This window comes from Mercenaria mercenaria, chromosome 15, assembly GCF_021730395.1.
Source record: "Mercenaria mercenaria strain notata chromosome 15, MADL_Memer_1, whole genome shotgun sequence".
NCBI classification, from domain to species: Eukaryota; Metazoa; Mollusca; class Bivalvia; order Venerida; family Veneridae; genus Mercenaria; species Mercenaria mercenaria.
The window spans coordinates 42100015-42172103 of NC_069375.1; the positions used below are offsets into that span (position 1 = coordinate 42100015).

General features: G+C 34.5%; 2 protein-coding genes across 2 annotated transcripts; both read left to right on the plus strand.

Moving 5' to 3' along the window:
• The first annotated feature begins 8093 nt into the window (after window positions 1–8093).
• Window positions 8094–33827, plus strand: LOC123552118 (uncharacterized). The gene is made up of 7 exons (XM_053525096.1): window positions 8094–8255; window positions 12527–12571; window positions 22273–22358; window positions 23393–23477; window positions 28307–28392; window positions 29450–29518; window positions 33688–33827. Exons 1-6 carry the CDS (start codon window positions 8132–8134, stop codon window positions 29507–29509), a joined length of 486 nt encoding a protein of 161 aa, XP_053381071.1. The 5' UTR covers window positions 8094–8131; the 3' UTR covers window positions 29510–29518; window positions 33688–33827.
• LOC128545994 (macrophage mannose receptor 1-like) lies at window positions 30447–49414 on the plus strand. Its single transcript, XM_053524203.1, has 9 exons — window positions 30447–30528; window positions 33688–33909; window positions 35677–35762; window positions 36230–36314; window positions 41887–42096; window positions 43088–43173; window positions 43519–43603; window positions 47425–47652; window positions 49105–49414. Exons 1-9 carry the CDS (start codon window positions 30447–30449, stop codon window positions 49116–49118), a joined length of 1098 nt encoding a protein of 365 aa, XP_053380178.1. The 3' UTR covers window positions 49119–49414.
• The last annotated feature ends 22675 nt before the right edge of the window (window positions 49415–72089 follow it).

Sequence of the window (72089 nt, forward strand, 5' to 3'; positions counted from 1 at the left end):
TCGGCTAGAGAAAATCGAGAATTTGATGTTACAGAAATTAAGAGTTAGAGAAAGGTGTTATATTAGAAGCAGAAATTGTTCCAGATGTATGAAATCCGTTAGATGTAACGTATGGTAAATCCGGAAACCCGAAAATTGGTCCTAGATTACAGACATATTAAACCGCATTTGCAGTTGTTTAAAGTCAACTTTGAAGATGCGAATTTAGCTAAAGACATTTTTTGAAAACAGTTCTTTTTTTATTTGCATAATTTATTATGATCTAAATGGTTTATACCATTACATTAACAATTTTGAAAAACAAAGAACATATTTAAGGTTTTCATTTTCTGAAGGAAATGATGAAAACTAACTTTATGTTTTCAATTCTCTGCCATCTGGAACTGGAACGGCAGGTAATATTTTACGAAGCTTTTATAGTAACAGTATAAGTGGCAATAGATATTATGAGACCGCAGTAAAGGCAAGCAAATTGGAACAAAGCACCATAAAGACATTTGGTTTCCTTTTTGCAGACGAAATATGTCAATGGCAACTGACACGGAATGTAATATGGCTAGGTCATGTGATCGACAAAGAAAATGAGATATTCGTTACGGAAGAGCGTACATAGATTTTAAAGATAAAGATAACATAACTTATTTTGCAAACAAGATTAGATGATAGTCCCTGTCAGATTCTTGCCTTCAGAAACAAACCAAATAATCTATATGCAAAATATAATCGGTGATAAAGTGAGATTTTATGCAAGAGAGTTGTTCAAACGTATACATGCAAGAGCTAGCTGGAATGCGCCCGTAAAGGTATCAGAACAGGCGGTAGGATAAAAGAGAAGGTAAGATCACAGAATGAGAAACGGACATATTTAAAGTATTTTTAAAGAGTGATTTTGTTCTATACAAGTTCAACGTGGAATGGAAGTTTACTAGAACAAGATGATATAAGTTCATATTCTAGTTATATTGATGACAATACATTTCCCCGGAAAGTGGAATTGGGAGGTACATGTAAAAGTAAAAAACGATACAAACGAGCAATCATTAACTTTTCCACCAGAAGTCGAAAGAGAAATGGTACGCATGTCCCCAGAATTTGTCATAGGAAATAAACATATTTCCATGAAGGCGGAATCCGTAAATAATGTAGATTTAGTTAGCAGAAAAGGTTTGAACTCCCCATGTGGAAAGATAATAGGCGAATGATCGCTTGAAGAACAAAACAAAAGTTCGACTTGGAGGAAGACTGAAACTGCATATAGATTAATGAGAACATGTTCAGTTTGAAAAGTTAAGATTAAAAGTCAGTTTTGTTAAATGGTAGTAGACAGTCAGACATTCATCCAATTTCTTTTGATTTCAATAACATATTTCAGAAAGAAAATAGAAAACTAAATCCAGACTGGATTCCTCGAGAAAGCAATACTAGAACAAATGTTTTAGTTCGTTGTACTGATAGTGATGGTTGGGAAATTAGTGATAACATTTTCCACAATTTACAACTAAATTGGGGAAGATACATACGGAGTTCCGTTAGGACCAGCGTCTGCTCCCTAGGAACGCGACGCGCGAAGGTACGATGGTACTGTGGCAAAGCGTTACAGAACGCCTCGTCATCATACTGTCGTGCTTTACCATCGTAGTGTCACCATCGTACATTCGCGCTTCGCCATCGTACAGACGCGCTTAGCCGTCGCACCTTCGCGCTTCACCATCGTAATGTCGCCTTCCTGTCAAGCATCTGCAAAACAAGTCACTTAGTCGGTATGACGTCAGACGGAGACTCGTGCTTCGGACTGACTTCTTAATAATCTTATTTAACGTAGATATACAAAAAAAAACACCTTTTCAATAAAAACTTTACGGTCGGTGGTATAAAAAAAGAGTCGGTCGGGTTAGCGTAAACAAACAAATGTATTCTGGACCTAATCAACACTTTTGTATAAACTTTACCGAAAAGCTTAAAGTTTGATAAACGCAACATTTAAACAAGAGTGTATTGTTTTTTTTTTAGGTTTAAACAGTATTTATTTCGAAAACTGCATATATAACAATATACATGAGTTTTGTACGTATGAATGGATTAAAAAACAACTTTACAAAAACTTACATGAATTCTTCTCCATTAGGAAATGATAACATAAAAGCAAAATGGACGTATAGCATATGCAGATAAAGTACGAATGTGAAATTGTATATGATGGTTAGATTTGGAAGAGATTAAATTTTACGACAATAAATGCCTATCATTAGATAGCCTGACAAAAGAAATGAAAAATTACGGTACATAGGCATACAAAACAATTAAAATAAGAGCACTAATCAATATAAATGAAAAACATGTACACAGCAAGTTCAACACACGGCTTCGGACGATGGTAACTGGGTAGGTCGATGACAACACAGACTGTTTGAATTACAAATCAAAGCGCTTTGTTGATAAGATGAAAATTTTGTACTTTCACAAAGAAAAGGATGTTTTCCACAGGTGATAGGTCCTCGTTACCAAACAAGAGATTATTTACGGTTCGTGGGCAAGTAATATCGGAGAAGATCTGCTGGCGTAAGTGTATATAGTTATTGCAGGTAAGTAAGTAATGACTAACTATTTGGACTGATCCACAGGAGCACAATGGAGACTCTACAATGGACCTTCTATACAACTCATGATTTAAAGATCTGCATCCTAGTCGCAGGCGAGCATGAAGGATTTGACCAAGACGTGTACCTGAGTTGTAGTATTTGTTGGTTCGCCGTGAGGTACAGTTGAGAGAGGCTTTGAATGCATCTAATGTCGCGCATGTGCGGACGTCCTCAGAAAGTGAATTCCATTCCTGGATAGTTCTTGGAAGTATTATAGAGTTGTGCGAGGGCGGATAGGTGTTATGTCATTGGTATGCCTATGGTTGTATTGTGACTGCTGGCTTGGTGGCAGGAGGTTACAGAGTTTCCGAACCGAGATCATGGGTAAGTTTCTGAAGATAACACAATCTAGATGCCCCGGCAACAATCATAGCTGCTTCATTTTTGACTTCCTTGTTTAGATCGTGCGCGTTCATAGGGAGCAGGCGCTGGCCCTAACTGAACACCGTAGATACGCCATAGAAAGGTTTACTTACAATTCGAATAATAAATGAAGAGGTCCTTGCAAAAAGGTACCTATCTCCATTTATTAAAAATGTTGGAAAAACGCATTTTTGTAAAATTTCGGTGAAGTGTGATATTTCCCAAAATGATTGCAACTACAGATTATTTAAACAGTCATGTTACCAGGTGTCGTGTATTTGTACTATTTGTATCATTTTTATAACAAAAAATGCTGTTTTTGTCGATTACGTTTATGCAAGGGTTCTAAGTCCATGGAATCAGGTCCATTGTTGCATTGAAACCATTTTTAGAACTGATAAGCCTGATTTTCGCATCATTTTGCCTAAATATATCAATGAAATATATTAATTTCACATACTTGATGACTTTTAAAAATGATAGTCCATTTACATTAGGCTAGTGTTCTATTTATTAAAGGACCATTGTTGCATTAAAACCATGTTTTAAAACTGATAAGCTTGATTTGCACATCATTGTGGAGTTAGATCCAATGTTGCATACCTGAAATACCATTTTTTTCTCTTAAACAGAAGAATACGCTGCTGGGGGAGTTAATCAGACGGAGAGTGATGTTTTATGCCACAAAGGTCCTAACTCCATTTTGACTTAAAATGGAGATAGGTACCTTTTTGCACGGACCCCTTCAAATCTAAGAGGTTCAATCATTATTCGAGATGGTGAGTACCAGCTACCGAATCTGTTGCCACATGATAGTTCTGCCACCGAGATTGGTAACATAATTTTTTTTATTAAACTCTCGAACAGAATGCTAAATGTACACATATAATACTAAAATGGACAAGTGCTCCATATTGATCTTTGTTGATAGACAACCGTGGAAATTTCAAATGTTTTTTGAAAATAAACAATGACCCTGTATAACGTTGCTATTAGAGAGATTTATAGCCATGGCCTATTTTGACGTTCTCCATTTGCATGTGTTATGAATGGCTTAAATGTTCATGAATAACGAATTAGAAGAGTCATGTATAGTTACCATATAACTTGTATTTTATATGTAAATTATACAGACTGTAATTGTTCATACAGTATCATTTTCAACAGGCGTTGGCCTAAAGACAGTTCTTAAACGGAAGTGCTAGGACTCTGGAATTCACGATTCTACTTTCAACAAAATTTCAAGTTATTTACTACAATCTAGTGCAGACTATATAGTTACAAAATATGAAAATTCATACATTCAATTCGAGCACTACTGCCAGGAAAACGATTTTACTTCCACGCCAGCTCAGCCTGTATGTGTAGCGGTGTGTCTAACTCAACTGCTGGACACGGAAAAACAAACACTGTGACTGTAATTACAGCGGCATTCTGTGGTATAAAGTGGGCGTACAATATAAATGACTGTAAGACCCTACAGAAGGTAAACTGGGACTCGGCAAAAACGAATTGCTTCAAAGCCAGTTAGCAAGAAGGATGCAGTTAGCAGCGAAATGTTGCAAAGGGTATGTACATTTTTCGTGGAGAATACATAAATTGTAGATGTAAGAGATCTTTATATGAGAATGCTAGGTTATTCAAAGTTAAATCAGTGATTTACATTGTAATGATATTGAATTCAAGACAGATCATTTGGTTTTAAAAATAAGGAAATTTTAAAGTAAAACGGATATACGAGGATAGGGAAAGGAAATCTTGATTTCAAAAGATTAATCTGTAGCTTGTCTCTTTTCCATTTTAAAAAGCATAAATGGTTATTTCAGGTTAAGAAAATAATAGAAGATTTTTTAGTAAACCAGCTTAAATCAAACGGCATTGCATCATTTATAAAAATACTAGAAATTTAGTTACGCCCGGGCTAAGGCACACGGGCTAAAGAATGTATAGAAGCTTAGAGTAATCACTCCTGATCTTAAGTTAGATACGCACACCTTAATTGCTGGTGGAGCAACAATATCTGCAAATACACCTGGGATGTCTGACAGATGTTTAAAGTGGCATGGTCGTTGGAAAACCGACCACGCCAAAGATGGCTGAGTTGGCGATTCGTTAGAAAACTAGTTGTTAAATAACAAAACTTTTAAATTTATGACTAAACAGAAACACAATTGAACATCTTGATTTCATCTGGATTTTTATGACCCCACTTTGGGATGGGGGCATATAGATTTTCCCTTGTCCGTCCGTCCGTCTGTCCTTACTTCCGAGAATGTTGTGTCGCGCCTAGCTCCAAAAGTATTTGACGTAGAGTCACAAAACTTTACAAGAATGTTGGTCAGCATGTGTAGTTGTGCACCTGGGAATCCGCGTCCGGATTCATTCAGTCGTGTAGGAATTATGGCCCCTGACTTTGAAAAAATTGGTCATTTTATTGTTTTGTCGCGCCTAGCTCCAAAAGTATTTGATGTAGAGTCACAAAACTTTTCAGGAATGTTGGTCAGTATGTGTAGTTGTGCACCTGGGTTTTGCGTCCGGATTCATTTATTGTAGGAGTTATGACCCCTGACTTAGGAAAAATTGGTGTCCTTTGTTATGAAGTGGGGGCATCTGTGTCCTGTGGACACATTGCTAGATAAAAATTCTTCTATTCTTTGTATTGTCTATAAATTATCACCGCACAAGTCACAAAGTGTTTAGCCTATTGTTTATTGCAAGGAAGCTGAGAGTTATCCACATTACACCATAAAAATAAACTCCATGATTGTTAAAGATATATCTTGTGTATATAAAAGAATTTCATTCACGCAATTAGTTTAACTTAATGTTTAGTTTTTCTGAATATTTAATTTATATGAATGCTTTGACCGGTATCATATGGTGGATGAACTAGGACATTTCGTTATGTCGCGTTGGCGAGCAAACGTAGTTTTTGTAGCATTCCTGGCGCCCACGCCAACGTGCCATAACGACATTTTGAAGGTTTTGTATGTCGTTTTGGCGCGCCAACAGAACTAACCACGTGACGTAACGGAACAGTTTTATTTCGTGTTGTCGTGCGCGCCATTAACAAAGATTTCGTTTGGGCGTGTTGGCGCCCGCGCCAAGACAAATGATTTTGTTTCGTTTTGCTGCGTTGGCGTGCGCTCGGCTATATAGCGCATTTTGTAGTGTAGTTCTGCTAACGCCTATATGTTTAAAAGCTGTATATATTCAATAAGGGATACGCAGGTATTCTGCCCGTTGTTTTGAAAGTAATCGACCAATGTTCCTTCCTTTCCGACTTTCTGCAGTAGATAGTGAATAACTTGACTAGTTTATTGTATTTCATAGATTTCAATACAAAATATCGGCGCAAGAATAATGTGTTATTTCAATATATTGTACATATCTGCGTATACATCACTCAACAAACACTACTGTATGATTTGCTTTTAAAGGGTTGAATTCTTAAAACGTGGCTTTGTCTTTTTAATTTCTCTTGGTAATATTATAAAGATTTTGACGGTGAACTTTCCGGTGAGGTTATTGTTGTCTTACTACGAAACCAAGGGTCGTAAGTTCGATCTAGAGCAACTCCAACTGAAACATAATTCAAGCTTAGATAAAAGTCCTTGGCATGTTCAGCATCTTTCGCGCAAAAGAACCAAGTAAGCTTCCGCATCTTGCACTATCCTCCCACTAAAATTACTAATTGTCATCGAAGTCGCCATATGACCTATCATGTGTCGGTGTGACGTTAAATCCAACAAAAAAAAAAATAATTGTCATCTACAAGACTCTAGATGCAAACTTACAAAGTAAGTTCATGCACGCACGCACGCACACATGACCACAATCGGGCACGCAAGCACGCACGCACATAGTTTAAATTGAAAGCGCGATACTGAGTGAACATACAAAAGTGTGATTTCAGCAGACGGCCTCTCGTATAAATGATATTGCTTAAACGTGAATATAATTAAGATGAAGCAAAGATATTTTCAAATACAACATCAGGTACATTTTGCTTACAACAATTGTTTTCTGAATTTCTTTGTTTTAGTTGTACGTATTATTCAAACACAACTGCACAACGTTTATTTGTCGTATATTGAAAATAAAATAAGTAAAAGATGCAAAAGCAGATATAAATAAGCTTTGTTTAAAGTTGTATGAATCATCACATTACATAAGCTACATAGCTCAAGATTTTGCAAGCAACGAAGAGATCAAGAAAGCAAAATTTGTAAGACTGAAATATTTGCCTTAAATGCATGTTTCTTTTAATTTTCCTAATTTCATATTTACATCGTTCATTCAAGTCCTTAACACGACTAACACGGCAACTTACAATACTAAAACAAGTAAGAATGATTTTTTTTTAATAATTTTTCGTTCGAAATAAAGGTTGTATTATTATTATTAGTTGTACAGTTTAACTGTTCGTATAAAACGATCGGAATATTTATAGTTTCAATAACAGCCTGATCGAGTGATGTATTATTAAAAGCTCATATTAATCACTTTAAAGCCTTCACCTGTCATAGAAAGACACGTAAACTGAGTATGATATTATTCTGCATGGTTGCTTTCTAGACTTCCAAAAGATCTTTTTATACATTTATTTTGACTGCCAAATTTTGTTACAAACGTAACATACACTTTTATGTTAAATATTACTTTGTTAATTGTTTTCTCATATATTTGTCAAAAGTGTGCAGATTTTGTTAACATATTAGGAAGTAGTTATTATTTTTGACTGTCTTTCTTTATGGCACTGATCGTATAAGATTTAAAGTAATGTTTTTTTTTTTACCAAGTTGTTACGCATTTTGTTTATTTAGAGAGCTCTTTATATGCCTAACGGAATTTAATCAGTAATAATGTCCAACTGAGAAAGACTCAAGATAGAATCTCTTTCAAAACAATTCTAAACAAAACAGCGCCAAATGGTGCAGAATACATTTGACAAACAAAGAAACTGAATTATAGATAAGCGAATGTTTCATTTTCTAAACAGTCTTGACAATAACTAATCCATAAACACACATGTCGCATTTTATGTTCAGCAATGGAATATCTTAGATGATTGAAACAAATATTAATTTTCGAAATAATTGTATAAAACACCAAGTCGTTTATTATCTATGTGTCATTTTCTTCTCGACGCTCGGACGAAGAAGACGCTTGAAACACTTGTTCTGCATGTCTTTAAAATGCATTTTCAAGATATCATCTCGTTTGGATTGTTTGTTGCTGTGTGCAGATGGCGTAAGTACTATCTTTATTCGTTTTACTAATACTAAAATGAAATATATGTAAAACATATTTTCGTTTTAAGTTCAGTTTTAAAGACTGAAATATTTGAATGGTATACATTTATGCGCTTTGCTTTTACAATTTTAGTTGTAATTTTTTTAATGTAATTACTGGTCTTCGTCCGTGTGGCAAGAATATTGGAAGATAGGCATTAGTAAAAAATATAAGTTACCAAGTTAATGTCCACTTACTATTTTACAATACGTAAACAACGCAAAATATGATTTCAATGAATGCACAAAAATAAAGGTCTAGAAACAAAACCATCTTAATATTTTAAAGGACTTAACAACCAAATCACATAGCATAAAGTAGGTTTTACAAGACATACCTAATAAATCACCTAGCGTAAATATCTTTTACAGGACATAATATTAAGGACTTGACATAGTATATTCAGGTCTGCAGATAACACAGTATCAAAACCATAAAGCATATATCGATTATTTTAATAAGATATTCGCTAACAAAACGTTTGATGTGTAAAATTAAGAGAATTGTTACAAATGTCATCAGTTTTCAAATTTGATTTTATCGTACAAATTGACAGTTGTATTTTACAAATCTTTAAAAACGTAAATGTTGGCGAAAAGTACGTTTCACAAAAAACTCGAAAAGATATGCATCAAAATCTTATTTTCTATATACTTAATGAAATCTTTGTGAAGATCCTTTGGACGCTTAGAATGCAACCTAACAATATAATAACAGATTCGGTTTTATTGAGCCTGTTCGTGAGAGGCAATGGAAAGTGCAATACCCCATGCGCCGGCTTATTGTAATAAGCGGAACTCTATTACATAACTATTAGATGGACTCCATGATCCCAAAGGACCAGAAAAAATAACAACACTAAATCCAAGAATCAAGAAATTTGTTTCATTAAACTCAGCGGTGCACATGTGTTCCAATAAGGAATTCCAAGTGATACTTTTACCAAAAAGTACTACGCAAAAAGTAAAAACAAAAAATGCAAAATCCAAGACTCCGATATTAACAAAGAAAGTTTACAAACAAACGCGGTTACAGATAGATAATTAAACTGATTTATGTACATATTGCTACATTAATTCAATAAGATTTTAGACATTAAACACATTGTCTTGGCCTTATATATGTCACTGTCAGTTTGAAACTAAAATCTCATATTTTTCATGCAAATCATGTATAATTACTATCATGGAAATACAAAAGAATACAGTTATTTTGTGGCGCGTCTTAAAACAGATATTCGTTTGAATTAATTTTAAAATCACGTGACCCCAAAAAATTTCCGACCGATAACGGAAAAGCGATAAACACGAAAGTAGGACAAAATGACCACCCATATCAGTCTAAGAAAATACAAAAAAAAAATCATTCGTTTGACTGCCATGTTTTGACTTCAAGGGAATGTTGCACGGCTATCGTAATGTTTAGTAGTATATTTCAAAATGTATAGTCCTTTTCTTAAGATTTATGTTTTTTATTTGTCTTTATTTGGCACCTTTAACTTCTAGACTACCGCACCCCTTATGTAATTGAGCAGAACATGCGGAATGCCATTTAAAGACCAAAATTAAAATTGTTTGATTGTTTTTATTTATGACTCGTTATTTGTGCAGTTTATACTTATACATTGCATTTGATTATCTACCTAAGGCCCAGCTTTTGTTTTTAAATGTCATAAAATTTGCTTTTTTTGCAATGCGATAAAACGACATAATTTATTTGTAAATTATTTTTGGCATCATCTATGTCGTTGGTACAGTCAGAACCGTAAGATATTCTAGATAAGATTTCTTTATGTTCTTACGATAGGAAATACCAATCGAGCACACCATATATTTAATCCATATTTAGCAAAAACCGTTTTGTTCTAAATAAAGCAAACTGACATATTGCTAAAACAGCCCTTATATCTTTGACACAGCTTCTAGCATAGGGGGTATAATTTAAGCTCCTTTATTGAGTGTACTTATTGATGTACATGTATCTTCCCAGAAGCATGCGAAAAAAATAGAGACGGTTCCGACTTGCTCGTCTGCCTACCGATGCAAACAGATATCGGAACCGGTGTCTTGGGGAAAACAGAAACTTTAGGAACATCGTAAGAAAATAATAACATAATCATGTACGATTTTGTGACAGGAGAACGACAAAATGTGAATAACAAACAGACGAAATGCTTAAATCTGAATAGTGTGTTTCAAGAATTTAGACTGAAATGAAGAAACTAACCAGAAATAGTCTGCCTGTTGCAAATTGTCGCGAAAATAACTGCAAATGATTGATTTTAATACAAAGGTTTTAATGAACAACACAGCTGTGCTTTTATCCATTATACATATAATTCTGTGGTTTTATCGTTATATCCTGTGCAAAACCCATTATGTCTCCTATGATTTAGTCGTAATGTTCTTAGCAAACCTCAGCAAACCTCATTATGCTTTTGTTTCTTTTTGTCTAATGAGTTGTAAAAGCTAACGCTATAGCATACTTTATGGTTTGGTTGTTATGTCTTTTGCAAATACTCTGTGGTATGTAATATTTGGAAACTACATTATGTTTTATTCCTTGTGTAAATTTTATTATGTTTTGTAGTTTGGTTGTTATGTCCTGCATAAATCACATTATATGCTTTATGGTTTTGATATTGTGTTATCTGCAGACCTGAATATACTATGTCAAGTCCTTAATATTATGTCCTGTAAAAGATATTTATGCTAGGTGATTTATTAGGTATGTCTTGTAAAACCTACTTTATGCTATGTGATTTGGTTGTTATGTCCTTTAAAAACTGCATTATGCTTTGTAAGTTTGTTGTAATGTCATATAAAAAACTGTATTATGTCTGTGATTTGGACCTTGCGTCATCTGCAAACTTCATTATGCTATTTGATTTGGTCCTGATATCCTATATAACCGCATTTTAGTACGTAATTTAGTTGTTATTTAGATTAAAAATGCATAATGCACTGTGATTTGGACGCTATGTCGTGCACAGACCTCATTATGCTTTGTGATTTTGTCCTTTTGTTATGTGCAAGCCTAAATATGCTCTGTATTTTAGACGTTATGTCCCGTCAAACAACTGCATATGATTTGTGGTTTGGAAGTTATTAATGTGATTATACTGTGTGATTTGGTTCGTTCTTGTCTTGAACAACCATTTTCATGCTATATAGTTAGTCGTTACATCCTTCAAAACCAGCATTGCCATCTTTGGTTTGGTGATTAAGTATTTCACAAGCCTAATATGTTGTTATTCTCATTATTATATCTATTTCATTTCATGTCTGTAAGTTTAGGTTTAAAAGATTGACATTTTGATGGTTGCAGACAGTATAAATATATCAAAATGTCCTCAGCAGCATAACAAACTATATATGCGCATACCGTCATGGTGTACTGACCGAGCATAATGCAATTTTTGCAGGACATAATAATCAATCGACAGGGCAGAATGAGGTTGCACAAATGTCCACATCGGCACTTCGAACTATATGCGGATAACGTAATGGTGTACTGACCGAGAATAAGGCCGTTTTTGCTAGACATAATAATCAAACAACAATGCATAATGAGGTTGCAAACTTATTATGCTAGTGTATGATGAATTTTGCACAGGATATAACAGTCAAACCTAAAACTATAATGATGTTTGAACAGAGCATTGATATGATAATTAAACTGATAATGTTTCTATCAGCATGGGCGTCCCGTAGGAGTAAGCTTTCGCGATGGTAATAAGTAAAGTGACACATAAACGTCTATTTTTTTAGGTTTTAGTTAGCCCAGAACTATGTTACAGATAATTGCCCATTCACGTCACTCTTTACAATCATACAGCAGATCAAAAATATCCAAATCAATTGAGCTTCAATAAAAGAGATCTTCTAATTTCATTAATTAAAATCCTACCTTGTAAATTAATGTACTAAAATGGAATCTACATTTTATATAATGTTCGAACATTGTTTACATTAATTTGCATATTCCGGACACTAATCTTTATATATCATTTCTACAGGAGAGAAACGTAAACATTTCAGTAAATCCATCGTTTTCTCAACTGCAGTTATCAAACCAATTGTCTTCTCATTTGTTTTTATTAAACTCGTTATCTTCTCTTTTGTAATTACTTATCAAACTCTTTTCTTCTCATTGTAAGATGTTGGTCATAACAGTATATGGCGTTTACCGTACAAATTGTTACACATACATATATTTTATTTTTGCAGCTGCACATGGTGCTTTGGGTCTAGAGAAAAGAGAGGTCTCGGAACGTAAGTACACGCATCACTTTGAAACACAATGTAAGAGTCGTTATTAAGATTTCTTGCGAATGACCATTGGCAAGAAGTATAATTTCGCCTACGTTATCATTCATCCAACTGGTCTTTTCTACACTTAAATGATATCAATACCGCAACTTTGAATTTTACGTCTAAGTTTTTGGAATTAGCTGCATCGTGTATACCGACAAGTTTTGCGACAATAAGACCGAACGATAGACGCTGGTACAACTCTGAAATTAGAAAAATCTCCCGACTGCGCGATAGAGCAAAACGTAAAGCAGTGAACACGGGAAACCTATCAGACTGGAACATTTACAGAAAAGATAAGGAATAAAGTCAACAATATGAAAAAACATGCCAAGGAAATATTTTTAAACAACATTGAATTTACATTAAACGATCTAAGCTCATGTAATCAACGTCAATATTGGAAGATGATTAAATTATTAGTTAAAGAAAACTCATCAAGCTGCGGCAAGATTCCACCTCTTTCGAAAACACATGACATTTTTGCATTTTCCGATATAGACAAAGCCAACACATTAAACGATTTTTTTGTTTCTATTTCAAACATTGATGACTCGCAAGCTAATTTACCAGAATTGGAACAAAAAACGAACCAAACTTTAAGCACAATTATTGTTACAGAACAAGATGTTATAGACGTTTTGTCCAACCTTGTCATAAATAAGGCTACCGGACCGGACGAAATTAGTCATAGAATGCTTAAAGAAACTTCACATTCAATTTGTAAGCCTTTAAATATACTTTTCAATAGATCTTTACAACAAAATGTATGTCCAAGTATATGGAAAGATGCTAATGTAATGCCTTTATTCAAAAAAGGTGACAAATCAATTTCGTCTAATTACGGACCCGTTTCTCTTATAAGTTGTGTTGGAAAAGTTATGGAACGTATAATCTTCAAATATTCATATAACTTTTTACATGAAAACAACATAATATATAAAAACCAGGTAGGTTTCCTTCCGGGACACTCTACAGTTTATCAGCTCATTGACATGTATAACCAAATATGCAAAGCATTTGATGATAAGGAAGCAACATGTATAACTTTTTGTGACATCAGCAAAGCATTTGATAGAGTATGGCACAAAGGTCTTATTTTCAAGCTTAAACAATATGGTTTTTCTGGTAATGTTTTAAATTGGTTTTCAAATTATCTAATGAATAGGAAGCAAAAAGTTTTGTCGGCTCCACATATTCTGATGAAAAGTGTATAACCGCCGGTGTGCCTCAAGGCTCAGTGCTAGGGCCCCTACTATTTTTGATATACGTTAATGATATAGCTGATTCATCGACAAGTGTCACACGTTTGTTTGCAGATGATAGTTCATTAGCTGTAAGTTCTAGAGATATAAATTATATTGAAAGTACCATCAACTGTGATCTTGAAACAATATCTATTTGGGCACAGCAATGGTTGGTTCAGTTCAACGCAGCTAAGACTGAAGTAATGTATTTTTCACTATCCAAAAATAATCGCCATTCTCCTGATATATATTTTCAAAAGACACAACTAAATTTTGTTCACTTACATAAGCATCTAGGTGTGACATTTAGCGACGATGGAACATGGCATAAACACATAACAGATATAGCATCGTCTGCTTCAAAATTTCTTGGAACAATGAGAATGCTTAAGTTTAAATTAAAAAGAAGCACACTTAATCAAATTTATATATCGTATTTAAGACCGGTTATTGAATATGCCTCCTTAGTATGGGATAGCTGTACTTTGTACGAGAAAAATATTCTTGATAGTATTCAGTATGACGCTGCGCGAATAGTAACCGGTCTAACAAGATCTGTTTCGATAGATAAATGTCTTCGCGAAATTGGATGGATATCATTGTCGGACAGGAGAAAAAAGGAGAAACTAATTTTAGTTTATAAATACAATAATGGCGAATTACCTGATTACTTGAATGATATTTTTCCAGAAACAGTTCGTGATACTAATACATATAATTTAAGAAATAACGCCAACTATGCCACAGTTGCTCGACGTCTCGAAATTTATTCAAAATCAGTAATACCATCATCTGTTAAAGTTTGGAACAATTTAGATATAGACACACGTAATTCTCAAACACTCGCAGCGTTCAAATACAAACTTAAGAAAATGTTCCAACCGCCAAAAGTTCCGCCTTATTTTCTATTTGGTGACAGATTTCTTCAAATACATCATGCTAGAATCAGAAACAATTGTAGCAATCTTAATGCTGATTTGCATTACAATCATCTACGGGATAATTCTACATGTAACTGCGGATTTTGGTTAGAAAATGCTGAACATTACTTTTTTAGGTGTCCTTTGTACTCTGATCAGAGGCGTATCTTATTTACAAACACTCGTGTATATCATCCTCTCAGTGCAAATAAACTACTCTTTGGAATCAACCATTTAAGTGTCGAAGACAATAAAAGGCTATTTCAACATGTTCACTGCTTTATCAAATCGACAAGAAGGTTCGAAAATGATTAATATATTTTTAAATTTAAATTAAGATATTTTCAACAATGGCTGTCTGAGGTGTATATTCGGTGTTTGCGATGAGCTTATGGGCGAGAAATATCAACGCAGGGTCTCTCTCTCTCTCCTCCCTCCACCTCCTTCTCTCTTTTTTCTTAAATCAAATATTACTTCTTCATTGTATTTTTCATTATTTTTTTTTTTCTTCCTCTTTTTCATTTTAGAACTTCATTATAAAATAAAATAAAATGTTCTTTTATTTCATGTAAATGCGACGAAAATACAAAGAAAATAATGCTCATTTTGTTACTAGCAGTATGACATCTGGGGAGGGTCAACCCGCTAATGTTGTTAAAACTTGTGGCCCAACCCTTTTGCATTTTTATGTAATCTATATATCCATGCATTTGTAATATTCTTACATTTAGTTCGTTTTTTTTGTATGCATGTCTTGTAAATTTGTATTGTATTTGTATGGAAGGCAATAAAATATGATTAAACTAAATTCATCCAACGACAAAATCCATTGTACAATTCTGAATCAAGAACACCTTCGCGTTGGTGCGAGTGTCGGAAATTTTAAACTGTTCTCTCATGAACACAAACGGATAGGACTGAATATGAATCGACCTGTAATATGTGAATAATATTGTTCATCTTGCAAAGGATATATTTTGCAAATAACCAAATGTTCTGGCACTACCCTTTGTTAAATTTTGGCCAAAGAATATACAAAACGTCGTCATACCATACCTGAACTAACTTTTTAACAATCACAGGGTTTGTTCATAGATTTCCGCCGCATTTTTTCATGTTATTTGACCAACGTTTAGCAAGTTATGTGTCCTGATTTATCAAACAGGAAATATTACAATTTTTTCACTCTCTGGTATCTTTGTATTTTTGCCAATACTTGGGTTATTTAGACCGATTGTTTATAACAACAAGACCACATTCAAATTTTACAGCGGGACTAAACCAGCCTGGTAGTCTAAAGTTATGCGCCCTTGACTTTTAATAAATTATCAGTGTAGTTCATCTTTTAAACCCTCCTGAAATTCAATTTCTTTAAAATTTCAAACTGTGTATTTACAGAATAATTGTGTAAATATTGCCCAGCTGTATTATAGACCAGGGGCTGCTATCTCGAAGGTACCTTAAGTCCGAAGATGTTCGTAAAGGGTTCGTAAGGTATTCGTAGCAGATATTTCCTCTATCTCGAAAGCCTCGTTATTTACGACACTTCGTAAATGTACTCGTAAGTTGTGGCTGAAAAATCCACCCCTTAGCGTTCTCGTAGCGTATAAAAACTTACAGTTTTCGACCTATCTGAAGATGAATCTGTTTGTTTCTTATTGTACCACGCTGAAACTAGCGGAAATATATTTATTAAAGTTGTTTTTTCATCAGTTCGTGTCAACGAACATGAACTTATTTCCTATAGATGGATACATTTAATGCTTTTGATCTGTTTTCATAAATGAAAACGCACAGGTTTTGTGCCCCCCACAACAGAATGGAGGTGGCATATAGATTTGGTATTGTGCGTCCAGTCGTCCGTCCGTGGGTCTGTCCGTCGGAATTTTGTGACGTGCCTAGCTCAGAATGTATTTGATCTAAATAGATGTAATCTTGCATGAGTCTTTATCATGATATGAACTTGCGCACCTCCTATTTTTCGTCTGGTTTTGCCCCAGATTTCCAGAGTTATGGCCCCTAAAAGATTAAAACAAAACTTTAACCTTGTGACACTCCTCGCTCAAAAAGTGTTTCATATAAATTGATGAAACCTTACATGATATGAAATTGCGCATTTCCAATTTTTCGTCTGTCTCCGTCCCCTGTTTCCAGAGTTATGACCCCTGAGAGAGTCTAAAATGCACACTTTCACCTTGTGACGCGCCTAGTTAAAAAGTATTTCAAATAAATTGATGAAAACTTGGCTTTTACTACAATTACTGCTGTGTATATTCACTGGCGGTTTCTATTCATCAAATGGTGTTGGAGAAAAACGCAAACATTATAAAGCTTTAGAGCAGTATGTTGCGTTTATATTACAGATATACATGTAGTTGAAATTTCCTATCATAGAATTACTGGAATCTTAGATATTTAGCCCGTGAACTGTAATAACTGGTGAGACTGAATTATGTTTCCATCACTGTTTTCTAAACTGACCAGTAATGAAAAGAATTGCATTGTGCAAGACTATATATGTATAGTTGCAAAGAACCCCTTCTATCCGAAGTTTTGACAGAAAATGCTTCATAATTAGTGTCGCCTCCTGGGAAAGTAACAAAATTAAAAACAGGCTGAAACGTCTATATAGATTAAAGATATATAGAAGATATCACATGAGTGTCTTTTCGTATTGAATTTGCTTAAACGAGTTGAATAAAATGATAAAATGCGAGGCTGTGCCGAGCATTTTATCAATTTTATTCAACGAGTCAAAAAATATCAATATGGAAAGTCACAAATGAAATGTTCTTTTTATCACAGATTAGCTTTTCCTGTCGAAACATTAAAATTTCTACATTCTTTAACTATTATAAACAAGGAGGCATTGTAACTAAAATGCAAACTTCAAGTAGGAGCTATCTATATTTAATATATGTGTAGTTAACTGCATCAATATACAAGGACTGAAAAAGTTCTTAATATATCATTTCCTGAAAAAGAGTTATATGAGCTGAAAAAATTTATCCCGTGTGAAATATATGGAACAATGGAGACAACTCCGCAAAGAATTTATGATAGGCTTAGGTGGCTATTGACCTAGAACCTCATGCAAACTATGCACTTTTTACCTCTAATCATGGAAAAAGCATGCATACTTGCCACATGGATTAGCAACCTGAATACAAAACTATGTAAAGATAAAATAATTGATTGCCCTGGGGAAAGTAGGACATTTTCTGTGGTGAAATTTGTCAACAAACAGACGAATGTTTTAATTTTAAAAGTTCACTCAACAATTTCACTTTATAAACGGATTGCTTCCTTTGTGTAAAGAAGGCTTAGGGTAAGTCTCTAAAGCAAGTATTTGACCTATACTCCTATACTATAAACGACGTCGACGTAAAAGCTTTATTACACTAGTGTAAATAATCATTTTTATGTAATGGCTTTATTATACTCCCGCAACGTCAAACATGTGATTAACTGAATTTTAAAATTGAATGCTGCACGCAGATCCCCGCTCAGCTAGCACAATACATAGAACACAAAAGATCTCAAAGTAGGTTCGAATACCTGGCAAGGCGTTCTTGTTCTCCGTGATTATTGGCTAAAGACAATATACCTAAGGTCATTCATTCTCCATCTCTGACTCATGAGTGGGAGTTGCCAGGCATTTGTGGAGAACAGCTTAGTAAATACTAATGCAAACTAATTTTATCACAGAAGAAGGCATGAAACTCTACTTCTCATCAAAAGTTTTACATTGTTTATTGCGAACTCCGACAGTGTTCTTTGCCATATCGGTGCAGTAGATTGTTTTGACAACACTCCTGTGCAGATGTTGGGTATTTTAAGGCAAAGTCGATACGGTTGAAAAGATGTTTAATAAAAAGGTTCTTTGAATACAATTATGCATTAAAATTTGTTCTTTAAATACCCTATTCTAAAATAATACCGTACATTCCTTACAAAACGTGGTATATGTGACCAAAAGTTTAGGGTTAAAATTGAGTGTAACTCTAACATTTTAGAAGTCATCGCTGAATAAATGTTACACAATTGTCTTTATTTTATTACGGAATAAAGTCTGATGAAATGTAAATACATTTTAGTAGGCATTATACCGTTGCAAGTGATATAATTCACTTAATATGGACATATTTCCCATGATGTTTAGCAACAGACAGTTTGTGGGCTATCAGATACATGTGCAGTTGGTCGAAAATGACGTCACTAAATGGATTATCCACGACTTACGATATCGTAACTAACTAACAATACCTTAAGTTGCGAACCCTTTACGAGGGCGTTAAGAGGTGTTTGGAGATAGCTGAATAACGCTACCTTAGTCTTACCTAAGGTTTATCGTAAATCATACCTTAACTTACGATACGAATAAGTTTTCGAGATAGTGGCCCCAGTGCGACTTGCAGTTTTAGAGTTATGTGTGCTTAATGCCTTTAATCCAGACAACAATCGTATATATTAATCATAATGTCGAGAGAAAATGTCTTCAAAATATTGATCATGTTTTAAATCAATATTTAGGTGAGTGGTGCACGGCCATCTTGACCATTGAACATAGAGATACTTTTTATAAGATTATATATAATTGAAAATGCAGTTGTGTAACTTGAAATCTTTGAAATACTTTGTAGTTGAAGGTATCACTTAGCCGTGTGATCATGAAGGCATGTTGTGAGCCACAAGCTTCATCTACATATTATCTTTGGCTGTTTCTGCTTTTTAGCATAATTTGTTGCTAATGAAAACTGTCTTTAATGTGTATTAGTAGTTATGCACGTCTGGTAAACTGGAAGTAACGTCATTTGTGCGGGTAATATAGAGTAAGGAATTGACTCTGCGTGCGGGAATGGAAATCATCTTTATGAAGCCCGTGGGTAAATCTATTGGGTCAGTCACACTACACTGTATAGCGTTACCGGAAGTCCAACGTATAGAAAAATTGCAGCAGAAAGTTATCTTGTGACGAAAGGCACCCCCCATCCCCCCGCTGCTGCTTGGTGCTCCCGCAATTGGTGTTTTGGGCGCATAAAACGCACAATGACCGCAAGATTAACACACATATATACAGGACGAACAACGTTCAATTAACCGATATCACTGTACTAGTAACAGATATGTACCGCGTAAAACGAAAACGCAACGACGTATGAAAAACTGACAAAACGTTCTTGTCAGTTATCGTCCGTTGAACATACGTTACATCCGTCGCATCTCCGGTAGTAGTCCGTCCGTGAATCAGGTCCACCGGACAAGAACGGATGCAAACCGGACAAGTACACAATAAGGAACGCACGAGTAACGGACATAAAGCATACCGTACCACTTTGTCCGGTGGTGTACGTTCTAAATTTTGAACATGCTCAAAACCTTCCACCGGATGGAATGAACATCGCCGGGTAAGGGGCGCAGGCGCCGCATGAGAAACGGAAAAGAAATTCATGCGAACGGACACGAACGGATTGAAAATTTTGTTATACGTTGGACGTCCGTTAACGCTATACGGTGTAGTATGACTGAGACTTATTTAAACGGCAATGTTACCTTTCTAAAAAGGAAAATATGATATCAAACATTCTACACGTGAATAATTTCAAATAATGTCTTAAAACAACTTGAAATGTTCGGATCTCTTTAATCATAGGCAAATACTAGTATCTCAAAATGAATGCATTCATTCATTGTATAATAGGTCATATGTTTGTTAGTATTTCCTACGTAGGACGTATGTAGTACTACGTAGGACTTAGTATCTCCAACGCAGGACTAAGTATTGACTTAGTATCTCCTACGTATGACATACCATCTCTATTCGTAGGAGATATTAAGTATTACGTAGGAGATAATATCTCCTACGTATGACATACTCTCTCCTACGTAGGGCTTAGTATTGACTAACTATCTCCTACGCAGGACATAGTATCTCCTACGTAGGACTTAGTATCTCCTATGTAGGACTTAGTATCTCCTACGTAGGACTAAGTATCTCCCTCGTAGGACTAAGTATCTCCTACGTAGGACTTAGTATCTCCTACGTAGGAGTTAGTATCTCCCACGTAGGGTTAACTATCTCCTACGTAGGACAGAGTATCTCTATATCCTACGTAGGAGATGCTAAATCCTACGTAGCAGATACTTACTCCTACGAAGGAAATACTAAGTCCTACGTAGGAGATACTAAGCCCTACGTAGGAGATACTAAGTCCCACATAGGAGATAGTATGTTCTACGTTGGAGATACTATGTCGTACGTAGGAGATAGTAAGTCCTACGTAGGAGATATTATGTCCTAGATAGGAGATTCTTAGTCAATACTAAGTCCTACGTAGGAGATACTTAGTCCTTCATAGGAGATACAAACTCCATTGTAAGAGACACTACGTCCTACGTAGGAGATAATAACTCCTACGTAGAAGATAGTATGTCCTACTTAGGAGATATTAACCTCTACGTGGGAGATACTAACTCCTACGTAGGACATAAAGTCCTAAGTAGGAGATACCAAATTTAAATTTTTCTGCTGGCACCAGGACGCTGCCATAAAAATGAGTCAATTGAAAACTAATTGGAAATCATTCTAGGCATTTTAAGTGATAGATAATTTCATTTGATCTTACTGATCAATCAGTTAACGCCATATTATTCATTTTCCCGCCGCTACGTGGTGCCCAAGGGTAAACTTCCGTCAACTGTTTTTAAAAGCTAAATTAGCGTTACCGTGAAGCTCGCTTTAAAGTTTTCTCCTGTCCCGTACAAATACTATCTAAACGGTAGCCATATTTTCCTTATTCTTCATAGATTTAGACTTACTGTTAGATCGACCTCATCGGTAACATGGGTTTTCGTGAAACGGGTCTTTATTTCATTTGATATAAAATATACAAAGTTTTACAAATCTCAGGGATTGTAGTAGTATGATTTTGAATTTTTAAAATATCTTCAATAAAGTCATTCTTATGACTAAAAATGTATTTTCCTATTTTAAATAAATCTGGCAGAATCACAATAGATTAATTCAAAATTTCAATTTTCCTTTTTTTCGGTGTTCCAAATGACTTAAATTCACAGGTTAGAATACTCATAGAAAGCGTTTTCTGACGACAAGTTCAAAATTAATTCTGCAAGTTTGTTAATTATTCTTATAGCCGTCCTCGGGGCTCTTATAAAATGATAAATAAAATCAAAAGAAATAAAAAAAAATGTGTTATGGTAACAGTGGATCAAACAGCTGACTTAAAAACACCGAATATTCAGTTTATCAGAACTTTATTTTTGGCAAATTAACACAAAGCTGGACGAGCTTTCTCTAGCTGAATAACGCACATTCATACAAAATTTTATCACAATTTGTACGAGAAAATTACGATAGGGCAGTAAGAAAATTAAAAAAATAATGAATGATCTATAACCAGAGACCTCCCTTACGCCATCACTTGTTTGTAGTGTTGTTTTATTTGTATAAAACTTTATATTTTCTTTCGAACAGCCTCATGCCCAGATGGATGGAGACTCTTCGGAGAGAATTGTTATTTTTGTAGTGGTAATGAAACCGCAAATTGGGATGCAGCTCAAGTAAGTGTTTAAAATAAGTATTCATTTTAAACATTTACGTACGTAAGACCAAAATCTAACGCGTACAGTTTTACCACTTTTTCCGATGTATACTTTATTATACACACAGGTATTCAAAACACCAGTCTTTGTTTGCATATGTGTGATTGCCAAATAATTGGAAAGTGCAATTTTCAACATGATGTGTATGACTATAATTACATGCACTAGCATTCATTTACTATATATAAGGTAATAATCGCTTGCTAATAGGCTTTATTTCGCAACTTCATAGTTAGCAGCCTTACTTGCGGTACAAAGAACTCACGAGACCGCGAAATGTGAGTGTTGTAAAAGAAAAGTTTTAAGAAAAGATTTTCTCAGTACCCGAAAGTTTCTTGGAAATATTATTGCGATAGTTTACTTTATTATCTCGATACGTTTAACGTAAGTGTCAGCAGCAGTCATTTATTAGCTAGATAGCTATCTCGATACTTTCAGAAATTATCTTGATATTTCAAACTTTTCTGAAAAGTTAATCTCAATAGCCTAACTATTCCTGAAAATATAACGATATTGTAGAAAATATAAGTTATTGCGATAATCTTTTCAGCAAAATGCACAATTCGCTGAATATTATCGTAGTAGTTACCAATCATCCCGTGGCAGCTTCAAGCACGAACGCGAACTGTTTTTGCTAAAACATTTTCTGGAAATAAATAAAATATCACGAAAATATTATTCATTGCTGAATGTTTTCAGTAAAATGCACTCATTTCCTGGAAAGTTTACATTATCGTGATAGTTACCTAGCTATCTCTCGGCAGAAATATTCCACCATAGGAATCACATCAACATTTACATTACATTTTATTCCGTGAGTGGCATTTTTAGCGAATATAAACTTAAATAATACAGTTATGGGTGTTATTCATTCTACTGTATTACCCAAGGTAAATCTCTTAAAATTATACGTTAGGGATATATCAAACAACATTATCGTTATTTTCTTTTAATTTATTACTATAATGACAATTATTGTCTTATTCTTACAGGCTGCATGCTTTAAAGTTGAAGGACAACTTGTAGAAATCGAAAGTTATACAGAAATGGACTTTCTGGTTGAGCTAAAAAATAACGGTACGTATTTGTAAAACATTTATTAATGTGACTTGCTCAAAAATATTTGTTAGAAATTTATATACGAATTTGTGATAAACCAATATTAATTAATAAGATATTATAATCACATCCTATAGACGACTGTATTCCCCCTCTTCCTCTTGCGGGTGATCAAAACAATAAACTGACAGCTAAAAGTTGAAAAACAGCATTTTAAAGTGACTGATTTGCTTTGAAGGTATGTATATTTACATTCTATTGGAAGCTAAACATGATTTGTTTCTGTATATAATGTGTTAGTCTGGTAGAATTATAGCAAAAAACTCGATTGATCACTGATTTTGTCCAGAATTTCTATGTTATCGGCGACAAAAGTACTTATTTTCTTGTTTGAAGAATGACCTGCATGTAAATTCCACTGTTTCATGGATAAAGAAACAATACTAGTTTGGTAAAATAAAATAAAATCATTGATAAATTCTCCATTTGTTTATAACTGTAAATGAAAGAAGATTCGATGTTATTTCCTGTCTGTATGCACGCTTGCTTAATTACTGTACAAGTGCTTGCGAGTTTGGTAAAAGACTGTATGCCTGTTTGTGAGTGACTTCTTTATAAAATATCGGCGTTTCCTATGTTCCTGTAGTATTTCTTCATATTTAGAACCCGCAAACAATGTTTGAAGGAGGGTGGTATAAAGCAGTCACCATGCAGTCTGTTTGTTCGATCTGTTTGTCCTCATATATTTGGTCGTGCAATTACTCCAGCCTACCTCTCTCAAAGTTAACAAACAAACATCGGCCATATGTAGTTAATGTCCATCTTATTATTTTCCTTTTTCTTTTTAAAGTGACACTTAAAGGTGAAACATGGTCTGTTTTTCGTGTCAGTGCCATAACTTCTTTATGCATTAAAATATTTTTAAATAACTTGGCACAAATGTTCACCATCATGAGACCGTAATGCGACGATGTGTCGCATACATGACTACTAGCATATTTTCTAGAATTTGAAACCATTGAAACCAATATATAATCGCAACTGCAATTAATAAGGTGTGAAAATATGAACAGTTAATGAGGTGATTTGGAGTGAAACGGCTCCAGATTGAATCCACTTATCCTTTGTGGATCGCTTTCTTGACAGCACCGCACAGTAAACAGCTCTATTTTAGTTTTGTCTTTGTATTTGCCATAAACACATGAACTTTAACATGAAACTTGTCTTATTTTACTGAAAATACATTCTGCGAATGAAATAAGTCCCCATTTTACAAGCAGAAGTGCCATTAGTATGGGAACGATCAACATTTTTTCTTTATTCTTCTTCTTATTTTTTTTCTATTCAGTTTTTTTCTCTTGTTTCTTTCATTAAATCTAAGGAGCATTACAGAATTAAATGAAAAATAAATTAGCTTAACCTTTTTTCCAACAGGACATAACTCTTATCACCCTCCATCTCCTATCTTTCCAACTTACTCTATTCTCTCCCTTTTGTTAAAAAAAAACCCTTATGCAGACAGGTATACATAGATTTACATTTTAGATCTACATTACTGACAAACTGCTTAATTGATATATTGTACTACTGAAACGACATCTTGAACTCCAAGTTTATTAATTTATGTGTAATTGTATGTATATGTGTATATATTTGTGGAAACAAAATTTATTTTAAAAAAGTGCCATTAGAGGAAAAAATGAGGGTTTATTACCTCATCTGAGCAAGAAGTGCTCAAGGTGAGCTTTTGTGATCACCCTGTGTCCGTCGTTGTCGTCCGTCGTCAACAATTTGACTGTTAACACTGAGAGGTCACACTTTTGGTCCAATCTTAATGAAACTTGGTCAGAATGTTACTCTCAATAACATCTTGGACGAGTTCGACATCGGGTCATCTGGGCTCAAAAACAAGGTCACCAGGTCAAATCAAAGGAAAAGGTTGTTAACAGTCTAGAGATCACAATTTGGTCCAATCTAAATGTAACTTGGTCTGAATATTACCCTCAATAAAATATTGGACCAGTTCGACATTGGGTCATCTGGGCTAAAAAAACTAGGTCATCAGATCAAATCAAAGGAAAACCTAGTTAACACTCTAGAGGCCACATTTGTCACCATTTATAAATGAAACCTTTTTTCAAAATGTGTTTTGATGATATTTAGGTCGAGTTCAAATCTGGGTCAGATGAATCAAAAACTTGGTCACCAAGTCAAATCAAAGGAAAAGCAAGTTAACACTCTAGAGGCCACATCTATGATCATATTGTAATGAAACTTTGTCAGAAGTGGGGTCAAAAACTAGATCACCAGATAAAATCAAAGGAAAAGCCTGTTAACTCTCTATCGGCCATAAATATGGCAATATCTCTAATGCTTACCCACGAGTACTCGCTGTGATTTGATAATCATTTATCATACATTTAATACTCACCCAATAATATAGAGCTTTCGATATAAATGTCGGAATTTGCCGATCATACTTAAACAAAGACGCAACAGAAACGAAACATTCTATTTACATATATTTATGGAATATGCATACTTATTACAGAAAACATCATGGATAATTTGATTATAAATCAATTTGGCGTGATATTCATCAGTTTCGTGACTTGGTCGAGTGAATTTTCATGCAATGAGTGTGATCAGTCAACATTTTGTAAACATTACCTGTCAGTTTCATCTATCATATCACCACATACACATATTTATGTTAGCCTTATCGTTTAACTTAAATACACATACAGTGTAAAGCCAAATAATGAATTTGAAGACGATTCTTACCTTTTGCGTATCTGTTTATTGTTTTGATCACTCGCAAGAGGAAGAGGGGGAATACAGTCGTTTAAAGGGTGTGATAATTTATTGTAGAGTTTGTATCTTTTGGAGGTTCGCCTGTCCCGTCGTCCGTCCCACAAGGCCGTCGCCTCTGGAACCCCGGTCGGGTGGCTCCTGGAAGGGAACCGGTACCCCACTGCTCGGACTGTCTCGGGCAGGGAAGGCAACAACACAATTAAGGTCTTTAGCGACTTTTAAGCTTTCATTGTGAAGAAAGATCTCCCTTAGAAATGTACAAACTTGGCTATGAGATCGAAAACCTTAGATCGACATTCAATTTTCAACAAGATTATACAGAATAATTATGTGAAATCACAAAAATGGCCCACCTGTATTTTAGACTAGAGCAAATGGCGTATTTATAGTTGCATGCCTTTGATCCACAAAATATTCTTATGTTTTAATCATACTGTCAACCGAAAATTTCTGCAGAAGTATAAATCACGTTTAAATTAATATTTAAGTGAGCGATGCACGGCCATCTTGACCAGATTAGATAAAGATGCTTTCTATAAGGTGATAACATGTAATTTCAAACGCAGTGATGTAGAGTGAGAAGTTTAAATACTCATTAGATATGTGTAAAACCCTTTTTAGTTGAACTTATCACTTAGGCGTGTGATCTAGAAGGAGTTGTGAGCCATATATTTCATCTGCATATTACATGTGGCTGTTTTTTTCTTTTTAGCATAATTTGTTGCTGAAGGAAACTGTTTAACCTAAACTAATCTAAACCTTTAAATTTAACCTGAAAAGGAAACTACATTTTTTATCAGTACTTCTGCACGTGTGGTAAACCGGACGTAATGACGTAACGTCATTTATGCGGATAACGTAGAATAAAGCATTGACTGCGTTAGGAAATGTAAATCATTTTTATGAATTTATTGCAACCCCGTGGGAACATTTATTTAAGTTACAATATCACTACCTTTTTAAATTAAAACATCTGGCATACTTTGACATAACATTTGAATAATTCCATATTACTAAGTATGTCTTTTAAGAAAAAATTATTCGAGAATATGCTTTCAAAAGTGTCATTTTCCAATCATGGAATCGAGGTCCAAATCTTTCTGATTTAATTCATTTGATATGACTGATCAATCGGATAACGTCATATTATTCATTTCCCCGCCGCCAAGTGGCGTCCATGGCTAAACTACCGTCAAATGTCTTTAAAAACACTGGAACTAAACAAGCGTTACCGTGAAACTCGCTTCTCGATCAAACAATTGATTACATTTTTCCTACCTATATGTCTTACAGTAATTTATCTAACCAGTAGCCATATTTTACTTACTCATCATTGATTTAAACTTATTGTTAGATCGACCTAGTCGGTAACAGGGTTTTCATGACACGTAGCTTTGTCAGTCCCCTACTGGTTGAACACCGGATGGGACAATAGGAATGGCCTCCTTCCGTTCTGCCAGTCCGAAAAATCTTGATCCTGCAATTACTCAAAAGGTATTTAATCTAGAATAATAAAACCTGGTATGTCAATAGAGGGCAAAATGTAGACTATGAACGTACATGACTTATGCTTGTAGGTCATAGGTCATTCACTATAAAAGGTCAAGTAAACTTGTTTCTGTTCCATAACTTTTGTTTGCATTGATGAATTATCTTAGTGCTTAACACAAGCATTCCCCAGTGCGATGAGACAATGTGCCAACACATGAACTATGCTTGTCGGTAAAAGGACAAAGTCACTTTTTAAGGTCGAGTGAAAATTTGTTTCCATTCCATACTAATTATATGCATCGAAGGAATGTCTTAACACTGCAAGCAAATGTTCCTCGGGACCAGACAATATGTCGCATACATGATCCGTGCTGAATAACGTATATCCATACAGTTTTATTACAGTTTATGTGGGGCAAAAATGGCAGGAATAAAATATTTGGAATTTTTTATATAATTATCAGGAGACTTTTCTTACCGCATCAATTTTCTACAGTTTTGTTTCATTTGTATCTTTAAATTTTATATTTTCTTTTCTATAGCGTCATGTCCATATGGATGGACACTCTTTGGAGAGAGTTGTTATTTACATAGTGGTAGTGAGATAAAAACTTGGGATGCGGCTCAAGTAAGTGTTAAAAATAAGTATTCATTTTAAACATTTACGTAAGTAAGACCAGTAACGCATACAGTTTTACCAGTGTTTCCCATGTTCTACTGTATGTACAGAAGTTCAAAACATCAGCCTTTGTTTCAGTCTATAAGTGTGATTTTTCATTGAAATTGCTATTTCTACAATGTTTTCAATGGCTATAACTACTAGCATTCACTTGCTGTAGATTAGGTAATTATCGCTAAGACTTTATTTTGCGACTTCATAGTAACCAGCCTATTTGCTGAGAACTTGTGAGACCGCAAAGTGTGAGTGTTTGTATTTTTAGGCCATTAATCTATGCTGGTTTATTTCTTCCCCGAGATAGCATGGTAGCTATCGCGATAGTATTAAAGAATCGTCTTGATTCAGCAAAGTTTTCATAAAATATTATCTGAGTAGCCGAATGTTTGCTGGAAATATTATTGGGATAATTTACTTTATTATCTTGGTACGTTTTACGTAAGTGCCCACAACTTCCATTTACCAGCTAGAGATTTCAGAAATTATTTTTATATTTCAAGTTGTCTGAAAAGTTTATCTCAGTAGTCTAATTTTTTTCTGGAAATAAAAGACATCTAGAAAATACAGTTTATTCCGATAATGTTTTCAGCACAGATGCACAACTTTTCTGAAAGGTTAAACTATCTTAATAGTTACCAAGCATTCAATTGCAGTTTCAAGCATGAACGCGCAATTTTGTGCTAAACATTTTCAGGACATAAATAAAATATCAGAAAACTGTTATTTATAGCTGAATATTTCAGTAAATTGCTTGCAATATAGTAACTTAGCTATATCGAGGGAGAAATATGCAATCATATCAGTCACATCAACATTAACATGATATTTATTCCCCAAATGGCATTTTAGCGACTATAAACGAAAATAAAACTATTGTAAATGTTATCCATTCTACAGTATTACCTGAGGTAAATCTCTTCAAATTATATGTCAGGGATTTGGCAAACAACATATTTGTTATTTTCTTTTACTACATTATTGTAATGACATTTTTGCCTTATTCCCACAGACTGCATGCTTTAAGGCTGAAGGACAACTTGTAGAAATCGGAAGTTTATTGTTGAGCTGAAAACGAACTGTACGTATTTCTAAAACAATTATTAATGCGACTTGCTCAAAAATATTCCTTAAGTAAAAATAGCTCTTATAGATATTATGGTGTATTGTATCTTTAGGAAGTTGTTACCGTCGTTTGGGGTTTTTGTACAACAACAAATATCAGGCCGATTTGTGACTTTTAAGCTTTCTGTTTGGAAAAAGACTCCCTCAGACGTTTACGAAGATGGTTTTAAATTCGGTAATCGTAGATTGACATTCCGTTTTCAACACTGATCAGATCATAATCGACATTCAATGTCGAACCCAATCTTCATTCGTAGATCGACTTTCAATGTGGACCCGGGTCTTCAATCGTAGATCAACATTTAAAATACAATTTAAAATACTCGGTATCTCAAACTCGCTTACCTCGAAATTCCGCTTAAGTCGAAGAAATTTTCAAGCCCCGTCAAATTTCCTTCTTTTTAATATGTAATTTCAACTTCGGTTACGTCAAAATTTGACTTACCGAGACTCCGGATGTGTCGAAAGGGATTTTCAGTCCCGTCAATAAAATTCAAGTGCACTGTAAACTCGGTAAGTCGAAGTGAGAAAAATATGCGATAAAATTTTGTACATGTCAATGTAAATGTGGTTGGTTTTTAACACATGTCTATGTGTATTGCCTATCCAGAAAGCCGTGATGCCGACAAATCAAAGGTGCGGCGGCTATCAAAGTGGGATGACGTCATCCTTGTTTGCGCGTGCAATAATGAGAATTGTTTGATGTAAACATTAGATTTCTTTAATCAGCAGACTTTATTTTTGAGACGTTATGAAAATTGCTTTTAATTGAAACTATAAATTAAATGGTCTGACCAGTGGGGATATTTAATAAGGATTAAGAGGTAATCGCGATCAGACTGTATAAAAATTAACTTCTTGGAGGAAAGCATCATCCGTTCAAAATGTCCGATCGAAATGCTGTCAATCCTCTGGGAAAGAAACGTGGTACAAAAAAGAAACTTGACTCAAAAACGTTTGAGGTTGGTACCATTTATATTATTCGAAAAACTTAAAATTTTGATAAAGACGAACTGTACGGAATCGTGTACGCATAAATTGCCGACAGCGTATACACGGCATCAAGGAAACAATTCTGATTTTTCATTAAATCTGTTCGTAATGTCTACTCATTTCGTCCGTATACGTCCCTTCTCATAATTTCGGTTATCTCGAAATAAAAAGCATGGTCCCTTGAAATTCGAGATACCGAGTTTCGATTGTAGGTCATATCGTAGACTGACATTCACTGTAGACCATGTTTGAGATCGTGGATCGATATTCAACTTGGATCCGTGTCTGTAATTATGTATCAATATTCACAATAGTCCAGATCGTAGATCAACATTCAGTACAGACCAAATCGCAGATGGACATTCAATGTAGATCGTAGATCGCAAATCAGTGCAGACACAGCTTTGAAGTAGTTTGAATTGATGAGTTGGTAAATCGGAATTCAGTGTAGACCCAGGTCTACAGTCGTATATTGACATTCAATGTAGATCCGGGTCTTAAATCGGAGATCAACATTCAGAATTGTGCGGATCGTAGATCAGCATTTACTGCTTACCCGGATTTGCAGTCGTCGATCAACATTAAAAACCGTTATCATGGTAGTATATCGACATCAATTTTCTTACTTGTGTAGGTCGAAGACCGGCATTCAATGTAGATCAAGGTCTGCCATCGCCGATAAACATTCAAAAAGGGCAAGTTCGTAGATCGTTTTTCAAAAACATTCACGTCGTAGATATATGAAATAGTTCAGCTAATAGACCAGCATTCAATGCGGACGGGGGTCTTGCAATCGCTGTTTCATATGTTGATCTATGACCAGGCTTTTTTAGAATGTCGATCAAAGATCTAGGCTTTTCTGAATGCCGATCTAAAGTCGACAAATTTTGTTAATATGCGGTTGAAGGCCTGAGATTGCATTTAATATAAATGTATGAGCTAAACATATTCGAATGTCAATCAACGACCCTGACTATCAACAGTTGCATACTTGGTTCTACATTGAATAGAGGAGCGAGAAGCAAACAACTGTAAGTCAGCGGCCGCGGAGATCGCCTCATGTGAAAGTACCTTTGGGTATAAACTTTTGTTTTTAAAAGTTTCCATATATAGCGAACAATCAATGACAAGATTCCAACATGAACAGCCAGGTTCCAAGATGTTTTGTCTTGAAACTCTCAAATTATTTCATTCGAGTTAAATACTGATTCTCATTTCTTTAAAAAGATCTTTATATTAGATGAGTTGTTTTTGTCGAAGTGTATGTATATTACAACACTATCAAGCTTTTAAGAAAAAAAATGGAACTGTTGCACAATGCATATGTCAGGAATCAACTGCGAAAACTGGTTCACATGCAAAACTATGGCATAATTAATAATTATATGAAAGATAACAAAACATTTTAGCATTAATATTTAAATCCTATCACGCTTTTTACTTTTGTTGTAAAGATTTTGGCTAAACTAAAGAATTTCTTATCTATAGTGTAGCTACTTATCATTCCAAATGAGAGACCGGTCACATTCTTTATAAAACTCGTGGCGTAGGTGTATAGGAGACCAGACGTAGAGTCGGTGACGTGACTTGTGAACATTCTGTAGATCTGTCGATGAGATGACAGAGAATTACAAAACATGTATGCAATAATGTATAGAGACATTGAGAAAACTAATGAAGTATTCTTAACGAAAGACATGTGTTGATATTCTCACAGTGGCTACCCTATATATATCAGTGACTTATCTTGTTATTCAACGGATATTCTGCGGTCTATGGGACGAGATAGGCTATGTCTCAATCAAATATCTGTGAAAGGTAATATCATAAGGCCAACGGCTGCATAGATGGTTATTTGCTGTTGTAACGTTTCAGTGCCACACAAATCCCGTCGGTGAAAAGCTAGCTCATCACCAAAGGTGATTTATCGCTCTTATATACTGTCATCTTACTCCAATGACAATTGACAGGTTTACAAATTTGCATATTAATGGAATTACTTCCCTTTATGCATTCAGTAATCGTTACATTACTTTCCCCTCCGAGAAATCTCGTCCCGAGATTTGGCCTAGGAAATACATGGGTAAGGCAACTCCAGTCCGGCAGTTGACTTCATCCCACCGCTGCCACCATTTGTAACGTTTCAGTGCCACACAAATCCCGTCGGTGAAAAGCTAGCTCATCACCAAAGGTGATTTATCGCTCTTATATACTGTCATCTTACTCCAATGACAATTGACAGGTTTACAAATTTGCATATTAATGGAATTACTTCCCTTTATGCATTCAGTAATCGTTACACTGTGAACCAGCGGATTATATTATATGTTTCTGAAAGACGGCAAAGGCCTTATGATAATGTTTCGTTAAAAACTTTTTATTTATTTATTTACCAGACTTTTATAGCGCTCTTTCCATCCATAAAATAAACGTTCAAAAGCGCTGTACAAACTACATATCACAGAATGATATGGACATATAATAGAAAACAAACAAATATATATAAACAATAAAAGGTATTTAGCCAGAATCAGACTTTACTCTACATTTAAACTAGATATTATAAAGAATAATAAACAACAGTAAATAGTTTCTATTGCAAAGTCATATACAGCTTGTTTTCCAGTGCAAATAGACCTTAAAGAAAAAGTGTGTTTTTAATGATCTTTTGAAAGCATCCAAGCTTTTAGCGTCTCTAATGGTAGCCAAAAGAGCATTCCGTAACTTCGGTGCAGCTGATAAAAATCTACGATCACCGTACCTCACAGTTTTGCTTTTTGGAACAACTAGTTGTTTTGAGTTGTTCTTGGATTTCAAATTTCTTGCTGGCTGATAGAGATCTAGCAAGTCTTTAACATAGATCGGTGATTGGTTATGCAATGCTTTGTATGTGTGAACTAGAATCTTAAACTCCACTCTGTGAGTAACTGGTATCCAATGCAGTTCTTTTAATACCGGTGTAATGTGATCATAACGCGATACTGTCGTTATGATTCGAGTGCAGATTTACACATAAATATTTTTTCAATTGTCTAATTGACACACCCTTATATTGTATTGGTATATTTCCATATATTTTAGAAAAAATAGATATTAATGGCTAGATTTTCATATTCCTTTTGTATTTTGAAGTTTCGTCAAATCCACAGTCTTGGATAGGACTGCATGATAGAGAAAGTGAAGGAAAGCATATCTGGGTTTCAACCGGAAGTGGTACCAGTTATACCAACTGGGCGACCTACGAACCTAACGATCACGATGGGGGAGCTTGTGTTCAAATGCACGGAAATGGAAAATGGAACGATATTGATTGCCAGCTCGAACGTCCCTATGTTTGTGAACGTTTAGTCCATGGTGCGTTAAGTCGTCAGTGAATAGTTCTTTATGAATGTTAAGGTATCTTTGAGCAGAGTTGTCAATGAATGGTTCTGTGTGAACGTTTGACCCACGGTAAGTATAATTGTCAATTTTCGAAAATCTGTTTTCAGTTGAGTATTGTCATCAACGAATATTTCTCTTCTATTGTCACGTCAGGTTAACTGTGAATATGGTCATAAATGAACAGTTTATTTTGAACGGCATGGTAACGGTGAGTACAATCTTAGGTGTTCAGCCTTTTTAATGTCTGGTTAACTATAAGTAAAATTGTCAACGAGCAATTCTGTGACTGTCCGGGTAACGGTGAGTATAGTCGTCAATGCCCAGATCTTTGTGAACGTCCGGTTAGCTATAATTATAACAACCAAAAGAACAGATCTGTAAATGACTGGTAAAGGGTGAGTATAGTGGTCAATGACCAGTTCTTTCTGCATGTTTGGCTGATGGTGAGTTAAGTAGCCAATGACGGGTTATTTGTGAACATTTGGTTTGAAATGAGTATAGTCATAAATGAATATTTCTCTTCGACGTCTAGGTTAGCTGTGAGTGTTTTTGTCAATTACACTTGTGAACGACTGATTAACTTTGAATATTGTCATCTGTGCTAACTTATTTTGTGAACGTCTGGATAACGATGAATATAATTGTCAATGAATAGTTCTTTGTGAAGGACTTTTATCCTCAGTTCACAGATATTTGTGAACGTCTGGATAAGGATTAGTTTAATTTTCAATGGGTAGTTCTTTATAAATGTCTGCGAGTATATATTGTCACCACTGAATAAAAGTTTCAGTTTCTATAAGTATTCAAAGAAAATCTTAAAGCTGTCATATTCATTTTGTTATCATCATTTGAATGCAAAAAGCAATTATACTACAGTGAAACACCGCTCGCTCGAGCATCGATGACTCGATCGCTCGAGCATGACCTTGGTCCCTGTGTATTAATTTACTCTTTATTGCTTCTGGCAAACTCGAGCAAGTGTGTCAAAAATTTTCACACCTTCGGCGGTTAGAATGTATCGGTTAATTAAACATTTTTGCAGGCCGTGAGAATTGCGTGGTCTATTCCCTGACTATCTTAAAAGTTTGTTTGTCGGCATATTTGATCTGATAATGAGACTAATTCTTGATGAAAGGTTGAAGAAAAGCTTTTTGATCAAATATTATAGATAACGTTTGTAATACGTTTTTTTTTTAAATGTCACGAGTGTGTTATTATAACGCATCACCGTTTCCTCTGCACATGGTCCCGATAACAATTGGTAAAACAAACAATTTTCTTCGTATGTTGGTCAATGTTTGGGTCGCTCGAAACCATGGATAACTCGATCATTTTGCTCATCCCCTTGCGACCTCGAGCGGTGTTTCACTGTATTACCCCGTAGGTACTTCGATATTTTGATTAAGATCAATTGTAAATAATAGTGTTAATTTTGTTTAAAATTTAATGTTACGAATAGGTCTATGATTGATAAATTGCATTCTGTTTACACGACTTTGTGCTTCCAAGACACTTGCCACAGAGACATCTCTTTCAAAAGATTCAAACATTTCTCTTATGACAATTTGCAGTTGTAGGTTATAGAATTTGTATCGAAAAGTATGTACTTGTTCTGCAACGGAAATAATGCGCGAATTAGAAGAGCAGTTATTTACATACTACAATTATTATAATTCAAACTGTCGTCAGTAAATGATTGTGTTCATTATTCTCCAGCTTTTTTATTTTTATTCGCTACAGTGATGTGTCCCAAAGGGTGGACATTCTTCAGAGGGGAATGTTATAAATACAACAGTGAAAACAAGAAAGACTGGGAAGAATCTGAAGTAAGTAGTCAGCTAAAACAAACAAGAAACACCGTTCCCAAGTCAACAGTCTTTCTCATCTTTTACGTACAGAACTTATATTTAACGAGTATTTAGATTTAAAGGTTTCAAATTTGAAGTCCGTTTATATGTGCATGTAGAGGCCATGCAATGCTCTTTTACAATGGAGTTTTGCTGCATCTTTTGCGAAGGGACATGAACGAAGTTGCATTTTGCACAGGCTGATTGAAATCCAGTCTTTTAACTGCAGCTTCAAGGGGATCATTACAAATAGTTGTACTGATATTCTCGTTTGCAAATTGAAAATTGCAAATTTGCCTTTGAGCCTTGATATATTCAAATTATTGGTTACAGAATAAACAGAAGAAACTATATTAACTTGTAAGACAGTGAGGTCGGAAAACAACATTCATGCTTATTTAGATTTGGTTCATTATTGTGGTGACATTTTTGACGAATTTCAACAGGCAGCATGCGTTGCTGATGAAAGTCATCTTGTGGATATTAACAGTGGTGCAGAAAATAAATTCCTGATGAATCTTATGAAGAGAGGTAAGTATTTATGAAACAAGTCTAAAGGCAATTGACCGGTTATGACACTCGGAAATATAAATACCTTTACGTATTCTTCGTAGGCGATTTTGGCAATCTCCGGCTTGTTGCTTTAATGAGTTATATACTTTAACACCTGAAGAATGCAGAAATAGCGTTAGAAGAAAACGTAATCAAACGTTAACTGTCGACATAATTTCTGGTCCCCTACCTTAAAGCGTCCCTTTTAAACAAATTTAGTAGAAATGAAATATATGAAACAATGGTTAGAAGTATTCTATTCAGTTGAATCTGTTATTGTTGTTTGGATTAAGTTACATCGACAAAATGTAACATTTATGTAGACTTCCCATAATCGAATGAGTTCATCCGTGTATCTCGTGACGTCGTGTTAGGAATGGGTGGTATTGGGAAATAACATCCATCCTTTTAGAAACGTGGGAATTAGAACTAGTAGACAAATGAGCATATATTCTAGCTATACAGCCCTTCCCCAGTCCCCCCACCACCCCCCAAAAAGTTGTGTCATTGTATTTGTTTTAATTTGTAAATGACTATTCGGTAAGATCACCTATACTTACACATACCTTTGTCCATATTAATTGTGCATGTTTACACAATGCCTTAAGGTGATACAAAGTGCATTGAAGTTTTCTGTAGAACGTTAAATTAGCTTATTGTCCGTGAAACATTTTTAGAAGATACATAGGATTTGTAAAGTACGGTCCATGCCATTACATTACATATTGGAAACTTGCGCAACATTACATATTGGAAACTTGCGCAATCTCATTTTTTCAGCTAAGATTCATATATTTATGCTTCATCTTTCTGTTTCAAGTTGGTGCAAACTGTGATTATTTTACTGTTTATTTGAAGCTCTGTAAGGTTAACTGAAAACTTGGACATATGTTTTACTATATTATTTGTATATTTCATCATTATCGATTTTGATATATTCTTTACAATTTCCGGCTGGAAAGACATTTCGTTTAGTTCTTTTTGAATATGGGTATTGCTTTTGGTGATTATTTTCTCATGAGATTCCCATAGATACCCTAATATAAATAGCATTACTTTTGGTAAATGAATCAAAACGATGCCTTTTTCAAACTAAATGTAGTTCTGCACGCCTGATCATTATTTTTATCTACAATGTCGAATTGAATAAGACACTGATTTTTCAAAATGGCAGAATATAAATAAAAATCAAAGATTTTTTATGCTTGATCGATATGACAAAATGTTTGGATATGACCTGAAATTATCTTAATGGAAGTCTAAGGGATATTCACAATTTTTATCACATATTCGAGCCTAGAGTTTTTTCTTCAACCAAATATTTAATGAACATTTCAAAATTATCAGTTAACACGCTATGATGTGTTATATTGTAAAATAAAATTTATAGACCTTGTGCATGTTTTTTAAGCGTTTTGCTCATGATTAAAGAGATCTGCACAATTTTATGAATTAATGGCACAATGTGAGTAAATCTATTTAAATTGCATCTTTTTAATCTTTCTAGAGATACAACATGCTACTAAACAGTTTGATACTTTAATTAATTCCAAAAAATATCGTTAAATCCGCTTGAAATTAAATTCCGTATGCAGGGTCACGGAATATTCTGCGTTATATGGATTAATGATGTTACGCCATTACATCCAACGTGCAGAGCTACCTTAAAAATGAATCTATAATTGTGTTGCATATTTCATTTTTCTAAATAATATCCAATGATCAATCGATTTTGAATAAAAAAAGTAGACATTTTTGCATTTTTTCTACATTATATCCAATGATCAATCGACCTGGAACAGAAATTAAACATGTTCACATTTATGTAATGGGTATGTCCGAAGATCAGTCGAGTTTGAATAGAAAAAGAAGACAGTTTGTTTTTATGTTTTCCTAGATTATATCCATGATCAATGGATTTTGAAAAAGAAATATTAAAATTTCATAATTTTCCTAAATTACACTCAGTGATCAATCGATTTTAAATAAGTATTAGACACTTTTATATGTTTTTCATTTAAGAGTGGGTTTTTTCAGTCTGAACAATAAATTTTGTATTATGCCACATACACATCGACTACCTACGTTTTAATAAGTAGGAGATATCAATGGTCGTTTTCCTGTTTTTTCCCTGTAAATTTGGTACAGTTGTGTATTTCATATATTTATTTAGAAGGTACTCTGGGTAAAAAAATAAGAGCTAGCAGAGGAAACAGTCCGCTCTGCTATTTCGATGCTTAAGAGTAAACAATAGACATATTTTAGAAAAAATAGACCCTTTCTGTGATTAATACAAGTCATATTACTTTATAAATGAGAAAACACATATGTGAAGTTTCTGAGATATATTTAGATAATGAAAGAAATAAAAAAAGGAAGGGGTGTGGTACGGTTTCTCCACACCTCCGCCAATCACATAAATGATCATATCTACATTGCATTAATCTTGTCAAAAGATAAACAGAAATTCTAAGAATAATAGGGGCTTAATTCAGGAAATATTTGCGGCAAAGACATTCATGTGATTTAAGTGGTAATTTAGGACATCATTTTAAATAGGAAACAAATCGTTCAGAGGTCAAATGAAATTCTAAGTAAAAAGAGGTCAAAATGCATTTGATTTATTATACCTGGTTTATATAGCACTTTTTCCATGATAAGCACGTGCTGTGCTTTACATACCAGGGCAGCAAGAACTAATGATGGAACGCCGCAGCTGTCTTATGTCGAGACATTTCATGTTATCATATCAGATTGTGGTCTTAACTTGTCAAAATAGTGTCTTATTATGTTAAAAAACTGTGTTATCATGTCAAAATATGGTGTTAACTTGTCAAATCAGTGTCTTATTATGTTAACTAGTTTTGTTATCTTCTCAAAGTGTGGTGGTAACCTGTCAAAAGAGTGTCTTATTATGTTAAAAAGCTATGATATCATGTCAAAGTGAGATGTTAACTTGTCCAAATAGTCTCTTATTATTAGGGATGGCAACGATTAACCCGTTAACCGAGTACTCGCTCTGTGTTCCAAGTATCGATGACGAAATTTAGTAATCGAGTACTCGAAAACAAGAAAAAAGATAAAAGACTAGAAACACGTCAATATTAACGCGGCCGTTTAAACGGCACGAAAGTATCTACCTGTCATCTTTTCGATCAATTACCCAGATTATACATGTAGAAACACGAAGGTGTGAATCGATACACAATGGTTAATGTTTCTGTTCTGTTCTGGTTAATAATGACCCCTGAGAGGTAACACGTATTTGAAAAATCATGTTCGCTGTAAATTGTAATTATGCCGCTTATTGCAGTACCGCTTATATCATAAACAATTAGAAAATCACACCACACCTGTGTGCAAACGTTAAAATTAGCGGTAGGTCATAAAGAACATGTTCTTCGAAATTTGAAAATTAAACCAGTCCAATTTTATGCCGACTTCGCAGTTTGCTTTAGAAGTTCAGGTTAGCGTTTTATTAGTCGCCGAAATATAGAATAATTACGATTTTAAAATGAGCTATTAAAATTTACTCAATTTTCGTATGTCTTTATAACCTAAACAAGTTAACATCACTCTTAGACATGATAACATAGCATATTAACATAATAAGACACGGTTTCGACAATTTAACACAACACTTTGACAAAGTAACATAGCTTTCTGACATAATAGCACGCTTGTTAGACAAGATCACATGGTATTTTGACATAATAACATAGCATTTAACATAACAAGACACTGTTTTGACAAGTTAACACAACAATTTGACAAGATAACATGCCTAGTTAACATAATAAGACACTATCTGGACAAGTTAACATCACACTTTGGCATAATAATATAACGTATTAACATAATAAAACACTGTTTTGACAGGTTAACACCGCCCTTTGACAAGATAACATAGATTTTTTGACATAATTGCACGCTCGGTAGACAAGACCACATGATACTTTGACATAATAACATAACACTTAACAGTATAAGACACTGTTTTGACAAATTAACACCACATTTTGACATGATAACATTGCACTTTGTCATGACAACATAGCATTTTAACATAATAAGACACTGTTTTGACAAGTTGTCACAACAGTCTTAGTAAAAGCGGGGATGATTCATGAAATATTAGTTATTTGCATTGTGTCATATAACATAAGTAGTGATTTGGAATATCTATTTTGTTTTGAATCAAATCCATTTAGTAATATGTGAAACAGCGTCAAATCATGAACCTGAATTTGGATTATTGTCTAAAATAAGTACTGCTGCAATATGGCTTTTATGTCATATAAGGAAGATGATTGATAGGAAAAACTGGTTTATGTTTGAAGCAAATCTATTTGATTATAAATTGCTAGCGGCAAGTGCGACCAGGGCTGACCAAGATCAGCCTGCACATCATGGTCTGCACTGTTCGCTTTTCAGTGAGTAAATTTTCAGTGAACACCCCTTCGAATGATAAATGGTATTGCCCGAATTTAATGATGGACAGTCCATTTTAGAAATTTAGCAGGGTAAGGGTTAAAAAGAGTTTGGTGTCTGACCATGGACGGTAGAATTTGAAGTAATGAAGCGCTAACAATGCATATCTAAACAATTTATCCTTTGTAGAAAGTGCTGTACAATTAATTTTAAAGTTATAAAAAAACTTAGAGACGTAGAACATTAAAAAGCTGCTGATATATGATCAATGTTTTACAGGGATCTTGTGTACGTTTATTGTGAACATAGCAACTCCGTTTTTGATGACTTGTTCAGATAAATCTTTAATGGACTCGTTACCTAACAGGCAGTCGTTTTTACAATTACGGGTCTTTTATAAAAACATGTTTTTCTATCTCTATTACACCCTATTCAATTGATCAAATGACGTCCGTCACGTAAGAGCACACTTTCATTACACGATAGCCCGGTCGATACTGTTTTCAATATCAGGTTCGACTGAGAACTGTTTCACTTTTCAATTTTCGTAATTATAATGTCGGAAAGCTTTGTAGAAACAAAAGAGTAAGAGATACAATTCAAATGTTGAAAAATACATTACTTTACGCTTCACAATATAGAAGAGACCAGTCTTCAAGGCAATAGTCTCCCCTAACAGTAAGGAGACCTCTGCAATCAAAAACATTTTATCACGATTTTGGTAAATCGTTTTGATTTCATCATTTGATATCGGATACTTATTCTTGAATGTGTTTAGAGAATATTTCAATGTAAATATTTAAAGCTAATGTGCGAGATGAAATAAAAATAAATAAAGACAAAAATAAGAAAATAACAAGTAATATCTTTTCAAAATTCATGTAATTTTCATGATCACGTGGTATTTGTCACGGCAGTAATTATTTAGCGCCAGGGAAGGCAAGTTCATTAACATAGTTACATAGTGTAATGCTTACCTATCGCTTTCATTTCTTATTAAATTTATTAGCAGTATATATTCAGTAGATAAACTACACTGTATACTGAGTAACTGATAATATTTAAGTATGTGACAACTTGTTTTGCAATAATTGTGATATCCATCTTTTGTTTTTCCTAGGTGACCAATATCCATCTGCAGCTTGGATCGGACTGAATGATAGGGAAACGACTGACACCCATGTTTGGTATTCATCTGGAAAAGTTGCTTCGTATACGAACTGGGTTGAATACGGGACACAACCCTGTGTACAAATGTACTCTTCTGGGCTGTGGAATGATATGCGCTGCTCATATTCTCGAGCCTACATATGCAAACGTCCGGTTAAAGGTGAGTTTAGAAATTTGTTTCTCAAGTTGTGTAATAGGGAATTGTTTAGGGATGTTAAACAGAAGGTTGCATATTTGTTCAGAAATGACCGCTGAATCGATACAGATTTTATTAAAGAACAGTTATCAGGTTATATAAAATATATATTTTGCTGATAAGTTTGTATTTTTTTTGAAAGGACATCATGGGAATATTGGCCACATGACACTTAACACATTCTACTATTTGCTATTTTGATCTAAAACCCGTTAATGTCAAATATGTTACTGGTACACATACTTTACTAACAATGCATATAATATTGTATGAATTTGTTCTTCTGCTTGCGTAAAATGAAACTTTCGCAGTAAAGACGTGTTAAATGCGACGAAACGCATTGACGTCACAAATGACGTCACGCACCCAATATAACGTTTGAACGTAAATGTGGAAAAATATTGACGTTACAGGATTAACTGTAACTATACGGAGTTTATAACTGAGTACCAATCTGACTAAAGTACATCTCCTATTACGCTACGCATAGGATCTGACAACGAGCTATTGATGGCCTCGTTCTGACAACCTTTCCGCTAGCCAATCAAAAGCTACCTTACAGCATTCTGTAAGCTTTATAAAGCCATGGGTTTTGATATGAACAATTTTTATGTCGAAAGATTTCAGAGAGGCGGTTAGCTCAGTCGGTAGGGCACTTGCTCTGTAAACGAGAGGTCCCAGGTTCGAGCCCTGGATTAACTACAAATTTTTCTTACTCTTTGACATTCGAACAAGTTGTCTGATTGGTTCAAACAAAAATTGATTTGCGAAAATAAAAATAGCAATATTGGAAATCCAAAATATACAGAAGACGAATGTGAATGGGTCGTTTTCAGATCTTCGTTTAGAAGATCAAGTACTTTAGTCAGATTGAACTGAGTACATAATAATATAAATTATAATGTCTCGATATTGTATTCAATATTCCTCACCCTTTTCTCTTTATTCGCTACAGCTATGTGTCCCAAAGGGTGGACATTCTTCAGGAAAGATTGTTATAAATACAACAGTGAAGTCGAGAAACCCTGGGAAGAAGCTGAAGTAAGTAGTCAGCTGAAACAAATAATGACACCGTTCTTCAACCAACAACCTTTACCATCTTTCACGTAGTGAGCGCATATTTTACGGGTATATTAATTTCAAGGTTTCAAGTCCGTCGTGGGTGTTGCACTTTGCATATACTAAACCAGTCTGCAAACTATTTGCTGCCTCGTGATATCTTTAGTTGTACTGATATTTTCTATTGCAAATTGAAAATTGCAAATTTGTCTATGAGCCTTCACAAAGAAGAAAATATCTTGTCTTATAGTGAGACGTCAATCTAAATCCATTATTATTAATATTTGGTTCATCCTTGTGATGACATTTGTTGTCGATATTCAACAGGATGCATGCCTTGCTGATAATGGTCATCTTGTGGATATCAACACTCGTGCCGAAAATACATTCCTGACCTATCTTATGAGGAGGGGTAAATATCTGTGAATAAGTCTGAAGAAAGTTAACCCGTAATGATACTCGGCAATTTCAATTTGATTACGTAACCTTCGTATACGATTTTGGTATTCTCCGGCTTGTTGCGCTCATGAATTACATTACCAGCAGCGTTAGGAGAATACGTGATCAGGCGTAAACTGTCGGAAGTAATTTCGGGTCCACTACCTTAAAGCGTCCATTTCAAACACATTTGGTAAAAATAAAACTTACTTAAAACTGGTTAGTATTATTTTATTCAATGGATGCTGTTACATCGACAAAATGTAGCATATAGTGGGAATAGACTCTTATGTTCAAAGGAGTTCATAGGTGTCTCTCAGAGCATCTTGACAGGCACGGATCGAATTGGAAAGTAACCATCGGCAGTTTTTTGAATAAGCAGGAAGTCCCTGATTTGGCAATTCTTTGCCCTTGTCGCTATTGGTTTCTGTTAAGACATATAATGAAATAGAAAAAGTGGAAACTCCACAGGTCGCTCAACACAACAAAACGAAAATGTTGCAGGCTCGGTTTGATTGAGCCTGTTCATTGACGGCAGTTAAAATGCATGCTACCGTCCACGCCTGCATTGAGGCCATCAAATGGCTTGAGGTAGGTTAATGAAGGTAAATGACTCCACCAAGGTGGATACATGTGTCTAAGATAATGCCAGGAGAAAAACGTTGGATCTTTATATCTATAAAATGTCTTAAGCTTTAATTTTGAAAGTACATTATTCTCAGGCTTTTTTTATTTGAGCTTTTTTTAAACGGCTAATATTTGGCGAAATATGTTTTATGTGCCTTTCGCTTCGAACTTTGATTGAAAGGCCATGCAGAATGTAAGAAATCGATGATGATAACTGATGTTACTGGCATTGTGCAAGGTTATTTATTACAGTAATTTTCAAATTATTCTTGGCAGTGTGATTTGTAATCATACCTATTTTGTCCTCTACAAAAAAAATATATATATATTTACTAGAACATTTCCCATAATTATTACCCTATCATTTCATTTTGGTCATAAATAGAATGGCACTGAAACCAGCAAAAGCCTCTATATCGTTTACAGTTCTTTAAAAATGAGAGAAAGTTGATATAAGAAAGCTAATGCGCATATTAATGAAATTATTAACTACGCAGAGTTCTGCGGATAACAGTGAAACCGAAATGCAATGAAAAGTGTACAATATCCGTACTTTCCTTCTTCTTTCAATATGAAACACCTGTTGAGGGTCATGAATTTCAAAGTTGGATAAAAATGGTAACTTGAGCGGCTGAGTTAAACGAAAAGTTTGTAGCTGCTAAAACACTAAATTACACGAAATATAATAAATTGAAATGGTTTAATTAATTTGAATCTACCCCAATGACAAGGTATACTACATCATTAAACTGCCCGCCCGCTTAGCTCAGTAGGGAGAGCGTTGGTCCACGGATAACGGGATTGCGAGTTTGATCCCCGGGCGGGGCGTATGTTCTTCGTAACGATTTGATAAAAGACATTGTGTCTGGAATCATTCGTCCTTCACCTTTGATACTTCATGTTGGGAAGTTGGCAGTTACTTGCGGAAAACAGGTTTGTACTAGTACAATATCCAGGAACACTTGTTAGGTTAACTGCCCGCCGTTACATGACTGAAATACTAATGAAAAACGGCGTTAAACCCAAAACAAAAAACCAACATCCTTAAACCCGCTTTTTGAACTTAAAGTACTGGTCTCTTTTCGTAAATGAAATTGTGTCAAAATATGATAAAACTCTGTGGTACAAAATTTTGGATTGAATCAAAACATGATACAACTTTCTGGTTAAAACTTATTGATATTTGCGGTACAGACTTCGTAACATGTAGGTGGTCATGTGGAACATCTGTAAAATATGGAACAAATCCATTTTGAAATAAAAAGGGTAGAATGAACATATTGTTGGGATGCTTTGCAGAAACAATACAGTACACAATACGATTCAAATGTCAAAATACACATTATGTTACGCTACACCATACAGAACAAACTAATCTGCTACGCAATGATCTGCCCTTAGAGTTTATAAACTTTGCCATCACAAACATTTTATCAGGATTTTAGATTTTTTATCTTTTGATATCAAATATATATTATTGAAATTGTTCAGAGAATAATTCAGAGATCTTTGGCTAATACACCTGATAAAAATGAAACACAATTTATATTGCACTGTATTCAAGTGCATTGTATTTCGTGGAGACCAAGTTTACAATTAATTATGGAATCATTTCCAGGCCTTTCGTGCAATCAACTCGACTTCTGTAACAATAATCGTTTAATATATTCAGAGAAATAAACTCTTGTAGGTTTGGAATGTGGCCTTCCTTAACCACCATATCTTTTCATATGAACTATTTTGTAAACAAACTAAATACTGTGTTTTACCTTATATTATGCTAAATGAAAATAAAGATAGTGAATTTATTTCACAATATTTCTTTTAATTAGAATCTGTAGGATATTGATAAATGTTTAGACAAGGTAAAATGCTATTATTTTCACACAACAAAAAAATTAATTGTTGACTTTAAATGTTCACAGTAAGTCGTATGTAATTCAACAATAACTTTCTTATTTGAGATTTTTTATCTTTTTTTTTTTAGTGAGCATTCCTATGTGTACTAATAACAATTGAAACAGTATCCATTTCATGTACCGAAACTTTGTACTTCTTTGCAGATAATTTTTATCAAACCCCACCCAGTATTTTCTTAGTTCAAAGTCTGCATTCCCTTAATGTAGCGTCATAGATGGTAACCATAGTTACATAGTGTATATCTTACCTATCGCTCTCCCTTCTTAATTAATCTATTGGTAGTATATATATTCAGTACTAAATCTATTACACTGTACACTGTCTAACTGATAATATTTAAGTAATATTCACGCTTTATGTTTCCTAGGTATGGTGGCATATTTCTGCATACGATAACCAGAAAAGTTTCGCGAAAATTTATCGAGTTTTCGCGAAAACCAGGAAAGATTTTGCGAAAAAATAAAAACTTTTGAGAAAATAAATACAGACATTAAGTGGAAAATTTCGCGATAGTGCCCACTTCTGTAGTTAAGATAAAGATCTTGAAAATTAATCTTTTCATGAAAAGTTGTTAAGATTTGTTACTTATCTAAAAATAGAAACATTTGGAACGCTTTGAACAACGATATAGTACACATCTCTTAGTCCGTTGCACATACAACCTATCCAAATACCAGACTGATACCGAATGCAGTATGCTGTTTATAGCCATCTGAAAACTGTTATTTTCGCGAAAACTTTTTATTTTTACGAAACCTTTACCGTTTTTCATGAAAGTTTGGCCCATTTTCGCGAAACTTATCTTGTTTTAATATGCAGAAGTGGGCACTTACGCAAATATTTTCACTTAATATTTGCAGTTCTTTTCGTGAAAAGCTTTTAATGTTTTCGCGAAAACTTTTCCGTTTTTCGAGAAAACTCGATACATTTTCGCGAAACTTATCTGGTTATCGTATGCAGAAATATGCCACCATACCTAGGTAATCAAGATCCCTCTACAGCTTAGATCGGACTGAATGATAGGGAAAAGACTGACACCCATGTTTGGTATTCATATAGGGAAGTTGCTTTGTATACGAACTTGGGTGTAGACGAACCTAACGGTGTTGCTGACACACAACCCTTCATTTCATATTAAATGTATTTGAAGTGTATATTTCATTTTAGATAAACTAGGATATACGATTTAATAATAAAGTTTTGATTGTTTTGCTATAACCATGATAAATGGATTTTGATTTTTTCTAGATTATATGTATCCTTCTGCTGTTTGGATTGGGCTGAATGACAGAGAAGTCAATGACACCTATAAATGGGTATCAACTGGAAAAGTTGCTATTTATACGAGCTGGGGTCTATCCCAACCTGACGATGTTGTTCGGACACAAGCCTGTGTAATGATGAACTGGTATGGAGAGTGGAACGATAAGCGCTGCACATATTCCCGAGCCTACATATGCAAACGTCCGCTTAGAGGTGAGTTCGGAGTTTTGTAACCGAGTACTGTGTTGGAATGTTAAACAGAAGGTTCAAAAATTGCCTTTGAACTGCTGAATCGATACTTATTTTATGAAAGTGCTGTTACCGTTAATATAAAATATATATTCTCAAGTTTTGTATCTTACATTTCAATTGTAAAACGATAGAATGTGAATAGTGGCCACAGCGCACTAAATAGATTTACCATTTGTTTTGTTTTTTTTAACCCAATTATATAAAAAAGTTATTTCTTAAAACACAACAGTATATTTCAATTTCTAATTGAGCAATTATTTCATACAAATAGTTCATGTTATTATGCATGATAGATTACCCGTAAGCGGTGGCGTATCGTCATTTAATCCGGATAACCAAAATTGCGTCCTGGTAGCCGTTACACACAAAACAGACAAAAAAACGTTATAACTGATTATTCGACTAGACTAAGTTTAAAATCAAGTACGATACGTACAAAATAATACGATTAATGAATTGTAAATTTCAGTAAAAAATCTTTATGTTAGTTTTACATGTTTGATCCTTAAGTAGTGGCATAAAGTCATTTATCCGAAAACCTTACATACTTTAGAATAAAGCCTGGATCTGGCATACGGAAATGCGATTACTTTAAGAATCAGTGGCAATGAAAAAAGTGAATTTATTGATACTACAAAACTATCATCTTTCTTAAAATGAAATATGATATTGAAAATTTAAGCTCATTAAATAAGTCCAAATAATGTCTTGAATATGCTTGAAAATAACGGATCACTTTGATTATGGGCAAATCTAAAAACAAACAAAAATACATTTTTGTAAAGAAAGAGTAAATACAGTTAAACCTGTCTATAAAGACCAGTGTACCCTTGGGAAATCCAAATTGCGGTCTTTTTGGGAGGTGGTCTTTATTCACAAGTTAAAATACACTTTAAATGTAAAATGGGAAACAAAACAGGTGGTCTTTAGGGCCAGATGGTCTCTGTCCAGAGGTGGTCTTTAACACAGGTTTGACTGTATGTGCCTTCATTTTATCAGTATATAAAATAATTGATCATATTGATCAACACACCTGTCCACATTATATTAACTGATCAAATTATTGGAACATGTTAATCATTTCTATTATAACCACGCGAAGTTTTTGCATTTTACCACAGGTGTTTGTTTTGTCATTTTCCGATACTATTCTTTACTACAGAGGTACAGGGATAAGCGGATGTTCGATCATCGTCGAAATAAGGGTTACCTCAAGCGTTAGAATATTTTGATACAATTCTTTTGGAATACACACAAAGCCTCACATATACTGCATTTTTCTGTGAAAAGTTGACGCAGAATACCTCAACCTTAAGTTCTTAAGATTTGAATATTTAAATAAAACAATGACGTCTTGTCGAAATATGTTGCATTAAATGTTACACAACAATTGTTTGATTTCTTTTATTTCAGTTTCCTATGAATAAGGAATAGCGTAATGGACATGAAGTGAAAGGCCAATGTCCTAGATATTTGCTGCAGATTTTTCTCATGTATAGCCATAGCATTTACATAATTTCCTTTTCCTCAACAATGTCTGTGTGTCTTAAATTTGCAGTGAATTTGCAGTGAACTAAAACAGGATGGCAGTCAGCAAAAAATCAATGTGTTAATCAAAAATAAACTTCTGAATTCTGACACAGACTTTAGCTTCATTTTACTTCATATGCAAGCTTAAAGTATGATGTAAACTTTAACCTTGATAATAATTAAAGGTTCATGTACAGAGCATAGTCGAGTCGTTTGTTATCTTTTCTTATGTCCGTACGTGACTCATTGTTGTTCTTGAACTGCTTTAGATGAACTTTAGATGTTTAATTCAGATCAGTGCAGAGCATGATCAGCGTCCAAGGACTAGCCTGGTCCAGACTTATTATACCTGCAAATTGATAATATCAGAAACTCGATGAATGCCTATTAACACTAATTAGCGCAAATTAAATGGGATCTTTAATACATAATTATATATAAGGTATGATTTCTTCTGACCAAACACGAATATTAGTAACGGCTAACAGAATTACATGCTGCAAGTTTCCTAAAGGTTAACATTTTGCCGCAAGGCTTGCAGAGTCGCTATGCTGACAGAGAACTTGTAACATTTTACCAAAGTGTAATTGCGGAAGAACATCATGCTTCACCTTATCTATAGTTCTTATGATGATTCTTTTTCGATACAGTATTTTGAATGATACATCTTAAGAAAATAGACCCCATGTGGTTCTGGGACGATCTGTGTATGAAAAGAATGAGAACAACTGCCTTAACCTTGCATGATCGTAAGAGGCGACTAATAGGGTCTTAACACTTGGTTTTGCAGTAACTTTGTGATTCCAGCATGTATGCAAATTTTGATTCCATATCTCATGTTTTTATTTCGATGTAAATGAGATGTGGAACCAAATTTATGGTCCTGTTTGGCGCCATATAACCTATATTGTGTTGGTGCGCCGTAAAACCCAAATAAATAAATAAATTAATTAATTAAGAAAACAGTTCGCAAGAAAATAGTTCTAAAGGCATCGTTGTTTTAAAACATTTAGTGTTAACTAATTGTTAAAACAATTAATTGGTAGCTGCATAATGACCATTTATATTCCTATCGTGTAGCGTCGTGTAGCGCATTTACATTGTAACAAATGGATTCAATCTCATGAAAAGATATCCTATAGCTTTAAATACTAAATCGAATTAAAGTGTGTTGCTTTGTAGTATCAATTATTGAATATATGGTAAATGTCTAATGTAATTTGAATTATTTTGCATCAACATGCGTGTATTTATGCATTGTATAAATGATGAATATTCTTAAGTTTTATACGTATATAACAATTGCACTAGTTTTTTAAAATAAATGAAAGATGACTGTAAAGTTATATTTCATATGTTTTCTGGTCGTTTACACAATAAAATAAAACGTTTTCTCTACCGAAGATTGTCAGACATTTCCTAAGTATTTTTGACTCCATAAGCATATTATCACTTAAAACACTGTAATGACGTCATTCCTTTATACTCACAGTACAATCAATTTACTCGTGTAGTCCAATATTTAGCAATAGCTAGATTCCATACAATGCATTTCTGTAGCCCACTGAAAGCAGTACAATATTATCAGATTATAACACAGTACTTATAATAAAAAAGAAAATTAATATCAAAACTAAGTTTCATGTCTGGATGCCTAATCAATATGGAAGTAATCGCAAAATATTTAAAATAACATTATACTTTTTGTTTGCAAGCGTCGACGTAGTCTTACTCTCTTAACGGCACCTTCCTAGAGCAACAACCTCCCTGGACAAATATTGTTAAGGTTTCTAATTTTATGATTATGCAAGCATTTGATCCCTCTGTTCGTAAAAATCAATTTTATAAGACCAATGATGATAGTTCTGAGATGTTGTACCGTAGTAAAGTCCTGTATTTCGCGACGAGGGAGTGCCTACTAGTCATTCAGTCCTAAGTCTTCTCTATTGAATGAAGATTGCATTGACTGCCTATTTGAAAAGAAAACAAGAGTGCAAGACTGTCGCAAAATACGCCCGTCATCGGCATTGGCCTTATTAAAGGGCCATTATCCAAGGGTGCCTGGGGCGATTTGGGTGATTATGTGATTATCGAATTTCGCCGGGATTATGCCCATTAACATTGTCAGCAAGTTTGGTGAAGATCGGATGAAAACTGTTCAACTTAGAGAGCGGACAAGGCTAAATTCGCAGTTTCCCGGGTAATTAAAGGTCATACTCCAAGAGTACCTGGGGCGATTTGGGTGGTTATCGAACTTCGCCGAGATATTATGCCCACAAACTTTGCCAGCAAGATTAATGAAGATCGGATAAAAACTTCCTGACTTAGAGAGTGGACAAGGCTAAATTCGCAATTTTTCGAGTTATATAAGGGCCATAATCTAAGAGTGCCTGGGGCGATTTGGGTGATAATAGAGCTTGGCGAGATATACTCACATTGTCAGCAAGTTTGGTGGAGATCGAATGAAACCTGTTTGACTTAGAGAGTAGACAAGCTAAACAAGGCTAAATTCGAACCTTTTTCGAGTAATTCAAGGGCCATGATCAAAGAGAGCCTGGGGCGATTTGGGTGGTTATAGAACATGGCAGAGATATTATGTTCACAAACATTGTCAGCAAGTTTGGTGGAGAAAACTGTTTGACTTAGAGAGCGGACATGCGTTGGACGCCGACCGACCGCCGCCAGGAGTGTTCACATAATACGCCTCGTATTAAAACATCTGCAAATAAGGTGTCCCAGTTTTAAACACATACACATACATGAATCTTAGTTTGTTGCAATGTTTTTGAATTTTGTACTCGTATATTCTATTTCATTTTATGCTTTCGGATGAAATACTGAGATATAAGTAAATATAGCAATATGAAAGAAAAGAAATACTGATAAAGTTTTACAATGTATGGTGTTAAAGTTACGTCCTAGATTTTGACACTAAGAACTTTTCAGTGTTTTGGTGCAAAAGTGTCCGCGGCTTATTGCATTTTTTCTGCTACGTGCATTTGATTTATTTTGTTATGACTTATTTATCTATTAAAATGGAAGATTTTCCTAATTTCTTTAGAGATATTACGCAGCCATTCAATTAAAATGACATCTTAGCCCCATTTAAATACATGGTACTTTCACTTTGGTCAAACGTGTATAATTCCAGTCTGCATGCTTTTTGACATAAGAATCATACAGCATTTAAAATACTCCCTATGCAACAAAATAAGCTGGGTTGGAGAAGCAAATGCGAGCATTTAATTTTTATGTGGACAAATTATTTAAAAATCCTGACTTAAGGATTTGCAAGAGTTATCTTTCCTGTGGTTATTTTATGGCTTCTCAAGGCAATAACTTACAACGGCATACAAGCAATAGCACTAAACTACCTAAAGAGATTGTAACCACAGCCACCCAAGTTACCAAAGACAAGGAGCATTGCGACCACAGTCACCCATAGTATAGTAAGCCTAAATCTACAAGATTTCACATATCACTGAAATAAATTTAGACTTGAATTGGATATGCGATGTTAATACACATGCTTACTCGATGTCAGTTGGAGATCCTCATCAACGCGACAGAATCCTATAAATTAAAGTATATAATAGGTTAATTAATCTTAAGAGTTAAATCATTGCACTTATATGTATTCGTTTTCGACTAAATACTGTACATTCAGAGGCAACAACAGAATCCTAAGAAATGTTTCCAATCATATATAGAACTGAAACTTCACAAAAAAGAGTAAATACGAGATTGATTTCATTTTCAGAGAGTAACTTTTCTTTTTTGAAAATAGGATAATGAGAACATAATTGGCTATAGCCCGTCTAACATATGGTCCTCTAACATAATGATGTAAAACAAACATAATAGATACATACCATAGACGGTGAAGTGAAAGACATGAATCAGAAATAAGCATTATTTTGTAGCATAACAGTAAATAGTGCAATGAACAGAGACTTAACATGGTAAAATTATGTACAAGTGTTATTTGTAATGCGCACCAAAACCCTAAAAGCTCTTGAGAGAAAAGTACGGGACAGCGTTGGATTACATGACCTGGATGACTATACAATTTATATACCATCAAAAGTACATCAGTTGTATTTACAAAACAATGACTGTTCAAAATTTATATCGATCCAAGTTCATTGCACTATTTATACAAGTTTCAACATGTAAAAATAACAATGGCTAATTTACACACAAGAAAAAGTATCATTGCAACTGAACATTTCCGAAATGAATCATGGAATATATCTTTCACTCTGCTGAAAAAGTACTTTGTATTCATGCTCAGACTATTGCTGAGACATCTACTGAATAATATTCTTCGATGTTAAAGGAGCTGGCCGCTTCTTAGTTTCAATTTGCCCAAGTCTGTTGATAAAACTACATTTGAACAAACGTGCTTCCAGGCTTAATTGTCTCTGTTACGTATATTTAAATTTTGTGTTTTCTGTTCTGTATATTAGTGTTGTCAATTATTTAAGCACTAATTACGCTTAATTGTCTTAAAGTAATACATATAACTACAAGAGGGTATATTTATAATTATCCACTTGCTAATGTAATACTGTTCATCTTATTCACTGTCCTGTCGTGACATTCTAAGATTATGTCTTGCTAAGTGTGCCACTGCAGCTAAATCCCGGTTTGGCATGTCTCCTAGTTTTGTTACAGGAAATTACTGTTTGCCTGTGACAAGGCCGGCCAGCAGACAAAGCAAGTCTAATTTGTACGCAAGTTTAAATATTCCATAGTTTGTGAATCTTCCTGCTTTGTAACTGATCAAATGACTCATCATAAGGTATTTAAATGGTCATGTTAAAACCATTATTGTGACATTTGTAGCTATTTATAGTTAAAGTCATTCTTCTTTCTAAACTCCATTACATTCAAGTTTCCATTCCACGAAGGCCTAGGATAAATTCGAATTATACAGTCCACTTGACTGGGCGGCTTAGTTAATCTGGCTTGTATGTATATACATGTTCAACTGATGGCACATTATGACTTCAAATATTGTTTGTACTTGTTCAATTTTTGGTAAACCATTTGTGCTCAGTATACTGTTCATTTTTTATTTACTGTCTGTACACAATGTTCCTCCCTTTACTGCATCGACAGCCTGCAAATATATAAAACTCCACCGGCAGTATACTACAAAACACATGGATAAAATTGTAAGTAGCAAAATATGTCAACATTCATGAACCAGCTACACCACAAAAACAAACTTGTGTAACAGGTCCCATTTCTCTGTAAAACTGAACAACTTGACTATATATGCTCCGTCTATACAGAGACATGTACCTGCAAATCGTCAGTAATCCAGAACCATATAGAATAGATCAATTCTGCATCTTTATATGTATATATATTATATATATTATAAGTAACAAATGGTGACCTACTAGATATTCACTGACATGTATCATTCACAACATGGCACCTAAATGGCATGGCACTTAAATGGGTGTGGTGGGTGGGATTTTGAAACCATTACATTTTCTGTTGGTTGTACACGTGCCGACAATCGAATGACCAGTGGTCACACACTAATGATTACTGGTACGGAAAATGACGAGTGTATCCAAATACCAAACTTAGATAGGTAACCTTGGATACACACCAAGCCAATCTGACTGAAGTACATCTCCTATTACGCTACGCATAGGATCTGTGAACGACCTATTCATAGCCTCGTTCTGACGACCCTTTCGCTAGCCAATCAGAGCCTAACTTACAACATCTTGCAAATCTACCTGTAGCCTTGACTTTTGATATTTACAATTCTTATGTCGTAATGTATCAGACAGCCGGCTAGCTCAGTCGGTAGGCCACTTGCTTTGTAAGCGAGGGGTCCCGGGTTCGAGCCCTAGAATGACTGCACATTTTTCTTACTCTTTGACATTCGAACAAGTCGTCTGATTGGATAAAATAAAAATAGCAATACTGGAAATCCAAAATATACAGAAGACGAATGTGAATGGGTCGTTCTCAGATCTTCGTTTAGAAGATCAAATACTTTAGTCAGATTGCACACCAAGCTTGATGCGCCAAAATAAACATTATTATTTATTAATAAAATAATAACAATTTTTTAGGACTTCTCAAGGCAATAACTAACAACAGCATACAAGCAATAGCACTTTATCCCAGGTCAACACTTCTATACAAACAAGTTATGCCAAAGATATCGAACAATTTTGTATATCAATTTAGCAGTAGTATAAATAAGTGGCAGAAAAGGCCGCATGATATCAGGCCCACTGACTGACGAGCAAGCAAGCGCATGTTTTCATCAATAAATTGACTTAAATAGCAACTGCGGACTGCGGGCTTGTGAAACTAGGAATTACGCTACGTAGTAATGGGCAAAACCTACACTGTAAACGGACCTATCCGCTAACCAACATAGCGGTTACTCACTGAAAACTGACCTAGCTGTTAACAGATGACCAAGCGGTTAACAGACTTTAAATTGACATAGCGGTTAACACATTTTAACCGACTTAGCGGTTAACACACTTTAACCGACCTAGCTGTTAATACACTTTAAACCGACCTAGCGGTTAACACACTTTAACCGACCTAGCGGTTAACACAATTTAACTGACCTAGCGGTTAACACACTAAAGTGTTAACAGAGCTAACGGTTAGAATCACTTTAACAACAGACAAGCAACCAATGGTTCGATATGCTGTCAACCGACCTAGCGGAATACCTCATTATAACAACAACATACAACCATCAAAAGATTGTAACATTAACTCTGACTTATCCCACAAGAACATATGCCTGCCTGCTCGCCCAGTCATAGAATTTTCCGCCACAATAAATTTGAAAAATTTATTCTTCCCACATTCTAATACCTCTACTACAAGCCTAATTCAAGTTGTCTTAGAAACCTGTAGTCCTTGACGACTTATTTTCAAGACATACTAATATACAGTGTATTTTCATACGACGATGACTATTACATCTTTTATCACACATTATCAGATTATCAGGTTTTTACCGTTAGAAAGTCAGTTATCTTGCCCATTTACTTGAATCTGTGGTTAGGGTAAAGTCAGTTATGTTGCCCATTTACTTGAACCTGTACTATCTGTATATATACTCATTATACCCATTTTGTTACACTGATACATATATATGGATGTACTGACTGACATGACAAAATATAAATTGTCTACCGCACAAATTAGGCCTTGATTATTTCTTGCGCTCCATTTCTGTTGTAATTTTCTGTTACTGGTTCTTTTCCATGCAAGCAGTTAAAATTTAAGGAAGGCAATGAATCGATAATTTCTGTTAAATAATGCTCTTTAGCCAAATCCATTTTATATATTTACCATTGATGGTGAAACAGTTTGCGTTTAAATAGTAAAACCATAATGCAGGCTTCAAGATCTGACCTGTCACTTCGTCATGTATGCTATATTACAAATATTGCCCTAATTATGTCTCCCACCACACAGTGGTGTGGGAGACATATTAATTTACTCCAGTCTGTCTGTGTGTGTGTGTGTGTGTGTGTGTGTGTGTGTGTGCGTGTGCGTGTGCGTGTGTCACAAAGCTTGTCCGCACTCTAAGTCGAACATTTCTCATCCGATTTTCACCAAACTTAAACAAAATGTGTCTGACTATAAGACCTCGGCCAAGTTCGATAACTAGCCAAATCGGTTCTGGCGTCTTAGAATTATGGCCCTTGAATTACTAAAAATCGGTCTTTTTACTCTTGTCCGCACTCTAATTCAAATATTTCTCACCCAATCTTCACCAAACTTTAAAAAAATGTGTTTGACAATGAGACCTCGGCCAAGTTCGATAATTAGCAAAATCGGTCCAGGCATTTTGGAGTTAAGGCCCTTGAATTTTCGAAAAATTGGCCTTTTTACTCATGTCCGCACTCTTAGTCAACCATTTCTTATCCGATCTTCACCAAACTTGAATAAAATGTGTTTGACCATGAGATCTCGGCCAAGTTCGATAACTAGCCAAATCGGTCCGGGCATTTTGGAGTTACGGCCCTTGAATTACCGGAAAATTCCGTCAGTTTACTCTTGTCCGCTCTCTAAGTCGAACATTTCTCATCCGATCTTCACCAAACTTGAACAAAATGTGTTTGGCCATAAGACCTTACCCAGGTTCGATAACTCGCCAAATTCGCCCAGGCACTTTTTGATGGCCCTTGAATTACTGATTGGATCCACTCATCCAGACCATCTAATTGAATCCACTCGTCTAAAACATTTAGAGAAACTAACATTTTCCATAGGGGCAGTTGTGGGAGACATGTGCTTCTTTCAAAAGCATCTCTAGTTTATTTATTTATTTTTCAAACATAACTGAAATATGGAAGGTCTGTTTTTTTTTTTTTTTTTTTTTTTTTTTTTTTTTCTGATTATAAAGAAAATACGGATTCATAGCGTAAAAGACAAACTGAAAATATCGAAAATTACAGAATTTGTCATGAAAACTCACACGATTGCCACACTTAAAACATTAGCATTTCGAGCCTTACTCTTGTTTAGTTGTTAACAAATATTATTTGTAGACTAGAATGATTGTTATTGCCGACCAAAATATGTATATAAAATGTTAAAATTGGTTTCCCGAACTACTGGTCTAATCTGTTTATGGACTATTTACCCTTGTCAAGAATATGATTTTAATCATAGTTCGAATATTTAAATTGGTACAAAAATTGAGATTTTATATGTTTGCAACATTAGATTAATAAATTTTCTGGTTTCCTCCATATTCCTTAATGCTTACCTTTTTTCAAAAGTTATATATCATTATTTAAGCTGCAAGCAGGAGACCACAGAAACCAGTTCTTTGTACAATCATCCCCATTAAATGTGATCAGATTATAAAAGTGTGCACATGAAAGGCACTTAAAACTGATTTGCAAGTTATAATACCCTTCTTCCAAGATATAACTTATTAAATGTTGGTACCATGTTAAATACAGTTGTAATACCTTAGCAGTTGAGAATTTTTCCACTGTAACATAATTGAACCGACTTATTCCCATATAGGGTTTATTACCTTAATGAAACTGTTTTAAATCCAAACATAGTTTGCCAATTTAACATACCTTTCTGAATGAAAACTTTTTTTTTTTTTTTTTTTTTTTGTTAAATATTTCAGCTGAAATATATGCAACCATAATTAATGTTATCCCACTTTTCCATCCATTCAAGTTCAACCCATTTCCAGTGTTTTATATGCGGTCATGAAGAGTTTATTTCCTCAGTAAGCAAATTTGTTAATACCTTATTATCCCGTTTACATGAATTGCAGCTACATGTATATTAAACTATTTTGTAACACGACGAACAATTTGGAAACATTTCAGCTTCTTCCTGCTTTTATTTATAAATATGAAAATTGGCCTGGGCAGCTACTTCGTTAAACCATGCCATCCAACTTGGCAGTCATAATATTATATGCACTGTAGCTCTAAAATATCTACCAAAGAAACATAAGAAACAAGTAGCATGCTAAATATCTATTAATTAAAAGAATTGGCTCAATAACTGTAGACATAATTACTGCGTGTACGCAGTTACCATCCCTACTTCCTAAAGACCGGTAACAAAAATTTAAGTGTACAATTACTGACCTCAATTAAAATTTATCTACTGCATTAAATTAACACAGTCATACAAAATTATCTTATATGAGCTGCGTCAAGCTAAAAAGGTCCCTGATATAAATGATGTTGTTTTATATAAATGACGTCAATTGGACGTTTCAGCATGGCGGAGCGCCTTTTTAAATTTGAGCGAATTCATGCAATGATGCTTCGTTTCAGACAAGTACTTCGTTCAACCCTTTTTTTATATATATCTTCTCTAATCTTTTCAAAAACTTTTACTTGAACACTCGTTCTAAATGCTTGCTCCTCCATGTTTATATGTTTATGTCACGGAACAAATAACAATCAAAGCATCATCGCCTTCTATATTCCTTAAGATATTGCGATCTATTGATGAAATGTGCTACATTAAAATCTCGTTCTCCTCTACCGTATTTTCCAGACATTAGGCCGCGGCCTATACGTTAAAAATAGTGAAATTTCAAGGTTGCGGCCTATGCGCCGAAGCGGCCTATACGTCATTTTATTTTTTTCTAAATGGGCCTTTCATGCGGCCTGTACAACAGATTTAATTTTTCACTTGCATTTTGAATGTTGTTGAAATTCAACTGGATATTCCAATGTCGATTTTAGATAGTTTTCTCTTTCTCGTCGGTGCCATATTTTGCTTAATAATCTATCGAATCAAGTAAAATGTAATGAGTACAGAATGGACAATTTTGCCGAAAGGGCTTTTGAAAACATCTCACGAAAACTTACATTCGGACTCAACAGTTCACTGCATTCGAATGATTAACAATGTGATTACCTGTAAATACAATCGATATCGAGAACATTCTTTATACATTTGTACGACATGGTCATGTTCGCCGCATTGTGGTGTATAGGCCGCGGCCAATATGCCGGAGCGGCCTATATGTTAAATATTATTTCTGAAATAGTTAAAATATACGGTTGCGGTCAATACGGTGCAGCGGCCTATTGTCCGGAAAATACGGTATATGATTTAAGTTGAAATCTGAAATTTCTATTTTATGTAAAGAAATGCATGTACTTATCAAGTATGCAATAATGTAGAAGTGTCATAAAAATACTATAATATCCCTTTTTGCGTGACGTGGCTCATGTGAACTTATATTAGTATAAGCCGCTAAATTCTCTATCACATGGATTTCACTAAAGGCCTAGGATATGCAGGATGTCTAATAAATTAAAATGCAATACAGTAAATTAGAATCTTCAATGTTGACATTTTGTTGTACCTTCTGACCTTAGGCAGAGAACTGTGATAGGCGACATTCATATCAACACTCACAACTGTTTGTTACTTTAATATACTCGTATATCCATATTAACATTCTTTCCGCCTCTAGAAAGATTATACCACTAACAATTACTTAAATGAAATTTAAATCCATACTTGCCTGGCAATTACACTGTTAAGTTAGTGTATTAAACCATGTTAAAATATTTAGGGTATATGTGCGAGTTATCTTTCTGTGGCTGTGGTTTTTGAAATATACTGCAGTAAACAACAATTGTTGAGCCAAAACAACTTAATCGATACTACATTTACTTTAGATAGATAATAGCACCACCTAACATACTTATCTAATGATATAACCCATGCCTATCCCACCTAAGAACAATAATCTACATTTTTCCAACAGGCATTTACCAACGAGACTTCGCGTGTTTATCTGACATGCACTTTTCAGATAGACATATTCGGACAACTCGACTTGAACGACAACTTAGCACACTTTCTCGAGCACGGACATTTACATTTAAGAGTATACATTTTGTCTAAATTGTTGCATGTAGAATCATTCTACTGAATGACTGTGTCACTAATGTAATAAATTGATTACGACCCCCGAGAAAATAAGTCTCCTAAAAATTACGAAACGACGTTCATCATCAATTTCCAAAGTTTACCGAACAGTCACACTGAACTTTTACATCAAATGTATGTTTTATACCGCTTCGATAATCTTAACGATGTTATTTTTTGGTGCCATGCCATTTTCAGAACCTCAATTGTGATTTTACGAGTACGAACAAACAAAATTTGCGAGGTTGAAATTACCTTTGAAATCCTCGTTTCCGCCTCCAATATCCAGTTTCACGACAATTCAAAGCGTTTTGTACAAATACCAGACCAAGCTGAACATTATACTTGAAGCAAAGTTATGATGTTGGCAGATTTATTTTGAAACCATTACATTGTCTGTTGGTTGTACACGTGCCGACAGTGGAATGACCAGTGGTCACACACTAATGATTATTGGTACGGAAAATGCCAAGTGTATCCAAATACCAAACTTAGATTGGTAACCTTGGATAGACACCAAGCTTGATGCGCCAAAATAAACATTATTATTTATTAATAAAATAATAAGAATTATTGCTAATATATGTGAAAAAAAAATATATTGAATAAATTCAAAGTGAATGATATCAAATATATTTTACAGTACTCCAGTTGGGACTACTTTAAATATACTTCTCCTTAGGGTGCCTCAGGAACTGTCATCCATTGCGATAATAACTGAATAAGAGTAGTTTCGGGTGCACAAATAAACAGTGATAAAATTCATATTGAAACCAAGCTTTCCTTAGTTTTTAGCTTCCGTCTGCTATGCCCCGTGTATAAACCAGTTAACAGAAACGAAATTTAAAAAAAAATTAGAAAAAATCATTTAGTATGGTTTGGACTTACCAGTAGCTGTATCCCATAATATATTGAAAGCGTCTGTTCCATAAGTCTTCTTGCACTAAATTTGAATATTTTCGGGCATATTCATGTACAACCCAGCAAAAACTGTCATTGAATTAATAAATCACAACAACAATATATTGCCAGGCAGGTAAACAAATAACCCGTTTTCTCATTTAGTGCACATGTCTGCAACAGTCAATTGTCTCCAGCTATCCGATTCAAACTACACTTTCACTTGCCATGAATGAAAATAAATCCAGTATTTGTTGCCGAAATGTCACAAAATTTCTTTCCTCGCTCCGCCTGCCGTGAGAATACTACTTCCGAAGCTCACTCGATTATTCCGTACATGAGTTACACAACTAATAGTACCACTAGAATCCCGGGCTAACGAAAGTGTAATATTACGAAATCGAGAAACACGAGGAAATGGCAATCGTGCATTATGAGACAAACGTGCGTAAAATGGTCATGAGGATCTACAGTCCATAAAATAAACAAATGTTAGTAAACATGGACGGATCCAAACGGAAGGGGGAGAAGCATTTTATAGAAATATTTCGATGGCGTAATACAGTACATATCCGTAGCCCTGACCAACCTATAAACCGGGCCCGTCTATTTTAGTACAATAACACGGTTGACCCATTTAAACGAGTTGTACAGAGTATATTTATAATCAAACAAAAACTGTCATTAAATGCGATAAAGTTAATAAAACCGAATAATTTATGAATATTTTACGTCAATGGTTTATACGTATTTCTTTATTGGTCATGTCATAAAACAGTGTTTTAAGTAAGATATAAGCCTCAAACGATTCAGTGTGTAAAATACTGGACGGTCCTCAGCGCTGACAAGCTTCGGACAGTCCAGTATTTTACATATTGGATCCTTTTCGTCTTATATCCTATACATACACTTTGCCCATACCAAAAGGTTTTGTACTTTCTTTTAGGGTTTGATTTACACCGTTTATACCAGGCCTTTTTTATTTGAAATACGTTTCAAGTAACCAACCAAGTCCTGCAATACTTTTACAGTTTTCGATGTACTACTTATTCTGTATATGCATCTGCAAAAACTGTCCAAAAAAAAAAACAAAGAAAAATATCAAACAGGGAATGCCACGCACCAAAAACGTAGCCTCCTCAAAATGAAACCCCCAGCACGCAGACGCGTGCACCACACACACACACACACACACACACACACACACACCCAAAGCCAACACATAAGGACAAAACGAACAACACACACGCACACAAAGCCAACACATAAGACGAAACGAACAAACAAAGGAACACAGTGGGGCACCGTCTTGGAACGGTCAGTGGCAAAAACACCACAAGAACTACAACAAAATAACTAAATAAAAAAGTGGAAATCCACAGGTCGCCAAAAAAGACATAAACGAAAATGCTGCAGACTCGGTTTGATTGAGCCTTTTCATGGGCGGTATTGGAAATGAAAGCTACCGTACGCATTATCTAGCCCCGCGTTGAGCAGAACTCATTATTTGCAATTGTTATAAGTACCAGAATATAATTTGGAGACATTTGTATTCATACGGTGGTGCAATGATGCAGAGGGTGCAATTACATTAAAAACAAACTTCTATAACTTCCTCACCAACTCTAAAATTATTTCATTTTTTGTACGTTACATGTAAATAAATTATTGTAGTGAAAATCTATAAATTGCACATGTATAATCCATGTTTTCCACCTATTTTCAAGCCGTTGAATTGTGTACTAATAATAGATGAATGAAGATATTTTTTCTTTCCAATCAACAGTATGTATATTTCCGATATGATTGTTTCATATCAAAGTGCACGAGCTAATGATATCGTATTTACATTAGTTTTAGTCCCAACGCCTTTATATGAAATTTAAATGGGAATAAGAATATTGTCTTAATTAAGGTAATTAGACAACCGTAGGCATACGTGTTAACTTATATTTTAATATCACAGACAACAAAACAATCGGCCAAAGGTTTTACTCGCAAAATTCTGTTTGTTAAGCGAATACACATGTAAAATCAAACAAACAAAGTACATGTAGAGATAGTACCTTAGACTTTCAAATTTGTTTTTCAGTGTAAAATGATCGCTCAGCGCACCAATTTACTATATATGTATAATTATACAACTCCAATCTGACTTGATCTTCTAAAAGAACATCTGAGAATGCCCCATACCCATTCACATTCGTCTTCTGTATATTTTGGATTTCCAATATTGCTATTTTTATTTTCGCAAATCTATTTTTATTTGAACCAATCAGACGACTAGTTTCAACAGGCATTTGGCTGAACCATCAAAATAGCCTCGAATGTCAGAGCAAGAAAATATGTGCAGTCAGTTCGGGGCTCGAACCCGAGACCCCTCGTTTACAGGACGAGTGCCCTACCGACTGAGCTAACCGGCTGTCTGACACTTAACGTGACCAAGTCCGTACCATGACATATGATTTCTCTCAAAACACAACACTAGGGCGTAGTCGAGATATGGTCGTCATAAGAATTGTAAATATGAAAAACCCAGGCTAAATATAGATTATTAAACTTCTACTTTCACATAAAAAGTGTTGTAAGTAAAGCTCTGATTGGCTAGCGGAAGGGTCGTAAGAACAAGGATATCAATAGCACGTCTTCAGATCCTAAGCGTAGCGTAGTAGGAGATGTACTTTAGTCAGATTGTATACAACTCTTCATGTCCTTATAAAAACAAAAATATCTGATACCTAAAACCTGACTCCTAAATTGACAGTTTTTCTGAATTTATATGTTTCAGCAATTTGTAAAATTTTCAGGAGGAAGGAAAAACTATTTAATTTGAAGATGTAAATGTTGTATGGAATAAAACCCATCATTGTAACATGAAATACTTTTATAAATATATTCCTTTTGACAAAATGTTAAGCTTGAAATTATTTTTCAAGAAAATTGGAAAAATGTCAGATACAATAGTTTCACGCTGAAAATGTTCAAAAATCTACCTTGAAGTTCAAATTGAATCTATTGTATCTGCTGTTTAGTTGATGTTTTCTCTATAAAATGACTCTAATTTCAGTAGAATCATTAATTTATAAGTCATTATCATAGGGATTTTTTTTGTATTTTGTTGTATTTTATACAACTTTTTTTGTTCATTGCGAAACTATTGTATCTGCATGTTACTGTAAAACAGATCAATTTAGTTACTAGTTTGTCTTAAGTCCGAGATGGATTTATTTTCACTTTTAGACTCTAGATATTGGAATATAATTGAAAGAGAAACTATTTCAAATAGAAACTGCTGCCAAACTTGGTCCTATGGATGGATGGGTGGACCCTTAGTATAATTATTTTTATGAGTAGTCTCTGATTTGTTCTGGTTTTTACTGTAGTAACTTACTAGAGATACAAGTTCTTAAATCATGTCAGTTAGCGTGACTGTTTTAGTAAGTTTAAATGTTAATTATTTCTTTGATTAACTTAGGTAATATAAACTAAATTCCACTTGTATTTAAGAAATAATAAAATTAATGTTTTCCTGTATTTTCTCAATGAGGAGTGAGGAGTTCTGATGCATAGTTACTAATTGAATCAAAATTGCATTGAAATTTTCAAATTCAAATGATGGACTGTATTTCATTCAAATATAAGAAATGGAAATATTAATTATTTTGATTCTAACATTTTCTTTTAAAAATACCCCGAGCTATGCTGCATGCATAGCAGCATTTAATTGTAACTTAAAAGCATCGAATGCGATTGGACGCACTTGTTTACATACATCACATTGTTACATCATTTACCACAAGTTGGCCATGCAGACTGAAATGTACTGTATTTTCGTAAAATAATATCAAGGTTGTTTGTATGATATGGCTGAGTAATGAGGCTTAGTATCTTTCACGGCAAATAGAGTTTTTACAGGGACTCTACTCTTTTCCGGCCCAGAATTTGACAGAACTGATATAAGTACACAGTAAGGGCTTTGTATGACAGAAAATCCTTAAATCGCTTACAATTTAGCATGCCTGAATTGCTAATGAAGTCAGAGTGGTAACACTTGTGCCACATCATGCAAAAACCAGTATAGAGCCAGATCTGTGCAGTTTGATCAGAATCTATACTGTTTGCTGGCCATCTCATGATACCTATACTGACTGAAAAGCAAACATTATGGATCCGGATCAGACTACACAGAAAGTTTCGTCATGACGCGGCTCACATGATGCCATTCAACATTGTGTGCAGCAGCAATATTGTGAATGGAGAAGGCAAAAACACCATACTTTACTGCACCACTTTGTTGCTGTAATGCAAGACAGAAAATGACAACTATCGTTTATATTACAACAAAAATTAATATAACAGAATTTTTTTAACCTAATTTAAACAAGTAGAAAGAACACTGAACAATTTTAAATAAGTATATATTTGTTCATCCATTATATCTTATGGAAAACAGAAACACTGACGGAAGCATAGTGACAAGACGGTTTCTATTTTCTAAAAAACTTGAACAGATGAACACTACATAAACTTAGCAGGAAACTTTATTCCAATAAAAATGCAATATTTCTCTTATGATTATTTCACATGTGCTGCTACAGATCGACAGAGTAGGTTCTATGAATTGATTTGTTATAATGAAGAACGTTTCGTCGTTTTATGGAAATAAGCATGCTTTAAAAAGAGAAATATCATGGCGTTTTCTTTGGGCTGCAAATAAAGTTGCCAACATTCCATTCATACATTCTTAAGACAATATCTTGTAACATGATAGTGTTTGCTATACAAATTAATACAATGTACTGAAAAGTAAATATTTCATTCTACAAATTTGTAATGCAAATGTTTTATGCGTTCTGACCTACACAGTCTACCAGATTCATGTTAGGGGATTCGCAGTATATAGCTTCTTCAAAGTCAGAATTATGTGATGTTCTTGAATTTCTTGAGAAGAGGTCAACAAACTTGGTCTTCCCACCATAATTGTAACAAAAGCTGAATGCCTTTGGTGTATCAGATGATATGTTTAAGACTCTGAATGAGGTACAGAGAACTTTTTTATTGTGATCATCAAACTCAAAATTGTTAATTTTTTGAGACAACTCTTTAATATCATAGAAGTCACATAAACTCATTTCTTTAACAACATATGGTCGTTTTTTTTCTGAACATTTGTATAACCGTTGCCAATTGTGCAGTTTCTACTTTTGCTCTCAATAGCAGCATGAATGCATTGAGTCATTCTCATTTCTTGTTTGGACTTTTTCAAAGTATTTGTGCTGAATTGAGGTAAGATTAAATTTGTGCAGTAAAAACCAGAGCATACTCAGGTAAAATCTATTCTTATTTTGGGGGACACAGTTATCGGAGTAAAAAAATAAATTTCTTTTTCCCCTCAGCTGCCTTTAGTTTAATAAACTGGTAAACACATGATGCTACTTCACATCCGCCCCTGCCCGCAATGGTTTCATTCCATAAATAAGAGTACCCATCTGATGTAGTGTAATCATAAATTGTTAAGTTGTAATTGTTAAGCTGACGCTTGTAATAGATGCAGGACTCAAAGGCCTTGGGTGCTACCAACACTTGCTCAAGATCAAAGCATGCGACAACAAGTTCTGGATCAATTTTTGCTTTCAGCTTGTAAGACTCTTTGTTTGCAAAAGAAAGAATTTTATTTTGGATGTGATTTTGGTATTCATCATTCACTAGTTCTCTGTCTTCAGCATTAGAATTTATGTATATGCTACAAATGTCACACTGGTCCTTTTTTGGTTTATGAAAGCTGATGTTAAATTTGTTATTAAACTCATTTCTGTACACAGTTTCAGAAACATGGGCAGTATTTTGTTTTGCACAATCTTCTTTGTATTGTCTATACATCTCCCTTAAGTTCAGTTCAAGGCTCAGGTATGTTTTATTTGTGACTCTTCTACAGTTGTGGGAGGGAATAGGTTTGAAAGGTTATATATGCTTTCTAACACCATCTAACTTATGCAGTGTTGTTTTACTATATCTGGAAGCCTTTGGTTTTCCTCTTGTTTTTCAACTCCAGCTACACCAATTTCATGTTGTTTTTTTTGGTGTACTGTAATTACTGTTTGATCCGAGATGCTTAATGTGTTAAGAAAAAATGTTTTACAGACACTTTCTGAGGCTAATTCTCTTACATGGGATAATGTCCAAATATAGGAGTTCTGTCTTCTAGATAAATTCAACCTGTTCCTTTTCTTTACCTTTTTACAGTATGCTTTAATATCAATTGCCTCTGTCTGAATATATCTCCAAAACCCCACTGTGTGTGAAATAGTTTTTTCCCTCTCTTGTTCACTAATTGTTTCTTTGCATCTATATTTGCAGCGATTACCACATGGATTTTTCATAACTTTTGCCGTTTCCATACGGCCATGTTTATTGCAGTAACTTCTGCCATGGTTTCTTTTACTTTTTGCTATTATTTTTAAAGATAATAGTGCATAGAAAAAATTACCTCTGATCTTGGTTTAGGCGTCAAATTCATACTCTCATACTGGAAACTTTTTACTGATTAATCACTCTTAAGTATGCAAACATGATTTGTCATTTGGAGGGGCCTCTGTAGCCGGGTGATTAAGGTCTCTGACTTCGAATCACTTGCCCTTCATTTATATGAGTTCGAGTTTCAATCAGGGCATTGAATTCTTCATATGAGGAAGCCATCCAGCTGACTTACGGTAGGTCGGTGCCCGTTCATGATGCAATAATATACGGAATGGTATCTGGGGTATTCCTCTACCATAAAAGCTGGAAAGTCGCCATATGACTTATAACGGTGTCAGTGTAACATTAACACGAACAAAGTAAACAAATTGTCATTTGCTTGAAAATTCTATTTTTAGCAATAAATAATCAATTTCCAAAGTTATTGTTCGTTATCGTACACCTGTATCTTCCGGGTCTTACACAAGTTGAGCTGCGATTGGATTTTTTTTTCCTACGCTGTCAATTTTCTGAAAAAAATAACAAACGAAAGTTACAGATTGTCAGATGGGATTCTCAGGCTAGTTTTAAGCCTGTTTTAGAGAACACTTCATTATGTTATTTGTTCGAATTTAGAGAGCTTCTTAGATATTTGACATAACTCATTCTTTCAGGTTGTAAATACTCCTTACTATCCAAAATGAGTGATAACACATGATTTAAGGGAAATTAAGTCATACAGGAATTATGAAACCAGTTGGCCCCCACTAAAATGAGTCCAACTATAATGTTTAATTTTCTGCAACATTTTGTCTGTTGTAGATATATGCGGATGATTATTGAAGTTTTGTATTTGCAAGCTTTTGTGTCAGTCTTATGTTTCCTTTTGCATACAAAATTCTTCAAATATAAAAAAAAAATGACAAGAAAAATGATTTTTAAACACACTTGTGTGATAACAGAATTTATCTCGCCTTCTACCAATTTCTTGCATTTCCACTGGTCAATAGACGTCACGTAGATACAAGATAATTATATTCCCTATCCTGCTAATGATTTAATGACTGCCTCATCGCTTGCGTAATTTAATTAAGTCAGATTATAAGCTCCTGCTTTTCCGTTTTCATTTTCCTACTAAGTTCAAGGGCATGGACGTAAAGTGGTTGCTCACTTACCTGAAGCGAGCGAAATGGTTGCAAACTTACAAAATAACGGATATTTGCTAAAATTATTGCAATTTCGTTTGTTGTTTTTTCCTCAGGAATGTGGGTTTCTATGGTATTTTGAACTCAATGGATATGCCTATGCATCAGTTCTATGTATACGTCACATTCGTTTTTGCGCTTCTGCGTCGTATATTTCGAAGTTATTTAAGGTATAAAATGGTCATGTCAGTGTTTTGATATTTGAACAGGCTCGTTTCTTGCTTATTTGTTTTAATTATTATAATCAAACTAGCCTGTTCTGGGGCCCTTTAAACGTAACAAGACAACTGATTGTGAACAATTTCGTAAAAGCATTTTTATAGACTATTTTATACTCAAATAAATCTTGTTCAAGCACCTTTTTGTTACAATCTTGTACTTTCAAGCAATTTCAGATGCAAACGTTTACCTGGAAAATAGTGTCCAACTCTCGGAACATGTTGATTGTATTACTTGTACAAAATTTGTCCTGATCAGGGTTGTACGTTTTGTGCAGCAAATTTACAGCCAGTAGCTTAGTTTTTCTTTAAATTATCCTGTTTCTTAAAAATGAATATCAGAAATCGGGCTTCGTAGTCCGACTTTTATATAAACAAAGACCTTTCCTGGAAAATATGTGTTTGATTAGCGACAGAACAAGCGAGATACGATAAAAAATCTGCAGACCACCTGATCAAAATGTAGCTCAAGGATATCTGGATTTTGTGTATAAATGTAATTGCTTTCCTGTTCATTCTGGAGGAAATATAGCAAATAAATCACAATTTTATACATAATCTAACTTAATAACGTGTTTTCCTTACAAAAAGTGAAAAGAAATGGCTGGAATATGTCCAAAATTATCCGGTGCTTCTCTTGCGGCACCGGAATTAGAATTGCGCGAACTAATTTTCGTTTGCAGTGTTATATCCTTACTGCTAAACGACATTTGATTTACTATATCGGATTACGAAAGCGGCATTCCTTTCGGTTTAACCAACGAGTAAGATGTAGTACGACCAGGTTTTAACACGTCTCGGTGTGAGTGACTGGGGCTTGCCCATAAAAATTATAAAACAGGGCTGGCCTAGATAATATTGACATATTCGAAAGAATGCTGTACACTGCTGGGACAAAATGACATAAGAAGGGCCGAAGTGAGTAATTTTGAGAGTACTGGAGTTGAAATATATTCTTCCAACAACTCTTACTTATTTTATAATAACTAGATCTTAATTTGAGTCTGGATAGCTTCATGGTATACATTATATCAATGAGTTTGTGCTCATATTTAAAAATGATAATAGAAACAAAATGTTCTATGTCGGTAGATGTAAATATGTCTGACGTAAATTATTATTATGTCATAATACCACATTTAATTGTTTTTTTTTTTTGAATATTGAAACAAAAAGCCTTACGTTCACGTGACAAGAGCTTATTAGATAACAAGCCCTTGTCACGTAAATACTTCAGGACTTTTAAATCAAGTAAAGATATAAACCAATTTACGTCACTGTTGCGTTTACTCGGCCCATATAAAGTATATGTTGTTTCTGATTTTTTATTTCACGCGAAGTGCGAAAATTGCATATACTGATAACTTGATAATAATAGATTAATTCGGATCGAAGAACCAGCGGGAGAAAGAATATACAAAACGATACTTTGTATGTTTAATATGCTTTTACAGGAATGTTTTCGTTTGGAAAGCGGCCATCTTGATACATTTCATTATAAAATTCTCGATACGACGGCTATATATTCCTTTCAATCTCTGTAGGAAATAAAATACCGGTACACCATTTCAACAGACTAATGTTATCATTGGCTATAAATATGTTTTTTTTTCTGGACTATAAAGCTAGAACTTACATTGAACAAACATCCAGCACAAACTACGAATTTAAATTTTACCAAAATAACTATTTATCTTTTCTACATTCATTTTTCTCTGAAATTCTGAACATTAGATAATAATATGGAATATAAAATGTAACATGTTTCTATAACAATCATTGAGTTCTTTTTTAGTCAAATTCTCAAAAATGGCTTCCTTTGAATTTAAAACAAAACTTTCAATGTATCTGAAAAGAAAATCACATGTGTTCACATTAAGAAAGTCTCCTTTCCAAAAGACAATGAAACAAGCACACTCGACAAAAAATACGCCTGGTCCACCAAAACTGTATTCAAGAACCCCTATCAAATTATTAACATCATATAATTGGCATCACATTACTAGTATTTTTACTTGTTTAATAAAAAAAAACCAAATTCATGGGAAATTTTAAGTCATATAGTCACATACTTCTAATATTTGTATATGTAGCAAATTGAAGGCAGGAAGAAGTCGACATTCCTCTACACTACTGGTCAGACGCGCAAGCATTTATCACTGAGTCGACGCCAATGTCCATATTCCTCTATGTAATACTGCCAAGGACTACTCATTGAGTTTCATAGATCCTTAAAGCAACACGCGTCTGATGCACGTTTTGATAGTCTCGAACTAGCATAATTAGGTTGTTGACAGGTGAAATGTATCGTCAGTCCAAACACGGGAATTCTTTTGAAGATTTACCCGTATCATGATTATGCCTGTCATAAAAATCTTCAAAAGGTTCTCATCAGCTGTTGGATCTCAAAGTCTTGTAGCTATCAAATCATGAATGAGAATGACATCACTGTTCTGTACTAGTCTTAACCATATCAACAGCTCTTCGGTATAATGCAACCACCCAGTATTTCTCTTTCTTGGACCCTGTGAATATGTCGCCTGTTCTGACGAAGTTCTGTTTGTAGGTTCTACCTAAAACACTTAAATGTTATTGTTACATTTCATCTTAAAAGAAACAATACACAAAGTCGAATTTCCTTCAA

Bases quoted from the DNA above. Each gene is read 5' to 3' on its own strand.
- LOC123552118 (XM_053525096.1), top strand. From the start codon at position 8,132: ATGTGTCATTTTCTTCTCGACGCTCGGACGAAGAAGACGCTTGAAACA. The intron at 8,256-12,526 runs GTAAGTACTATC...TTATTTTTGCAG, and splicing joins TGTTGCTGTGTGCAGATGGC to CTGCACATGGTGCTTTGGGT. The intron at 28,393-29,449 runs GTAAGTGTTAAA...TTATTCCCACAG, and splicing joins AAACTTGGGATGCGGCTCAA to ACTGCATGCTTTAAGGCTGA.
- LOC128545994 (XM_053524203.1), top strand. From the start codon at position 30,447: ATGTCCGATCGAAATGCTGTCAATCCTCTGGGAAAGAAACGTGGTACA. The intron at 35,763-36,229 runs GTAAGTAGTCAG...GAATTTCAACAG, and splicing joins AAGACTGGGAAGAATCTGAA to GCAGCATGCGTTGCTGATGA. The intron at 43,604-47,424 runs GTAAATATCTGT...GATTTTTTCTAG, and splicing joins GACCTATCTTATGAGGAGGG to ATTATATGTATCCTTCTGCT.